Genomic DNA, 72,089 nt, shown 5'->3' on the forward strand with positions numbered 1-72,089 from the left:
TGGGTCGGATCGGATCGGATTGGAATATGACGGATTGTTAACAGGTTTAGTCGGACTATAACGGGTTCGGGTTCATGTCGGTCGGATTCATATCGGATCGGATTCATTTCGGGTCGGATTCATATCGATCGGATTCATTTCGGATCGGATTCATATCGGATCGGATTAATCGGTAACAGACTAAAACGGGTTGGATTGAAACTAATTTAGCCTGGTTACATTGGATTCAGTTTTATATTGGTTCGGGTAATTATCGGATCGGGTTATTTGGTAGCGGGTTGGAATTTGGGTCAGTTCGGTTCCAAATTATATATTATCATATCGATGACTTAATTAGGGGACGAAAATAATAAATAACTTTTAAAAGTAATAAGAATTTAAGATTAGTAATATAAGTTATTGAATATATTATTATATCGATGGGTTGGAATTAGTTCGGATTAAACAGGTCACGGATTAAAAACGGAACGGATTAAACGGGTCACGGGTTGAAACGGGTCGGGTTAAACGGGTCACAAATTAAAAACGGATCGGATTAAACGGATATTCCTCGGGTTGGAACGGATTCGGATTGAAACGGATCGGATCGTAAACGGGTTTCGGATCGCTTCGGATCGGATTAAATGGATCCGGATTGTCACGGATCGGTCTGTTAACGGATTCGGATCTTAATCGGATCAATACTAACGGGTTGGGTCGGATTCGGGTTGAATATAATCAGATCGGATCGGATTTCGAATTTTAACTCGCGGGTTCTAAACGGTTCGGATTCTAAACGGTCGGACAAACCCATCGGGTTCACTGGGTCGGATTGAGAATTGACACCCCTAGTTGCTTTACATCATTGACAAATTCTCTACAAACATATACTTCATACTTCGTATCTGCAATAAAAAGTTACATAGTATAATTTGAAACTCCTTGCCTTTCAACTTCAAGAAAACTATACACAGAAGAATTAGTTTCTTTACAATCACCAAGATTTTTATTCTCCAGCTAGAGGTCCAAATCCCAACTAAGAGTTCAACGAGGGTAAAATTTTGTTTCATATAGCACATAACATAGCTATGTACAGAACAGAACAGAGAAAAAACTACAAAACCTCGTCCTCTAGCTGAGATGACACAAGACCATTTTCTATTGGCAGAGAAGGAGGAGTTCCTGGAGGAATGCATGCTTCTCCTGTTTCTCCTGCACAGATGCACAGAGCCTCGGCATCTCTTACAATTGAATCAAGGTCAATTTGGCCACTTAGTTCGTTTATGAACTTCAACAGTGTGTCAAAATCCATTTGCTCCCCAATTATCTTGTTCCTGTACCTCTTGAGTATTGCAACACAAACATACAAGTGCAAGTGCTCAGATGGATAATGTGTCCACAAGACCTCCCACAACCGCATTGTTTCCTCATACCGCATTTCCCTGAATACACAAATACCCTCTTAGATATTAATAATAATAGTTTACTTTGCATGTATGTAAAACATAGCTGTCAAAATTTTAAGCTGATATGATGTGCAAGGATACATATCAATTATCAAGCACACATTTAGACTGCAAGTTTCAATAACTTTCCAGAGTAGGGTCAAGTAGTTTTCTACTAGACCAGAAAGATACACTAATTCTATCAAAGGAAAAGAAAAAGAATGATACACTAAGATGACATGCGCAAAGGATCACATGCTAAATAATTTTCGGTCTCTGAACCCGCAAAACGTAACTTACAATGTGTAAACTGACGATGACTGACAGCAAACATGTTTAATGAAGTTATGGTAAAATATCAATGCAAGAAGGCAGGAAAGATACACACTTCTAAAACCTTTTAGGAGACTCTCAATCCTACCAGCACCATTTAGCAATGTACGTTCAGAAGATTCAGAACCCCAAGTGCCTATTTTATTTTGCAAATGATTCTCAGGGGTAGGGCTGAGAGTTAAACCTTCCAAGGACTTCTAAAGGCACTAAGAAGATGCAAAATGGAAAATTATCTAAAGTATTACTAGTGGCCAGATACAAGCATTTCAGAAATCAAATGACTTGCCTTTTGAATTGTATAAGAATCCAGCGGAAACAAAAGAAATAATTTAAGCAGTCCTGCTGCTTAAAATAGTTGTGCAGTGGACTGTCAGATAGTTCCACCAGCTGCGGAAAGAACAGAATAGCGTCATTAGGTTCTGCAACGTAACTATCAATTCCATGTCAAGAAAGAAACATCGTGAAACAATAAATTTCACAGGCAAAAGAAAGAAACATGCACACAACAATGCCAATATCAGAGGCTCAGAGCCTTAATAGCAAAAGAAACAAACAACACTTTTGAGAGATAATAGAAATTTCACAGGCAAAGACTGCAAATGGGGAATATTCAAACTCACGACATGTAAAATCTGTGACCAAATTCAGCAAAGCACCAAACATAGAAGAATTATAAATAGATAATGCTTCCTGTTGATAGAACTAGCATTAAATGGATTGCAGACAACTGCTTCAAACTGAGAACAAACATCCAAAGGTTTAAATACTTAACAGGAAACTACATTAAAACTGAGAAGAGGCTAGGAAATCGAGATAAGGAAAGCACTCATGCATGCTCTCAACCACATGGATGCTTACAAAGGAAACTCATCAGGTCTGAAAATTTTGTTACAGGAAAAGTTGATGAGTTGTCATAAACTTATATCAGCCAGAAAAAACCTGAAGACCCAATTTCAACTCTGGTTTTCTATTTGGACAGTCGACAAGGAAAATTGCACAAAATCTTCAAGTTGCATGAGATGCTAAATTGGGTTCCAGAAATCAAAGAAGGCTTAGTAGTTAGTACCAATACTTGGGTAATAAACCCATAGACAATTACAATGTAGTTAAAAAAATAAAATTAACTACACTTCAGAATGGACAATTACCACTTTAAAGCTTCTGCAATTCTCATATGCTAGCTATGCCAGCTCAATTTATTTAGTGGCTGACAGTATAGAACCATGATCCCCAAACTTATCTCCCTAATTGCTACTTGGAAAAAGGGTAATTCAGAAATCAGAAGGAATAAAGTTTGGGTAGTATAAAACCATGATCCCCAAACTTATCTCCCTAATTGCTACTTGGAAAAAGGGTAATTCAGAAATCAGAAGGAATGAAGTTTGGGTCAAAATTGGGTGATAAATCATTTGGCCTGGGTTAAAATTAGAAAACATTTTTTTGTCAATCAAGAAGCGAATACGAAGCTATAAAGTGTTATATATCTATATACTACTGTCATAATACATTTCACACGCTGTGTCCCCCGACTTCCCAAAGAAAACAGAAGAATGTCATTCACACCACTACACACCAGAAAAAGATGAATCCACCATAATGGATACCCATCTCAAATATGACTATGACTAAATAACCAACATCCTTTCGTAATAGAATTATGCATACAATTTCGATGTTTAAGCCATATGATACACTTCCTTGAGAAAAATTAGGGAAAGGCATTATGTCCTTGAACTAGCGGTCCGTTTGGTAGGCGGTAGTAAATGGTAGTAACCGGAGTGAATTTGTATTGCAAAATTTGCAAGGGAAGTCATATACCTAGACCCATGGAAATGTTAGTTCACGTCAACTCGTCAAGTACTCATTTTCTTCATAAATCTTCATTACCATCCATTACCGCGTGGGAGGTGGTATTGGGTAGGAATGAAAATTTATGAAGAAAAACACAACTTTGGGATAAGGTTGCATTACCATGGACATGATTTTACTTTCTTGCCAAATCACACTTAGATTCACTCTCATTCCCACCATACAAATGGGTTGTAGGAGGTATGACGTGAAGGTGATAGAAGAAAGATAACACAATATTACTAAGCAGCTTCATACAGTAATGCATGTGTGTATAAATGCATACCGCACAACAGGTAGTGGATGTCTTACCTGCAAAATGTAGACCAAAAAAAAACAAGGAGAGTTATGGGGGATGGGGTATGAAAAAGAAAGCAAAATACCTTTGATAATGCGAATAGTTGCGCATGCATGCCACTTTGATCACGATTGAAATTTGGTCCCACACGTTCCAGTAGTGCAGCGAAACACCAAAATGCTTCAAACTCATCCTCCATGACGAACAACAAAGGGGATAGAAAGTCACTCATACCCTATCACAAGAGAGTTTCTATAAGAAAATTTCAAACAAGTATCAAGAAAGCATGATGTTAAACAACACAACCACAAGGATTACCTGACAATAACCAAGGTCAAAATTGTAGAATGAATAAGTTAGCAGTATGTCATGTAAAACGTTCACATTTGGATTATCATCTCCATCATAGAAAGAGAATGCTCTGTCTGTCCGCACCTAGCAGAACACCCAAAAAAAAAGCAATTTACTTGATTAAAATTCTTAAAATTTCCTGACTTAGAAGAATGGAATATCATTCTAGCGTCCCACACCCCTCACGATGCTATCTCAATCAAAGACAAAAAACTTCTCATACCACATCTTTCTCGATTAGGCCCTTCCTCTCTCTAAATTTGGTAAATCTTTTTGCCTGTTCTGGAGATATGCTCTGCAGAATACAGAAGATCAGATATCAATGCCAAATTAGGGGAGAATATTATGTTCCACATGCATGTTAAGTCTAAAAAACACGAAGAGTGACCTCTCTTTAAAATCTGCACACCAAGGCATAGAAGTCTAAACATCTTTTTAATCAGCTTCCAAATTCTCTACAGATTAAATCCCATATCATAAACCGTCTCATCCTCTCATATACATGACTCTTATATCTAGTATTTGTATCCCACATAAATGACTTAGTAACTCTATATAAAAAACACCATGAAAATATCAACAGCGGAATCTTACTACAAAGGGAAAGACAAAAATTAATTGGATGTCCCAAATGGTGCCAAGATATAGAAAATTGTACAAGGCACATGCTGTTTCTCTTCTATGTACAACTCTTTCAAAGTGACACTTCACACATCGTTGTTCAGAATTTTTCATTGCAAACAAAAAAAAAAGTTGTGATGATTACTGCCAATCTATACTATATATTAAAAGGCATCTATAAGAAAGTATACGTGACACGTGGCGCTCTTCTTATGGGTCATTCGCTCCATGTAATCTTCATATACATAAAAAATTGTCAAACATTGCTTGCGTAAGGTTTGAACCCCTGACCTTGAGTGTAAACAATAAAGCTTTTACCACTAAGCTATTATATGTTTCATGCTATCTTTGCAAAAAAATATATAAGCAATGTGAATGTTGTTAATGTAATAACCCGGGGCATCGCCAGGGCCTAAAAACTAGTAAATTGATTAAAACAAACTCAATCTAAGAAAATCAGTGGGAGAACCCAAGGAGATCAGATAGCAGAGGTACTATGTTAAATACAGACCACAAGCTCATCCTACCAAGCAGACAAAATCACCCTAAAAGTAGTCAGTGTCACCAAGTTTAATAAGATAACTTCTTTGCTCCATGCATCAAGGCTCTACAGGGATTAACAATAACTCAAAAGTAGCCAATGTACGAAGTTAAATGCCTCTAAACGAAGCGAGTCCTCATAATGGCCAATCTATGCATCACACTAAAACTGTTGAAATAAATTTGAGGATTGTGAACTAAGGATAAAATAACAACAGCATTAACAATGTCAAGGCCTTAATTCCAAAAGGGTAGGGTCTGCTGCATGAACAACATATTTAACTCCATCAGCCATCGACAAAGATCCTCTTCCTCCATCCACTTCTATAAATTGCGATGTACTCCTGCAGACCTAATTTCTAAATATTATTATTGACTCCATCCAAGTCATATTTGGCCTCCCTCAGATTCTTCTGAACTCCAAACTCTCTACTTTCTTAAATGGTGCATCTTAGGGTCAACCGTCTCACGTGCCAAAACCAACATTATCGGATAAAGGTGAACGATATAATACTTAAATAGAAGCGATACTAAAACGTAAAAATAAAGAAATGAACTGGTATTGCCAAAGTAGGCCAAAATTACGTAATACAGAGGACAAGAATTTGCATAAATATAATAATCAGCTTTAACTAATTTTCTTGCAGGCCCCATATACTCAGCACTTGAAACATTTCATTTTCTTTAGTACTCCATACTCCATAGTCAATATGGGAATGATCTCAAGCCCACAGGGCGCACGGAGAAAGGAATGATTTGCTACAGAAGTACAGAATGTCCTGATACTACCAAGATATTAAGGGAATGTTTTTCTCTTGCTTGTCAAATGTTGAATCGTATTTGCAATATGTTCAACAAGTCAACCTTGACCCTATAAAATAATAGATAGAGGATCAATAAAGTTTTATAAAAATCCAACCTGCCATTGGAGCTTTATGATCTCATAATCTTGTTTCCTCACAGATCGAAGGTATTCACGTTCAGCATATGTTGAATTGTAATCATAGCAACCCAATAAGAACGGCCATACCTGTCATCATATATTAGAGTTTGTCAGCCTAAAGAGAGTAATAGCAGAAGTCCATCCAATCAGAGCTAAATTACAAACCTCTTTTCGCAATTCATGGACAACACCGCCATAAAAAATTCTCTTCCTTAGATCGTTTGAATCAACAACTCTCCCCTCAGAATCCAAGAAAGTTATCCACTGCATAAAAAAACTAAAGTATATGAAATGGAGAACAATAACAACATCCAGTAAAAATGGGGTGTACAGAACATTGCCCCTAATATATAAGTGGGGTGCCAAACAAAATCTCATCCATTGATGTTAGGATTGCCCTTGCTCAGAACTTAACTTTAGAAGCACGGTTAAAGACCACGGAATACATATACTCAAGCACAGATTTCTGCGAGTCCGTCCCATTTTATTTTGCAATAAGACAGGTTTTGGTATTATAGCCAACTGTCTATAGATCACAAATCATAACTGAAACTGAACCCCTCCTCTCCCAAAACAAAAGGGAAACTAGTCTAATGTATTTGGACGATTTTCACTATCTACATGGCAATATGGGCATTAAACAAGCAACAATGAGCCAAGTTACAACATCTTGGGACCCACCAATCAAAGACTAGTATACATCAGACATTCAGACCTCAAAATCCAGACAGGAAGTGATGTAAGTAAGAAATATACTTCGTATGACGTAACATTTGTAATTTGCAAAATAGATAAATGCAAAATACATTACTTTGATAAAAGAAACTCAAGCAAATACCTCTTCCTTTGTCATGGGAGGTTGTCGTGGTTTACCCCAAACAAGTGCCAATTTTTCAAACTGTCGAATGAAAAAAATACATATTAACGGTGAACAGGTGAACTAAATAAAAAAATAAAATTTTAAAAACAAAAAAAAAGAGTAGATTAGGAAAAACATTATACTGTCATTGCTTATCAAGATTAAGCCATGAGCGGATGAGCCCCTCTACAGACTAGATAGTCTGAAAGCAAAAGGTATGCATTTCAACTTTTCAACCTATCTAACAATCTAATAGAGCTATTTATTTTCAGATAAATGGGATATCAAACAACACAACAGAGAAACTCCCCAAATTTTAAAATAGACTATACTGATTTCTTGAATGTATAAAATTAGAATAAAAGCACACAATCAAGTCAGATATTTCACATCTATCTTTAACTTGTAGCAAAAATATAATACTATCAATTTCCATCCACTTATAAGACATCAGGTTGTCAATAAGTATCTAGCAAAACTTGATGAGGAAACAAGAAAATTTCCTCCCTGGTAACCTCTCTAAAGGCTCATAATTGTACACTATACATATTACTTAATATTTTTTTGTTTTGTCTAGGAACATCTCTATTGTTTGCATCAGACATCCTATTTAATTGCTTAATCAACAATGTATAAAAGCCTAAAAGGAGCTAAGAGAAAGGGTAAAGAGAACTGTTGAAAGCACAAAAAATATCTAGGCGAGCGCGAGCCTTTACATTATTACATCACACAACACTAAAAAACTGAATAAATGTTCACACTTCATAACCACACTGGGAGCGCCACCATAAACGGGAATGCAATTTTAGTAGGTCTTACCGTCTTAGGTGTAACCTAAGCTACTCCGAATCTTCCTTTCACCTCAAGAATGGGCCTAAATTAGGCAAAAGTTTCATATAATGTCCGTGTCAGACCCTATGTCACAACCGCATCTGAAACATTATGTCGAATCTGGATATGGGTCACATGCTTTGTAATTGTACATTTGTACTACCTCTAATAAAAATAATAAAAATAAATGGGAATGGAAATACTCCAATCATATGATCACCCGATGGCCATATAACTAAACACAAAAGTCCACAAAGAACCATGTTAGGTTAAAAGTACAATGGTCGTTAATAAAAATAAATGGGAATGGTAATACTCCAATCTTATGATCACCCAATGGACATACAACTAAAGACATAAATCCACAAAGAACCATGTTAGGTTAAAAATACCATGGTCGTTAGCTATCGTCTAATTTTATTGCGCAGAAAAGGCATCTTATATGCAACAACCTTTCAAACACAATGAAGTATAAAGCTGCAAAAATTACAAGGTTCTGGTAGGGAAAACAGTAGTGATTTTTACATCTTCAGCCCAAAACAATCGTTATTGAACTAATTGATCCAACAATATCACAAGTAACTCTTCACGAAGTTACAGAAATAGTACAAGATATACTAGTTTGCATGTACGACAACAATAAGATCCGGATCTAGACGCAAGGTACGATCTGGTGATGAGAGTAGTAATAATTTTGATTGCTATACCTCAAGAAAAAAGAGAAGAGTACTAACGTAGAAGGAAAAAAGAATACCTCCATAGGGTCTGCAGGTACAGGTACTTCACAGGGAACTTCTTCCAGATCATTTGTTGACGGCTGGGACTGAAGGTCAGGTAGGGACTGGCTATGGCTAGGCCTTTTCCACTCATTAGAAAGGAATGGATCCCCACTATTTTCTCCGAACAGCTGAGAGGTTGTTTCCCGAGCAAATTTGGTGACCAGAGAGAATTTTTCCAAGACCTGAATCGAGAGATCCTTAGTGGGATCATTGGACTTATTCTTTTGCCTTCTAAGCGATTGTGAACCAGTGTTGCTATCGTAGGAACTCACATCACTCCTTCCTTGGTTTACCTGACTAGAGGATGCAACCAAAGAAGCATTTGTAGACTGTGCAGCAACTGAAACAACCCCTGGAAGCTCCAATGACGATAGAGTTTTCTACAAAAGATAATAGATGCATAACCAAAAATGAAAAATGCCTAAACATAAATTACTAATGAGGAGAAGTAAAACATCAGACCAATAGACCATACTGCAAAGTGAAACCAATAACTAGCAAACGATCCACAAGTGCATAGTTCGACACAATTAAATAGTTCATATACAATTTGCAAACTAAAATGGTAAAACAGCAATAACTACACGTTCTTTTGGAGCATATGCGGGTGCATAATTTTTTTTGCAGAAAAGGACTGCCTATGACTGTTCATGCTATCGATTTTCATGTAGATGGATCAAGAATCAATTACCCTTACAATTATCAGTTTTATAATGTGCTTTATTCAGCTGCAAAAGCTCAAGCATCTTGTTAGCTATACCCCCATTTGTACATGGTTATCACAAACAACATTTTAACAAAATAATGATATTGCTGAACCAACTTCCTCTTCTTTTAATTAATAAGCTGCTTGTTTCCAAAAAAATTGGAAGGAAATATATTTTCAAAATTGCCTTAGGGGCTTTGCAACAACAGATGCTAGACTGAAGCAGGCGAAATATTTTCTATAAAAGAGTAATATGCAGATACCTGGAGAGGATCTTGAAAATCATTCACGATGAACACATTTGCATCATCAGCTGATCTGGAAAAGAAATGTTACAACAATTGTTAGAGAGATTCTACTACCAGTAGATACTCATTCATCATTATTCGGGTCCTCTTTCCATAACAAGGAGCCCCTCTTCAGAATTAGAGCATCTCGCGTAGGTCATACCAGTATATTTTCCCACCATTGATGAAATAAATATGAAAACTCTTGTCAAACAAATTGCAGAAGAAAAACAACACTCAGGCATAATATATAGCATCCTTTCTAATGCAAGCATATGCTATGATTTGTGATTCTACGGTACCTACAGTAGAAGTTATTCTCACAATCCTCATATGTTACCAGGAAATCCATGTCCATACCGTCAGTCAGTCAGACATGCTTTTATGAAAACTTATTTGGCACTTCATCCATAGTATATACAGTATTCTTAGTTTTAAAAAGCGTGAAGCGCACCGAAGCGCAAAAGGGCCCTGGAGCTTAAGCGCAAAGCGCACCCGGAAAGAAATAATAAAATTTCAAAAGTTCAGAAAATATGGAGAAAATATGGAAAGAAAAGATGAAAAAATGAAGAGAAATCAAAACGATGAAAGAAAAATTCAGAATCCGACGGGAGAAATCTGGCGTCACAAGAGAAAATTGCACTAGGGTTTTCAAAAAACCCCCAAATATTCGTTTTTATAAAAAAAGAAATCACGTGATACTTTAAAAAAGAAGATTAGAATCACGTGGCTTTATTTTTTATAAAAAAGAAGAGTCCAACGTGCCCTGATGTGCCCAGACTACAGGAAGCGCAAAAGCACAGAAGCACCGAAGCGCTAGGAAGCGCGCACTTCGCTAGGCTTCGACTGGCAGTAGCGGTCTGTTGTGAGCTTCCGAGCTTCCAGGGATTTAACCACAAAAAAGCGCGCTTTTTAAAACTAAGACAGTATTAAAAAATCAGCACGTGAACTATAATGAAATCGAAAATAATAATACTGAGATGTACTAGTCTATACAGAATTAGCAAGAGGCCCCGGATGCGCAACTGCTCAAGACAACATCTTGCCACCTTATGTAGAAATAATTGAAAATACACCCATAAAGTCAATAGACTAAAACGTAGGATTTGAGCAGTTCCAGAAGGCCCGAAGCAATACTGAGCTGAACTGCTTTGTTCAACATCCCTTCAGTGAGTTAAGTCCTTTTATCGCTTCTAGAATTTTACATTAACCTGAATAAACTCACCATGCACTCCACACTCTCCCCAACAGATGATTAAAAGAAGTAAGCCAAATGTGCAAGTTCCATTAGGGTTAAGCACTACAGTACTTGTGAATTCACGGCCAAGTATTTCCCAGCTTTCCTCTATCCTCGTTAAGATGGACATCTTCCCTTCTACATGTTTTCTATTCTTCTTGCACATCTTTTCCAATGGAGCTCAGATGATTAAATCATTACAAAAAATACCTTCTTCTATCTCCGTCCCAAATTACTCATTACACTTACATTTGCACAAAGTTTTACTCCCTCCGTTCTTAAATGTTGTTCCCCTAAAGAATGTCGGTGGGAATTAAGAAAAATGGAATCTTGGTTTGTATGGGGATATGAGTAATGATTGGTGTGAGAATAATGATTGGGTATAAGAGAATTTATACTTAAAGAATAAGGTAAGGAGAGAGAAAATATTAAAGAAATAAGGGAAAGGGGAGATATTTTATTAAAGTGGTGTATGGGGAATGATAAATGAATTAAATAAGGGAGGGTGGATGTATGGGGAAGGGTAAATGAATAAAATAAGGAAGGTGGTGAAATTTAGGGTAGAATATGGGTAGAAACTGAAGGTTTTTTAGTAATTATAAAGGGATTTTAGGGTATTTTGGTAAAAAAACATGGCCAAATATAGTAAAAATTCACAATGGGAACAACATTTAGGAACGCCAAAAATGGAAACGGAAACAACATTTAGGAACGGAAGGAGTAGTTGATAAGTGGTTGTTTGGTTATGAATTGTTATTTTATTAAAAAAGTAGATGTGATAGGAGTTAGTGGGGTATATTTTTAATTGAATGAAAGAGACTGTGGAGACAAAAAAAAATTTACTGGGAAGAGAGACAATATAATAATTGTGGGGTCATCCCTAATTTAGAAGTGTAACAACTAATCTGGGACGGCCGAAAAAGGAAAGTGTAACAACTAATTTGGGACGGAGGGAGTATTTCCCAGTACTGCTACTAGTGATCTCGAGAAAAAACTATCTTACACATACAAAATTTAATTGGGTCCTTCATGTGAATGTAATAATATATTTCCTCCTGTCATTTTTTGTTATAACAGTTTGACTTTTGTACTATTTACAAACTTCTCGTTTATCATCTTTGGTGAGTAATATGTAAGGTTAAATATAGTAATGTGAGGTCTTGTGTATTATAAATTTTACTTACTGATACGGAAGATACTAATGGTTAAAGTTATGCGGGCAAGCATAACAGTCAAACTGTTGCGACTAAAAATGAACAGAGGAAGTACTAAATTACAAACAATAGAATATTGTTGGTCACTCAAAATCTTCACTTCAGCTTCTACTCAAAATATATTTTACCCCATAACCGCTCCACACCCGTGTATAAAAAAGCACAAAGCGCACTAAAGCGATATGAGTCCTAGAGCTTAAGTGCAAAGCGCAAGCGCAAGGCGCGCGCTTCATCAAAGTGAAGCACACTTTTCACGAATTAAAGGTTTTTTTACTATTGTGCATATAAATCTTACTAAAATAACCACAAAAATATACAAATATCAGATTTGCTTCCAAATATATATTACTCTTTGTTTTGACAAAAATAAAGCATATAACATAGTGTTTATCCAAAATCTAGGGTCGGTTGTTGTGACTGTTGTCTTCTTCTTTTCTTCTTTTTCCTTTTCTTTTGGACTCTTGGTCTACTTTCTATTGTTATGGATTCATAGGGAGTGGTCCAAAACAAAAGAACATATAAAGAAGCTTTCTAACGTAAAGTAATAAAAATTAAAAGAACTTCAAAAGGCGCGCTTTTTGTGCTTCGCGGGCTTCATGCGCTTAAGCGCGCTTAATCACAAGAGCTTCGCTCAGACCTAATTAAGTGCTTTGCCCTAGAGCTTCGAGCTTCAAGGCTTAAGCGCGTTTTTTTAAACACTGCTCCACACTACTTCACTCCACATAATTACATTAATCCAAAAGCATACGTTCTCCTCTACTGGAAGGATTATGGCCATTTTAGGACTGTGATAAGGAATTGGCCCACTTCTGGCCACAATGATTTACATGGCCATGTGCTAACCCCAGTATCCTGATCTTCTTCATCCTCATTATATGAGAACTTAATGAAAGCTGAAAGTGAAACGTCAAAACTTATCCTTTTATTGTTGTCAAATTTATACGTAGACACCTCTTGTCCAACTTTACTAGTCACTAATAGACTAACAGTATTTTAAATATCTTCGCCATTATTATCAAATTGTTCTGCCTTCAAGCAGCCTCAAACAAGATGGAACCCTTAGACTCGGGAAAAATAAGAAATAACAACCTTACAAGAGAAACATGTTGCTTGATGGTGGTCAAAAACTCCTTAACTCCTCCATTATAGAAATAAAGAGGAGGGAATGCAAGTCCTGCAAAAACCCAAAAAGAAAAAAGTATCAGCATTGCAGGACAGAAGGTGAAATATCTTAAATACTGTGCCAACATGAAAGATGTGTTTCCCATTACAACGATAAGAAAATTATCCAATTAAAGAAGTGAAAAGAAAGATCAATAATCTAATTAACAGAGATCAAGAAACAATATGGTTATATTTGTGAGACATCATTGAATGAGCTTGCATTGACAAAGTGGATACAGTTGGTATTTCATGTGCTAAAAAAGATAATAATTAATTAACAAAGCACAAGTAAATCATCAATACAAAACATTTATTAGTATCTAATCAGCATGCCAAAGTACCTCTGCCATTCATAAAGCTGGCATCCTATATAGTATATACAGTGATAGTGATATATGTGATTTCCTTCAAGCCAAACAAGAAAACCATTCTTCGAAAGCATAGAATATGTTATGACTAATGCGAAAAGGCCTAGAGAAGAACAAAGACCTAGGGTAAGTGCAGGTCCCAAAATACGTAGTCATGTTCTAATAAGAGATAGTTCAAGATCTCTGACCCCCATCTAAGGTAACAAGGTCGCTGTCATAAAACAAATTTAACCTTAATGGACAAATTAATTTTGAAAGGCAATAGCAATGATCACATTTTAAAACAAGCGCTATTCAGTATAGCTTGCCCTTATCAGGACATTCCCACTCAATGGAAGTAGTCAAAAGGCTATTCATTTAGCATGGAGTACAGACACATTTATTGGCAACTAAGAAAAATTTACTATGTTTATGACATAATACTTACTAAAGACCGTCCAAATGTAATAACTGGCAAACTCATAAAAAAACATCCAATAATAAAATTCATTTATGAAGGACACTTTTGTTATCCATGTATTAACCCGGGTCATCGCCTAGGCCCATATACTAGTTTATTCTTAAAAACGGACAACCCCAAAAAGAACAAGGGAGAAGAATTATAGGACAAAAAAGTAGCCATGTCATCTCATTTACCCACTGCGTGGATAACATTTAACATAATTTATCATTAAGTGTGTATATGATAAAACAGACCAAGCTGTTGATCAGAAGACAGGAGAATATCAAGCTAACAGGTCAAACAATGATTTTGTAGTGTAGAACCATCATCTCAGCTGAAAGAGTTAGTCAAGTAAATACAATTCTTACCTGAAGCCAGCACAACAATAATATACTGCCAGCCCAGTGGCGGTGTGTGCCTCCTGATGGACCTCACATCAGTCAATGGAAGTGGCCTTATCGTATAAAGATTATTCCTATCTGCGTGACAACTGTAAGTTAATCAACCACGTCCAACAAGAACTAATGGAGAATTGAAAATTTCAGCAGTACGTCCTATAAACTTTTATACAGACTGTGCAAAATATTGAAGTAGGAAAAAGGAGATTAGCATCACAAAAAGTACTCCACACTAGGGGAATAGGCCAAGATGATTGCTTCTTTCTAGAAAGGGGGCACAGACACAAACCAACTGCGAGAACATAACCTTCTGAAGCTTCATACACTAAACGACTAAGCATAGCTTATGCCTTCAAGCTCTTATTCATGCTACAGTATAGTAGTATATTAACTCTCGAGATAAAAAATGAAATCCATCACTCAAACTTTCTCATTCTAAATTCATCACAGAGGTGTCGATCCACAAATTGGTAGTACACCACTACACCATACCACGGCATGCAAGAAAAGGGAACTAACATAGCTAACAGGTATCTGATTATTTCACACAACAATGGAAAACCATGATTCAACTAGTTAACATTGGTCACACAACAATGGCGAACCATTCAACTAGTTACCATTGGTTACCAATGAAATGTCACTAGAACGCAAACTACATTCAATACCATATAAAAGCCATGAATAGAACGCGCTCACCTGAGTCACCTCTCTCAGACAGCCTTGTATTTGTGTTTTGCCCTTTGTACGGAATCCAAGTCTACAAGGAAACACACAATAAAAACTCGTCCAATTCCACGATAATTCCAAAACAAAGAGTAAAAAGAAACAATAACCACAGCAACATTACCAAAAATAAAGAATCTCCTTGTTTGATCAACTTCAATCTTCCACTAATCCTCTCAGACATGTACTGAGTAGGATGAATTGACACATTATCCTTCATATAAACAACTTCCGCACCTTCCGGTTCACTTCTCCTTCCACTATCACTCCTCGTTATGCTTTGCGAACCCTAATTACAACAATTCAATCACACAGCAATCAGAGGAAATTGAAAAAATCAAAAATCAATTGAACTATAATCAACACTGATTATACTTTTAGCAAATATCATCAAGCCAATTTGCAATTTATAATCACAATCAAACAATTCATATAAGTAATTGCAGTTTAACCAAGAAATCGAAAGAATCGAAAATGTGCACAAGTTTGATCAAATTACAAAATTGAAAAACAAAAAATAATGAATTAATGGAGGAATGGAGGAATTGAATTGTTACTTGTTGCTGAGAGGCGGCGTAATCAGCATCATCGGATAAATCATGCAATTCGGTTTCAATCATTGTCGACGAATTCGAGAGATATCGAGAGAAATCGAGAGAAAAAGAGTTGTTCTATATTTTGGGAGTTAATTTTGTTAATTATCTTTTTTCTTTTGGGCGCCTAGGAATGTGATTTGATCTTCTTTGCGATTCTCTCTCTCCTCTATATGTTGTTTTTCCTAGTGTCTGTACGGAGTATTTTTCTTTGTTGGGAAGAAATGGGAATGCTTAGTGAACAAGGGATCAGAATAACCCGTGTTTTGACAATGGAAGCATGTGTTAAAAATATTTTCCATCGAAGATTTGGCCTAATGATAAAATTTGAGGGCCTCAGTCAATAAGTCACATGTTTAACTAGAAGGTATTGATATAAGGCGTGTTATCTTCACCTTAATAAAAAGAACGGGTATAATATGTATATATAAATTCAAATAAACAACAACCTGGTCCTATCAGATCTATAGATTCCAATCGTGTCTCATAAGTTTATTCTCTTAAGTTTAGTCTCTTGAAATCAAATTTAAAAAGCTCAAATCAATCATGTTTAATCAAGTTCACGAAATTCTAATAAGTTCAGAGGTTATGAGGTGAAGAGAACGCACAAGCTTCTAAAAGAGCAACTTAAACGACAAGCTAATTATTATGCCATCTAAGACTTTGCTAATTTTTTCTAGCTAGTTCGTATCTAAATGGCATTAATCAAACTAATTTATCTAAATTATTACTCCCTCCGTCTCGGAATACTCGAATCGATTTGACCGGCACATAGTTTAATGCAATGTAATTGACTTATTATTTAATTAGATGGTACTCCCTCCGAATCTAAATGATTTTCCCATTTGCTATTTTACGCGGTAATTATAGAGAAAGAAAACAAAGCAGCATTGAGAGTTGATATGCATTTATTGTTGTATTTTATGGAGAGTTATTGTCTTTGCTGATTTTTTTCACAAGAAAACGAAACAACTTTTAATATTTTTACTTGTGAGAGCCAATAGAATTTAAGGATTCAAAATGTCAACTCATCAATCTATCAATACTTAAAACTAACCAATGAGATTGCATGATTTTATATTAACAAACCAATAAGATTACAAGGTTAAAAGGGAAATAAAACAAATGAAAATATCATTTTGGGACACTTAAAAAGGAAATGGGAAAAACATTTAGATTCGGAGGGAATAGTTAATAGTGGGATATTTTTTTAATATAAATAGCGGGAAAATTTGTCAACTTTTTAAAGGGGTAGTGGAAAATGATTCATTTTTTACTGTTTTTTTAGGGAGTAGGATATGTGGGTCCATAGGTAAGTATAATATTAATTAAAGTTTGTCATTTATACTCCCTCTGTCCCGGAATACTCGAAACGGTTTGACTTTTTGCACTATTCACATAATTCACTTTGACCCTATTTTATTTTAAGTATATGAAAACAAATGTTAGTATATAATATATTGTTGGCTTCATCTTAAGATATATTTTCAAAATATTAATATTTTATAAGTTTTTATAATATGTAGTTAAAGATATTGGTGGTCAAAGTTGTGCATTGGCAAGCGTGTCCAGTCAAAACGTTGCGAGCATTCCGGGACGGAGGGAGTAGTAACAGTGCGAGTAATCTGGGACGGCTTTATAAGAAAAGCAGTGCAAGTATTGCGAGACAGAGGCAGGAACGGTTAAGCTATTAAGGAGTAGTTTGAGATTTTTTCAAATGGCAAGCAGGTCTCTAACTACAACAATTGAAGTTGCTCTAATAATAATTCCTTTTTATAATAAAAAACGTGACATTTAATATTTATCTAAGATTTGTCAATGCTTTATTTTATTTTATATTTTTGGTGTCAAAGAGGAGTTACTCCATTAAATTAAACAAAAGAAGAAAGTAAACAAAGAAGAACAAAACAACACAAATTAACTACGAACTACTCACTACAGCCAAGTCTAATTCTAGACTACTTATTAAGCCACTGCTACTATGGTTAAGCTGCTATGGCAGGGACCTTCCTCAGCAAAGCTATCCCGCTCAAATCCTCCAATAAAACGGGTCGAAGATCCATCGGGGCCGCCTCCATTAAGACCAGATTAGGGGTGATTCCAATTCCATAATTTGCTAACCAGTCCGCTACTCTATTCGCCTCCCTATAGCAGTGTTGGACAATCACCTTCCATTCCTTCCCGCGCACCATTTCATGGCTTCTACGAACAATATGATAGTATGGAGAGCTAGAGTTTAAGTCTCCTAGCAGACTTTGGACCACTACCATCGAATCCACCTCAACAATTACCTTCTTCAAGCCCTTATTCCACGCGTAAGAGAGCCCTCGAAGCACAGCCAGAAATTCAGCCTTGGTGCTTGTTGCTATTCCACACCTTGTTGCAAACATGCCCAACACCTCCCCCTGGTCACCGCGGAGAATACCACCAGCACCCGCCTCACCTGGGTTCCCTTTCGCTGCACCATCAGTATTCAGTTTAACCCATCCTTCCCTCGGGAATTCCCACTTCACCCATATGTTCTGTCTTGTACGCTTAATCCCTTCCATAGTTTCCTGTTGTTCCATAGCCTTTGTAATCGCACTTACCCGAGCCATAATGAACCCAATTTGATCAACCAGTATTTCCACTTCCACATCAAATGCTCGACGATTCCGCCATTTCCACAACCACCAAAGAGTGGTGACAAACACAATGGGCCAATTTTCATCTCTTGTACCATCAGAAAGAATGTTATTCTCAATCCATTTAGCTACTGGCTCGTGGAATAACTCATAATCGTTTAAGGCCGGAAATTGTCTCCAGACTAGCGTGGCAAATGGACACCTTCGGAGAACATGATCGATATTTTCCTCTACCTCACCACACACATAACATCTTGGATTATCTGTCAAGCGTCGAAGGAATCGGTTGGCATTGGTCATAACTCTATTATGGAGCACCAACCATAAGAAGAACTTGAGTGTGTGGGGGATACGAAGTTTCCAAATATAGTTCCAGTCTTGAGTGACTCCTAATTCCTGCTCACCTCGTATGATTTTAAGGGCTGACTTGATGGTAAATCGTCCCGTTGTTGAACCATTCCAAAATACTCTATCTACAGCTTCCTCGTCTTCAGTTAACTCGAAGGAATCCACCAATTTTAACATTATAGGCGAGAGGTAAATCGTCCCGTTGTTGAACCATGTCAATGCTTTATTTTATGATTCACTAAACCACATACATTATTCATCATTATCTTCATGTAACAAAATAGTCACGACTCACGAGTAATAGATACTCATTCAATTCCGATTTCAAAATTTGAAAACTGAAATCAGTTACAACTTACAACATGTTCCTGATTTTATTACTAAGAATACGAAACAAGAACATAAAGTCATAAATCACTAAATCCGATTTCAATTCCAATGTTAGATACCCCAAATTCTCTACTCTACTTAAAAGTCAGAACTACAAGGACTCAAGGAGTACTCAACAAAAGCTACACCTACGTAAAGAGGATGCACTTGCATCCCATTTTGATAAACTTTGTTTTGATTAGGTAATAGGGGTAACACAAATTCTTATTTATAATGGAGGTACAATAAATATTGTACACCGGAGTAAAAGTTAACTCAAAATGCTTAAAAATTAAGCTTATATATGTAAAAGTTATCTATTTTTAAGTGATAAATTTTTTCATTTTAGTAAAACTTATTTCTTCAAAATCATTAATAATGTATAAAATTAATCATTTAATCCTTTAAAATATTTATCTATCAATTTTTTTTACTAATATAAAAGTTAATCAAAACTAGGTCAAAGTTACAAAAAAAAAGGGTTAAAGTTATCTTGGTGTACAATAAATTTATTGTACACCTTATGCGCGCAAGACCTTTTGTAGGTGTAATAGGTGGGTCATCTTTTAAACTTTTGTCACATTGTGTAGGCTTCCAATATGTTGGAAGCATATTCTTACGGGTACTGGCGGGTTTTTAACAACTTAATTAGGGAAATAATTAAGTAATATATTTCGGATTATTATACAATTATGTTCAAATTTTAGAAAAGTGAAACTAAAAATACACTATTAATCTGTTTAATTAGGGGATTAGACTCCTCAAAGTATCACTAAGATTCGCCTAAGTTATAGATCGAGTTACCTTTTTTCCAAAGATAACATTAGTTAAGTTCGACCCACACGTGGGAATTGGCACATGCTACGTTTGGCATAAGCTACAGTAAATTTATCTTCCACTTTTTAAAGGTTCAAAATACAAGGTACATTATTGAGTGATTTCCGCAAAAAATGCTAAAAGATGCAGAAATTCCTTAGTTACACTACATTTTTACAAAAATATGTATTGTCCAAGCAAACAAGTCTTTTGATTTTTTTTTTTGTTTTTACTGTTTAACATAATAACTTTTAAACGGAAAATTTAATTAACGATTTGCTTGAGAACAAAACCGCTATTTCAATTGGTGATTTGCTTAACCCAAAACCAGTTGGTCATTTAAATCAAAACCGTCGATTCAATAAGCGGTTTTGTACTTTCTTTTTTAAAAATAAAGTCCATTTTCTTGGTAATGTAGATGGTAGATTGAGAATTAAGCTAAGATTTGATGTAGAGTAGGAACTTTGATTATTTTTATTTTTTTTATGTAAATCGCTCTACATTATTTCGTCAAGCATTAATAATAAAGTTGTTTATAGTTTAAACTAATCCGGATTTGGGCGTGAGTTCTGAGTGGATAGGTTTCAGTCCCCTCCCAATTGTTTTTTAGGGGGATCGAACACGGATTCTACCTATCAAGTTAAGCCTCAATCACCACTGAATCAACGGGAAATTGGTTGTCCTTTTATAATGTGAACAATCGTGTCCAATGACGAATATTAGCTTCTTTTTGTATGTTGAAAAGTTTTTAATATAAGAACTTTCTAATCCTTTATTTTAAGTATTTAAATGGTTGATAACTTAATTATAAGGGTAAGGACTGGAGTTGAAGATGGCATTAATTGGGTAGAGCCGACACGAGGCATAATACGACCCTATACAAAAAAAAGTTTGGCTTGGGACGAGTATGGGTAGAGAAAACGCACGACCCAATACGGGAATGAATTCATGGGCCTTGGGCCATGATCAGACCTTTTTTTTTTTTAAAAGCATGACACAACACAGTTCGTTACGACAAATGTTCTTAAATTGAGTGAAATAATACTTAGACTGTTAGACACGTAAACACGACAGCGGTGCACATGGGAGTATGGGACTAGGTTGGGTTTATTCAGTCTTAAGACACTTGAACACCACCCACCAATTTCTTTAGAAGGAATGTTACACACTTACACGCATAATTTTCAAAAAGTTCCATGACCAAATCCTTCCTCTCTTTTGAGGCATTCAACTTGGCTAGGCGCTAGTTACCCCGGGATACATACTTGAACTAAATTAGATTTCGTGCATGCACATACATTTTAAAGTTATTATTAATTGAAATATTTCTTATCCTATAACTACTACATAGTTAATAAAAGTTCAATTTACCCATTTAATCATCTACTCTGTAATAAGCAACATTGGGTGAAAAGACATTTTACTATATATGGAGTATATGCTTAATATGTTAGGGAAAAAAAATTATGCTTAATAAGCTAATTTGACAAAACATTGAGTAATATATTTTCCATTATTTATATAACGATTTGACTAAAATATTACGGAGTACCATAAATCATTTTAAGAAAATATATATCTCTATAATAGATATTGCCATAATCTATAAAACCAATATTCTTTTTCCATCAATAAACAGTTAATTATAAAAAGATAGAAAATGACCAAAAAAAAAAAAAGAAGAGAGAGAGATAATTTGTAGGAAAAATGTTTTTGGCGGGATAGTTTTGCAATAAAAAGTAACACGTGTCATTTCTGATGTCTATTTTAGTATAGCATTATTATAATAGATCTGTATAATTTAGTATGAGGTACTACGTATGTACTAAGGCGTAGTAGTATATTACTCCGTACATAGAATAACTGTACACAAATTTTCTGTTGGTTGAATGGTGATTGAAGTGAACTTGGTAGAGAGGACCGTGTGTTCGATCCCCACAATAACAATTGAGAGGGGATTGGAATATATCCACCCAAAATTCACCCCTATCTAAATTAACTCTAAGATTGAACCGGGTGGTAGCAGGAAGGAAAAAAAAAATAGTTAGTACAAGTGTAAAATTAACAATGTGAAAATTCCATGAAGCTTAACAAGTGGACAATTTAGCGCATTATAGCACACCCAAAAGAAACACGTACAAGCTGGCAGCACTAAGCAAAGAAAAGGGATCGAGCAATATCAAATACTATATCAAAGGACAAAGACGACCTTGGCCTAGTCTATAGGGGTATATTCATACAACATACTTGTAGTCAATAAAAATATGATTTGTACCAATTTTGATAAGGTATAAATTGTAAGGTATGATTTTTACCAAATTTGATAAGATTTTGTTGGATTATTTTGTTATGTACTTTTTGGATAACCAATTGTATAAGAGCAATTATAATGTAGAAAAGAGATGTAAGACCAAGACATCATGAAGTTATAAAAGTCTCAAGTTTGAATCAAGATCGATCAGAATATCGACCCTATTTGGTTAAAGCTATTAGTTGTTAGATGGTTTGACTATCTGTTAGCCGTTAGCTATTTATATTAACTATTTGCCTAGATGGGTGAATGGCTTTTTAAGAAAAAAATGTACTATAGTCTATAGGTATATAAATTCTTAAATTAAAATTCCCCTCAACCATTTGTTACATTCGTGGCTCATTAGACAACAAATTAACAGCCATAAAGTGAAAGTGTATGGTTTGTTTTTTTCCCCCTTTTTTGGAGGGAATGTTTGGGGGTTAATTTGTGGCTTTGTATTTTTTTTTTAAACGGCATTTAATATTTATAACTAGTTTTTGGGTCCGGGCGATGTCCCAGGTTACCACATTAGTAACATTTTCATTTATTTATTTTTATTTTCACAATAATAATATGAAACACGTCATGTTATAGACTTATAGTGGTAAATGCTTTATTATTTAAACACAAGGTTAGGGGTTCAGACCTTATGCAAGCTATATTTAACATTTATTTCATGTGTGTGAAAATCGCATAGAGTGAATGACTAATATGTGTCATATAAACTTCTTTTAAAACGCCTTTTAATATATACTTCAGTATAGATACCAAGTTTAATGATTAAGAATGCTATGTACATTTATAATGAAACATACAAATGAGGTCTTAATTTAGTGGTTAACATCGAAGTACTGTATGAAATAGGTCGATCAAAAGTTTGAATCTGTCCTCTCCATTTATGATTTGTATTGTCTTTAATTTAGGACTCTTTTGTAGTTTCGCACAAAATAAATAAATAAAAATAACAAATATATTTTGATAACATTTGTAAAATGTATACTATAGTGTCCAATAAAATTACAATATTGTTTATTATTCTAAAAATCTTACAATATCAATGTTTTAGGAAAAGAATCATCTTACATATATAATTAAATAAATAAAATATCAACCTCATTAGGGAAAAAATCAGGTACCAATTTATAATTTGAAGAATCATTAAGAATCACCCCATATACTAATCAATCCTTTTAAATAAAAAATCTTTAATTTAAAACACACAAGCTCAGTATGATTCCATTCTAAAAATAGTTAGTTTATCCTATTTTTTATTCATCATTATTATGAGACAATACACATGTACGTTCTTAAAAATTCCTGAGTTTAGAAGAAAAAAACAACCTTTCAATTCCCCTCTCTTCTTGAGTTCTTTCCCACTATTTGTAAAAGTTCTCACCTTTTGCAGTTCAAATAGTACCCTACTACACTAAATTGCTCTCCACAAAAACACCCGAAAAACAAAGAGAAATAGATTGAGAAAGGCAAATTTTATAAATAAAAAACATGGTTTCATCACCCAAAACGAATCAAAAACTACCCATTATTTGTGAAGTTTATCAAAAGGTTGACGAAGATGGTAACTCTAAATTCAAGGCTATGTCAAGAAAAGGGATTTATGCTGCCATTTCTTACATGTTTTGCGCCGGTAATTTCCTAGCTCCATTCTTATCCTCTTTGATATTCTTTTAAACATATGTATTTCATACCAAATCTTGTTGTTTGAGGAAAGACGTGTCAAAAGTTCAGATAGCAAAGTGCACAGTACGCATATACTAATGATGTTATAATCCATTTTTACTTTCACAATTATGATATAATGGTCTTCTTGTTTTGAATGTGTAAATTTATTGATACATATATTTGACTATTAATCTCTTTATTCTCTACTTGATAAAAATTGTAAAAAAAATTAATATTCTTGAACAAAATAACTATGTTTTCCTTATATATTGAGAATAAAATAATATCTTTTCAAATCCAAATAATTTCAAGATTCCAAAAGAAAATAAACATTAAAAATAGGAGTAATTTATTTTAAGGAATATGAATAGTTTTTGCCCATGATGCTTTTTTAAGGTTATTGGGTGTTTACTTGTGGGATATGGCTTTGAGACATTATGGAGTGATTAGTGGTACACCGGTACGTATTCTTGTGTTTAACGGCTGGAATCTCAACGAAGGCATGGTTTACATGGCCGGGTTATGGCGGTGTTGGATCATCCAGGCCTTTATTTATTTATCCAAAAATGCATAGAATCTCTATTTCCGAAGGAATATGAGAGGACTTTGACTTTTTCATGTCCCCAAATGACCTTTTAAAACACAAAAATTATGTCACAAATGACCTTTTAAATGACCTTTTATTTGTCACAAATGACCTTTTAAAACACAAAAATTATGAGAAAGGATCTTTTAAAAAAAAAGTTGTAAAAGAAGGCCCAAATGAATTTTTTTGTTGTGAATAAGAACCATAAGCCATATTCCGGTGGTTAACGACTGTTTTTCGGCGTTGACCATCACGTGACACACACGTGCATAACATTTTTTTTTAAAGTTTCCCTCCAAGTTTCCCCTACCCCCAACTAACTTGTTCAGATCTTAAAAAAAAATCGATTTTCTCTCTCCTGCTCTGCTGCTCCTCCACCATTTTCTTCTTCCTTCCAACCACAAATTTCTTCTCCCCAGTTGAAATCAACCAAATTCGCGCAACCCAATTGCTTGTCGGTCCTTTTCGTACGAGATAACACTAAAAGCCCTAATTTTTTTCCTCAAATTTCTCCAATTTTTTGGTTCTTGAAATTAGGGTTCTTAGTGTTAGGTTATGATACATATGATATTACATAAATCATGCGGAAACAACCATTAACCCAGGATTACATATTATTTACACATAATCATATAGCATAATTTAGATGCATACTCTTTGTTGCGTGCCCTCCCTAGCTGCGCCCGAACCGAACAAGAACAAGTCTTTAGGACTCCAAGTGTCGTCCCTCCGTAGATAGTCCACAGCACGTCCGGATCCGCCTTAAGATTAACCAACTAGAATCGCCCTTAAGGTACTAGAATTTTCGGCACTTTTGAGCAAGATGTGTGGCTGAATTTTTCTCTCAAAAACTCACTTTGAATACTTTTTAAACTCGTTATCAATTGTGAACCCTGGCCACATATTTATAGGGGTATGGAAAGGGAATTGGAATCCTATTCAGATACAAATTGATTAAACCTAGAATCCTACAAGAACTCTAATTTAATTAATTTATCAAATAGAATTAGGAATTTAATCATTAACCGAACTCTGCACGTTTTAGGAAACGTGCACGAACACAAACACTTACGCACACACACACGGCAGCCTCGATGGGCCGCCCATGCGTGCGTGCGAGCAGCAGCCCACGCAGCGAGGCCTGCGCGAGCCACAAGCCCACGCAAGCACCCGCGCGCGCTGCGCGCGCTGTGCGCGCTGCCACGGCCTGCTGGGCCTGGCCTTGCGCTGGGCCTGGCGTGGCTGTTTGTGCGGCGCGCTTGGCTTGCTGGGCGATGGCCTGGCTTCGTGCTGGGCCTCATCCGGCAGGCCTCGTCCGATGCTTATTCGTACGATACGCTTCCGATTAAATTTCCGATTCCGGAATTCATTTCCGATACGAACAATATTTAACATTTCCGATTCCGGAATTAATTTCCGTTTCGAACAAATATTTAATATTTCCGTTTCCGGAATTATTTTCCGATTCCGGTAATATTTCCGATTCTGACAATATTTCCGTTTCCGGCAATATTTCCGATTCTGGTAATATTTCCATTTCCGATAATATTTTCCGATACGTACCATGTTTCCGTTTCCGGCAACATCTACGACTTGGATAATATTTATATTTCCGATACGATCCATATTTCCGTTTCCGGTAATATCATCGTTTCCGGAGTATTCATTTCTTGCCTGTGACGATCTCAGCTCCCACTGAAACCAAGATCCGTCGGTTCCGAATATCCATAGATAGAGTATTTAATGCCATTAAATATTTGATCCGTTTACGTACTATTTGTGTGACCCTACGGGTTCAGTCAAGAGTAAGCTGTGGATTAATATCATTAATTCCACTTGAACTGAAGCGGCCTCTAGCTAGGCATTCAGCTCACTTGATCTCACTGAATTATTAACTTGTTAATTAATACTGAACCGCATTTATTAGACTTAACATAGAATGCATACTTGGACCAAGGGCATTATTTCCTTCAGTCTCCCACTTGTCCTTAGGGACAAGTGTGCATTTTCCTAATTCCTTTGTCGCTCGATGCTTGCTCTTGAACATAAGGTAAGAGTTGTCATCCTTATTATGTCCAGAGGTGTTCCTCGGTTTCAGAGTTCAACTGATCAAATAAACAGATAATCATAGCCTATGATTCATCCGAGCACGGCCATGCATTTCACAGTTTCTAGCTCTCCGAGTGGCCTTGTACAACTTTTAAGCATCTCATCCCGATTTATGGGAGGACAATCCCAATCTTGCGATCTTGAGATTAGACTTCGTTTGATAGGTGATTACCTGAGCGTTGCCTTTATAGCCTCCTTTTACGGTGCGACGGTTGGTCAACGTCAAAGCAACCAGTTCTCAAACAAGTAATCTCAAATCTCTCAGTTATTGAGGATTTAGTGTCTAATAATTTAATGAAATTTACTTATGACAGACTTTCATCTCTTACAGTAAAGTTTCATAGGTCTTGTCCGATACTAGTCTTCCCAAAGTAAGTATCTATGCAAATGATTATGACATTGCCATGTCCACATAGTTCAAGAAACAGAACTACTAGTCATCTTGCATTCTAATCGTCTAACGTTTTCTATGCGTCCAATTTTATAGAAAACTCCGACTAGGGACCATTTTCAACCTTTGACATTCAAGTTCACTTGATAGACATTTCTTAGTCACAGGACTGGTCCTGACAGTCTATCTTGAATATATCGTCAAATTGAAGGGACTCATCATTTAATAAACCACAAATTAAATGGAAAAATGAATTCCTTTCATTTATTGTGAATGATTAACCAATAATGTTTTACAAAGATTTAAACTCTAAAACTTTAAAACATTAAACAGAGACATCAAAGCCATTCTCCAATATGCTTGATTCCCATAGCTGCAGTGTGCGAGTTGTGCTTCGCCTGCGGCAGAGGTTTAGTTAATGGATCTGATATGTTGTCATCAGTTCCAATTTTGCTTATCTCGACTTCTTTTCTTTCAACGAACTCTCGTAGAAGGTGAAATCTACGAAGTACATGCTTGACTCTCTGGTGGTGTCTAGGCTCTTTTGCCTGTGCAATAGCTCCGTTATTGTCACAATACAGGGCTATTGGTCCTTTAATGGAGGGGACTACACCAAGTTCACCTATGAACTTCCTTAGCCATATAGCTTCCTTTGCTGCTTCATGTGCAGCAATGTACTCCGCTTCAGTTGTAGAATCCGCAATGGTGCTTTGCTTAGCACTTTTCCAGCTTACTGCTCCTCCGTTGAGGCAGAAGACAAACCCAGACTGTGATCTGAAATCATCTTTGTCGGTTTGGAAACTTGCGTCCGTATAGCCTTTAACAATTAATTCATCATCTCCACCATAGACCAGGAAGTCATCTTTGTGCCTTTTCAGGTACTTCAGAATATTCTTGGCAGCAGTCCAATGCGCCTCTCCTGGGTCTGACTGGTATCTGCTCGTAGCACTGAGTGCGTACGCAACATCCGGGCGTGTACATATCATAGCATACATTATTGAACCAATCAATGATGCATATGGAATCCCATTCATTCGTCTACGCTCATCAAGTGTTTTTGGGCACTGAGTCTTGCTTAGAGTCATTCCATGAGACATGGGTAGGTAGCCTCGCTTGGAGTCCGCCATCTTGAACCTATCAAGCACCTTATTGATATAAGTGCTTTGACTAAGTCCAATCATCTTTTTAGATCTATCTCTGTAAATCTTAATGCCCAATATGTACTGTGCTTCTCCTAGATCCTTCATCGAAAAACATTTCCCAAGCCAAATCTTGACAGAGTTCAACATAGGAATGTCATTTCCGATAAGCAATATGTCGTCGACATATAATACTAGGAAAGCAATTTTTCTCCCACTGACCTTCTTGTATACACAAGATTCGTCTGCGTTCTTGATGAAACCAAAGTCACTGACTGCTTCATCAAAACGTATATTCCAGCTCCTGGATGCCTGCTTCAATCCGTAGATTGACTTCTTTAGCTTGCATACCTTTTTAGCATTCTTTGGATCCTCAAAACCTTCAGGCTGTGTCATAAACACAGTTTCTGTTAAAACGCCGTTTAAGAAAGCAGTTTTGACATCCATCTGCCATATTTCGTAATCGTAATATGCAGCGATTGCTAACATTATTCGAATAGACTTTAGCATTGCAACTGGTGAAAAGGTTTCATCGTAATCCACACCGTGGACTTGCCTGTAACCTTTTGCAACCAATCTAGCTTTGAAAACTTCAAGTTTCCCATCCTTGTCCTTTTTTCAGTTTGAAAACCCATTTGCTTCCAATGGCTTGATAGCCATCTGGCAAATCGACCAAATCCCATACTTGGTTTTCAGACATGGAGTCTAATTCAGATTGCATGGCTTCTTGCCATTGCTTGGAGCTAGGGCTCGTCATAGCTTGTTTGTAAGTCGCAGGTTCATCACTTTCAAGTAATAGAACGTCATAGCTCTCGTTCGTCAAAATACCTAAGTACCTTTCCGGTTGAGATCTATATCTTTGCGATCTACGCGGGGTAACATTTCTAGATTGACCATGATTTTCACCAGATTCTTCTAAAGATCTCTGAGTTTCATCCTGAATGTCATCTTGAGCATTCTCTAGAGTTTGTTGTTCGACTCGAATTTCTTCGAGGTCTACTTTTCTCCCACTTGTCATTTTGGAAATGTGATCCTTCTCCAAAAAGACACCATCTCGAGCAACAAACACTTTGTTCTCAGATGTATTGTAGAAGTAATACCCCTTTGTTTCCTTTGGATAGCCCACAAGGATACATTTGTCAGATTTTGGATGAAGTTTGTCTGAAATTAATCGTTTGACGTATACTTCACATCCCCAAATCTTAAGAAAAGACACATTTGGAGGCTTTCCAAACCATAATTCGTATGGAGTCTTTTCGACAGCTTTAGACGGAGCTCTATTTATAGTGAGTGCAGCTGTATTTAGTGCATGTCCCCAAAATTCTAATGGAAGTTCGGCCTGACCCATCATTGACCTGACCATGTCTAGCAAGGTTCTGTTCCTCCGTTCCGACACACCGTTCCATTGTGGTGTTCCAGGAGGAGTCAATTCTGATAGAATTCCACATTCTTTCAGATGGTCATCAAATTCATAGCTCAGATATTCACCGCCTCTATCAGACCGCAGTGCTTTAATCTTCTTGCCTAATTGATTCTCTACTTCACTCTGAAATTCCTTGAATTTGTCAAAGGATTCAGACTTATGCTTCATTAGGTAGACATAACCATACCTACTGAAGTCATCAGTGAAAGTGATAAAGTAGCTGAAACCACCTCTAGCATTTGTACTCATTGGTCCACATACATCTGTATGGATTAAACCCAATAGTTCATTTGCTCTTTCTCCAACTTTAGAGAAAGGTTGCTTTGTCATTTTGCCAAGTAAACATGATTCGCATTTACCATAATCCTCTAAGTCAAATGGTTCTAGAATTCCTTCCTTTTGAAGACTTTCTAAGCGTTTCAAGTTTATATGGCCTAATCGACAATGCCACAGATAGGTGAGATCTGAATCATTCTTTTTGGCCTTTTTGGTATTTATGTTATATACTTGTTTGTCGTGATCTAATAAATAAAGTCCATTGACTAATCTAGCAGATCCATAAAACATCTCTTTAAAATAAAACGAACAACTATTGTCTTTTATTAAAAAGGAAAATCCCTTAGCATCTAAGCAAGAAACTGAAATGATGTTTTTAGTAAGACTTGGAACATGGAAACATTCTTCCAGTTCCAAAACTAGCCCGGAGGGCAACGACAAATAGTAAGTTCCTACAGCTAATGCAGCAATCCGTGCTCCATTTCCCACTCGTAAGTCGACTTCACCCTTGCTTAACTTTCTACTTCTTCTTAGTCCCTGTGGATTGGAACATAAGTGTGAGCCACAACCTGTATCTAATACCCAAGAAGTTGAATTAGCAAGTATACAGTCTATAACGAAAATACCTGAAGATGGAACGACTGTTCCGTTCTTCTGATCTTCCTTTAGCTTTGGACATTCTCTTTTGTAATGGCCTATTCCATCACAATAAAGACAGCTTGATGTGGACTTGTCCTGCTTTGATTTAGCATTGCCCTTGGACTTTCCACCTTTCTTGAATGGTCTCTTTCTAGCCTTGAGTAAATCTTTGGCTTCACAGTCCAGTACTACTTCAGCCTTTCTGACAAGGTGAATAAATTCTGCAACTGTTTCTTCTCTTGGTTCACTTAGGTATAGTTGCTTGAAGCGACCAAACCCACTGTGTAGTGAATTGAGCAAGACAGAGACTGCCATCCTTTCGCTTATTGGTGTTCCTAGTAGACTTAGGCGATCAAAATATGAACACATAAGATCCACATGGAACCTCAGTGGGACGCCTACCCTCTGTTTAGTGCGAAGGAGCTGAACATGTGTTTCTTGGACCTCCATCCTATAACACCTGTTGGGAGAACTAACCTTTAGACCAGACATTGATTCAATCAACTCATGGACGTTCAGGTCCCTGTCCTCCGTACTTCCACGACAGATATCCCTCAGATTCTTGATGAGCGTAAAAGGTTCATAGGCTACAAACCTTTTAGCCCAATCATCAGGGATATTGTTCAGCATGAGACTCATAACCTTTTTGAGATCCGCATCCCAGGCGTAAAATCTCTCAGGGGTCATGTCTCTGGCATAGTAGCTTGGCATGGGATGTGACAGTACATACTCAAGTCCATTGAGTTTGACTATTTCAACTAGCTTAGCTTCCCATTCAAGAAAATTTGTCAGGTTTAGCTTGACCATAAGCTCAGAACCCATGATGATGTTTTGATTGTTGTTTGCCATATTAAAACTACAATTGAAAAGAATAAACAAATAAATAACCATTCACAGTTTCTCTTAATAAACTTAAATTCTAGCATACATGCATAATTCAATGTTTATTAAGCATTTTATTCAAATTATGTGTTCCGGCAGGTGTGAATAAAATGATTCCAAGATCCTAAAATCATTGAAGAACTAAGCACAGTTTGTCGACTTAATCCTAGAATATCTTAGGTAAGCAAAAGCCTTTTGCTAATAGTCTAGAAACTATTCTTGGTTGATAGGTACGTCTAAGAACTTATTAGGTAAACCTATCGATTTTGCCACGACATAAAAGGACTCCTTACTTATATCGTTGAGTTTCACCAAAACTAACATGTACTCACAATTATTTGTGTACCTTGCCCCTTTAGGACCAATAAGTAACGCCTCGTTGAGCGAAAACTATTACTAGATTGATGTAAAGGATATCCAAGCAAGTGTATATTTTGGCATGGCACCTTTTAACTCAATTTTTAAGTTTGGAACTTAAGGCTCTTACTATGTTGGTTAGATTTTAAGTGAACTAAAATCCTTAATCATGCAACATAATCAAGCTTTTGATCTCATGCATTTTAAGACATATTTAAAAGCAATAAATAACTTAAAACATGCATAAGATATTTGTGATCTAGTATGGCCCGACTTCATCTTGAAGCTTTAACTTCAAAGTCCGTCTTGAAAATCTCCGTGGGAGGCACCATTTTCTTCAAATAGGATAAGCTATAACTAATTACAACTATTTGATGGTACGCAGACCATATTTGAATTGAAAAATAACTTTGGTACTTCAGACCAATTACATTCAAATTAATGGTACGCAGACCATATTTTCTATCCTATTTGGGCCATACTAGTCACTTCATAACCTGCAAAACAGTACATATACAATATATACCATTCACCCATTCATTATCATGAATGGCCCACATAGCTGGTTAGTAAAACACATTATGCATCACGTAAACATTTGCAGCAATTAATCAAGGGCACCAATAATCTACCAATTATTCAGTCCTTATTAATTTTAATCAAGTTGTTTTAACCTTAAGGATTTGTAGACCTAATCAAGAGTTTATGACTAAAATACGCTCCCACTTAAACCAATAAATTCATATGCTTTACTAATTTTAAACATAAAAATGTATTTCTAGTCTAACCGGAAACATACAAATTTAATTAAAATTTAAAGCTCATATAAATTTATAATTGAATCCAAAAAGTTTAATTTAATTTCAGTCGTTATTTAAATTAATTCATGATTTTAATTTTAGTAAAATAATTAGAATAAATAAGATTTATTATAATTACAATATTCAAAATTAAAATCCAAGAAAATAATTTAAATTATTAATTTTAAAATTAATTAAAATTACGTGAACTGAAATTTTCAAATTAAACATTCAAAACGATCTAATCGTAACGCAAACACCCTACGCATTGCACGCCCATGGGCCGCTCGCACACAGCCATCGCTGGCCATGTGCGCGCAGCCCATGCGCTCGTCGCATAGCTGCTGCATTTCCATCGCAAGCCATCGCATGTTGCGCGCGCGCCAGCGCTCGTCGCACGCGAGCCATCGCTCGCAGTGCGCGCGAGCCATCGCTCGCTGTGCGCGCGACATCGCTCGCTGGGCGCGCGACATCGCTCGCTGTGCGTGCGAGCCATCGCTCGCTGGGCGCGCGACATCGCTCGCTGGGCGTGCGACATCGCTCGCTGTGCGTGCTAGCCATCGCTCGCTGGGCGCGCGACATCGCTCGCTGGGCGCGCGAGCAACGCTGGGCGCAGCGCTCGTGGCACGCGAGCTTGCGCTCGCTGCGCGCGAGGCTGCGCGCTCTTGCGCGAGGCAGTGCGCGTTGTGGCGCAGCTCGCTTGCTGCCCACACGCGACTGCCTTGGCTCGCCCTTCGCCCATGCCCATTCGTCCATTGGTCGTGGCCCACGACATAAGGCAGGGCTGCTGCCTTGTGCACGTGCACCATGCCTTGCTCATTGCATTCGTGCCGCACGGGCGACGAGCTCCCTTGCTCGTCGTCGCATGCCCGCACTATACAACACCCCTTAAGGGTAACACGAAGCGTCCATTGCTTTGTGCGTGCAAGTTATATGAACGAATCGCATAAAAAATTTAAAATTTATAAAATTAATGACAAATTAATAAATATTATTAATTTCATAATTTTAGGGCGAAAAATCGAAAATTTATTATTCAATTGATTTCCGATTTACATGGATTCAAGTCTAGGTCATAAAAATTTAAAATTTATCATAAATTTACAATTTTTATGGTGGTTTTTAATCATAGGTTTCTAATTAAATTACAATTAATTATGAAAATCAAATTAATTCTAAATTATTCTAATTTTCAACAAATTAATCATAATTACAAATTAGATTGCATAATTAACAAGACTAGGCATTCAAACTTGTTAAACATATGCAGTAGGTCAATCAAAAATTCAAGATTTATCAACAAGAATCGCAAATATTTAATTTAACATCTTAAATTTACGAAATTTTGCATTCGAAAAACTAAAACCTTCGAAAAGTCATAGTTAGGCTTCGAATTTGAGAATTCTGGGTTCGGCAGAAAAATACTATTTTTGTCAAAATTTTAGAATGCCTTTTACATGCGGAATTGACACAAAAATCACTCGATTTGGATGAGTAACGAAGAAACTGCCGAAAAACTGCGTACGTATAATTAAATAAACGCAATTTGCAATTAATTAACAATTACGAAAATTAATCACCCCTTTTAATTCTTGCAAATTTGTAATATTTAACCATGTTTATGCAATTTAGATTATGAAAATAATAAGGGGCTCGTGATACCACTGTTAGGTTATGATACATATGATATTACATAAATCATGCGGAAACAACCATTAACCCAGGATTACATATTATTTACACATAATCATATAGCATAATTTAGATGCATACTCTTTGTTGCGTGCCCTCCCTAGCTGCGCCCGAACCGAACAAGAACAAGTCTTTAGGACTCCAAGTGTCGTCCCTCCGTAGATAGTCCACAGCACGTCCGGATCCGCCTTAAGATTAACCAACTAGAATCGCCCTTAAGGTACTAGAATTTTCGGCACTTTTGAGCAAGATGTGTGGCTGAATTTTTCTCTCAAAAACTCACTTTGAATACTTTTTAAACTCGTTATAAATTGTGAACCCTGGCCACATATTTATAGGGGTATGGAAAGGGAATTGGAATCCTATTCAGATACAAATTGATTAAACCTAGAATCCTACAAGAACTCTAATTTAATTAATTTATCAAATAGAATTAGGAATTTAATCATTAACCGAACTCTGCACGTTTTAGGAAACGTGCACGAACACAAACACTTACGCACACACACACGGCAGCCTCGATGGGCCGCCCATGCGTGCGTGCGAGCAGCAGCCCACGCAGCGAGGCCTGCGCGAGCCACAAGCCCACGCAAGCACCCGCGCGCGCTGCGCGCGCTGTGCGCGCTGCCACGGCCTGCTGGGCCTGGCCTTGCGCTGGGCCTGGCGTGGCTGTTTGTGCGGCGCGCTTGGCTTGCTGGGCGATGGCCTGGCTTCGTGCTGGGCCTCATCCGGCAGGCCTCGTCCGATGCTTATTCGTACGATACGCTTCCGATTAAATTTCCGATTCCGGAATTCATTTCCGATACGAACAATATTTAACATTTCCGATTCCGGAATTAATTTCCGTTTCGAACAAATATTTAATATTTCCGTTTCCGGAATTATTTTCCGATTCCGGTAATATTTCCGATTCTGACAATATTTCCGTTTCCGGCAATATTTCCGATTCTGGTAATATTTCCATTTCCGATAATATTTTCCGATACGTACCATGTTTCCGTTTCCGGCAACATCTACGACTTGGATAATATTTATATTTCCGATACGATCCATATTTCCGTTTCCGGTAATATCATCGTTTCCGGAGTATTCATTTCTTGCCTGTGACGATCTCAGCTCCCACTGAAACCAAGATCCGTCGGTTCCGAATATCCATAGATAGAGTATTTAATGCCATTAAATACTTGATCCGTTTACGTACTATTTGTGTGACCCTACGGGTTCAGTCAAGAGTAAGCTGTGGATTAATATCATTAATTCCACTTGAACTGAAGCGGCCTCTAGCTAGGCATTCAGCTCACTTGATCTCACTGAATTATTAACTTGTTAATTAATACTGAACCGCATTTATTAGACTTAACATAGAATGCATACTTGGACCAAGGGCATTATTTCCTTCACTTAGTGTTACCTAATTTCAAGAATCGATTTTTTTTTTAAGATCTGAATAAATTAGGTGGGGAGTGGGGGAAACATGGAGGGAAACTTTTCAAAAAAAATTGTAAAAATTTAAGACACTTGCATGTCACTTGATGGTCAACGCCGGAAAACAGTCGTTGACCACCGGAATATGACTTATGGTCCTTATTCACAACAAAAAAATCCAATTGGGCCTTTTTTCACAACTTTTTTTTAAAAGGTCATTTCTCACAATTTTTGTGTTTTAAAAGATCCTTTCTGACAAATTTTCCTTAATTTTTTATGAATTTTGTGTTATGAAATTAGAAGATCGGTAATATATCAGGCATCCATCGTGTTTATAAATACCAACAAGCGTGTGGTCCGGATGTTGCTCCTGATTTTAATTTTAGTGGGGTTTATTTTTTGTAAACATGAAATCGTTTAAAAAAGAATTGTATTTTATATTTATATGAAAAAATATAACATATATTGTAGTTGACTAAAATGGTAGAAAATATAACTTTGAACTCAGGAGGTTCGGTGTTCAATCCTTATAAGGCCATCCAGCCATCATAGGCCACGTGTACTTTTCAATTAAAAAAAAGTTGGTACTTTATATTTCCCTTTTTCCTATTTGGTTGTACAATGATATACTTGGTATAATGGATGATTGTTGGTAGAGAGTTCAAGCATATCTGATATGATAATAACTTAAGTGGAGAGTTAGGCAGAAAAAACAAAGCATATGATATTGACATTGTGAATATTATGTGACGGCATTAGAAAAATGGCTGTTAACATCCATGCCTATGTCGCAGAACTAACTATATGAACACAAATTCTTATTTAAAAGTGGTATTTACGAAATATTTAATTATTGGACGTACTCTGGTGTGCCGTGTATCTAAGGTATTTTTATGCCTATTGATAATCTCGACCATATTATCTCCTCAAATTTAAGGAGAAAATATTGGGTGCATATAATATGCTCTACTAATTAAATATTACAGAGTATACATTAGAGTAAAAGTTAATTCAAAATGCATAAAAGTTACATGTAGAAGTTAACTCAAATGCTTAAAAGTTATCTCTAGGTAAAATTTATTGTACACCTTATATATACAAAACCTTCTATTACATACGGGTACTTAAAGTGAAATAAAAAAATCCAAGTAACACTTATGTTTCAATAGTATAATATTATTTCACGGGCACTAATCATGTATGATCCATCTAGAGCTGATCAATGATGGCCTGGCCCATTGACCAGCCCGACCCGGCCCGGAAATTACCAAGTTTTGGGCAGCCTTTTCCGGCCCGAAATTCGGGCCCGGCCCTGCCTGAACTTTTGAAAAATTTTACGGGCTTTGGGCAACATAAAACAACAATTTTAGTTTTAAATTTGGCTCGGCCCAAAAATGGCCCGAAAAGCCAGCTATTTTTTGCCCGAAATACAGATTTTTATGACCTCGACCCGTCCCGAACCCGGCCTGCCTGCCTTTTGACCAGGTCTAGATCCATCACGAGCTTTCTTATTGGTAGTCTTGGTACCCTTGTATTGCCTTGTGGTCTTGCTAGTGGTCAAGACTGAAGACATATATGTGATTATGTGTACAAGAGGTCAACGATTCAAATCCCTTCCCCTTTGTAATTTATGTTGCCCCTGCGAATCATCTTAAAAAAAAACCACATGGCTTAACTATGGAGTAAGTTGATTAATTGTTTTGGCAAATGCTTTGCAGTACTGTTGATTATGTTTAACAAAGCAGCTCTATCTTCTTACAAGTTCCCATACGTAAACGTCATCACACTTCTTCAGGTAATTAACTTGTCAGTGTCACTACGCAATCTGAAAGTCACTGTTACATGTACTCTTCATTTTAGACAAAAATCATGCAAAATTTTCGCAAAATAAGCCGTGTCAGACACTTAAATACGTATGCGTGTTTTGACATGGGTATTCACATTATTCTGTTAGCTTTCTTATGCAGCATTTTTTCGTAATCTGAAGTATAGATCGTTTTTTACAGTTGATATGTTCGTGCATCTTTCTCTACATAATGAGACAATGGAATATAATATCGTTCACAAAGGATGTATCCCTGAGAACAGTTGACAACCCAATCATTCTTGTACCCTTCAACACACTAGTTCAGACCCTTCCTCTCGCGCTATCATATTTACTATTCATGGTAATTAAATCTTCTGTCTCATATAATCACCATCTATTTACACTTATTATAGAAGCGATTCTAATGTACATTGTTCGATCCTCTGTACAAAAAGCTGGTTTCGATGGAATCTGTTCGTGGCATAAGTGTTCCCATGTACACAACTCTGAGGCGTACAACTGTGGCTTTTACTATGGTGGTCGAGTACCTGGTGTCACGTCAAAAACATTCTCTTCTTGTTGTTGGCAGGTAAATAAACTTGTTAATTTCCTGCACCTTTACATTCAGTCTTTTTCCTCAGTGAAAAATCCTTATCCATCCTACGTACTTTTGTCAACTTACTTGCCCATTCTAAAGAACATGAGTGATTGATGTTAGGAAAATTTGTTCATCTTTTATAAGTTCGATTTTGTGAGAAATGACACTTTATAAGTAAAGTGACAAATTGAGACTTTAATAAACTTTTTTGTTGTTGACGGGGACCTTTGGTTGGAAAATGGGCATTGACTACAATTTTCCGGCGTTGATCTGTCATATGCCGGTCAAGTGATCATGAAAAACTTTAATCCCCCCTTCAATTTCCAACATTGTTTTATTGGAATTTGTTAGAAATGACCTTTTATGTGGGCACCTTTGTGAAACATGACCTTTAATTAAAAGAAAGTGGCAATTGAGACCTTAAATCACATTTTAGTTGATCACGCGACCGGCAGATGATGGGTCAACGCCGAAATATTGTGGTCAATGCCAATTTTCCGACCAAAGATCCCATTCAAAAACAAAAATGTTCATTAAGGTCATAATTAGCCATTTTGCTTATAAAAGGTGCTTTCTTACAAATTGTAACAAAATTTCCTTAACATTAACTAGAGCTCACCATATGAGACTTTGATCATCTAATAATTACAGTTAATAAGTTTCTAATATAATCTTTAATAAAAATTCTCTCAAGGATTTTATCAGTGTGGGTATCATCATACTTGGTGCATTTGTAGCGGGAGCAAGAGATCTGTCATTCGACTTCTACAGCTATGGAGTTGTCCTCTTATCAAATCTTTGTACTGCAATCTACCTCACCTCTATAGCTCGTCTTGGTACCCTTGTTGTTATCTTCTTGGCTTCTCTGTTCTTTCAATATTTCATGTTTCGTCTCTTTACTTACAATTTTAATTATCTACTGGTTTCCTCAGGAAAATCTAGTGGATTAAATAGCTTCGGTCTAATGTGGTGCAACGGGATCATATGTGGACCGATTCTTCTGCTGTCGACATTCCTTCAAGGCGACCTTCAGAAGTTGATTAGCTTTCCTCACTTATCATCCCCCGGTTTTCAGGTACGTACTTTAATTATTGTTCTTATGCAACTTCAAAAGTGACCGTAAAACACTTCACATGCGGAATAATGAATACAGATTAATGGGATTCTTTTTCAGGCCGTCATGCTTCTTTCCTGTGTCATGGCATTCTTTTTGAATTACACTGTGTTTTGGAATACAGCCCTTAACTCTGCACTCACGCAGACTATTTGTGGCAACTTGAAGGTACGTTATAATAACATACATTACATACAATTATCTCCTACTTGAACATCAATGCATTTATTACTTGTTGATTTTAAAGACAACTACATTGGGTCCCCGTGCATGTATAAATCTTCATCCTACAGTCCTACTTACTTCATCTTATACAAATTAAGTATGCAATTTCCGATACTACTTATTTCATACTCCGTTTCATATATGCTTGATATGCTAATTTTATCAAAATATTATGTTGATTTGACCAAAATATGGACTAAGTATATTTTTCATTATTAATAAAATGATTTCACTAAATTACCAAAAATTATTTTTTAGCAAATTATTATTATGTGCCATATATTATTTCCATAATCTATAAACAAATATTTTTCTTCTATACATAAACAAAAAAGGACATGGAAAAAATATAAACATATTGTAAGAAAATAAGTTTTGGCAGGAAATTTTTTCATCAAGAAGTGGCACTTGTCATTCTTGGTATTGGCGGGAAAATTTTGCATCAAGAAGTGACTGGATTGTGACATCATAAAATTATTTGAGTTGATTAAGCAATTAAAACTAAAAAGAAAATTAGAGAACCCAATGATTTATAACCTAAGTCATTGAAAATGCTCTTAAATTAATGAATTTGGAGCAGATTATCACTAATGCTCATGATTATGACATCATATTCCGCCAATTCCGACCAATTTGACAGGAATGTTGACTTGGGTAACAATAATAATCATATGAAGGTTTCTAGCAGTAATTGACAACTTTTTTCCCTGAGTAATAATTGACAAAATGACTTATAAGATATGTAGTACTACCTCTATTTTAAAAAAATCTTTACACTTACTATTTGCACGGACTCCGATGCAATATTTAACCGTTAATATATCCAATTTTGTACGACAAAAATTTATAAAAAATTGATTTAATAAAATACATTTTGAGATGAATCTAACAAGATATCCCTTGATAATTTTTAATAGATATAATAGTGAGAATTTATGGTCAAAGTTTTGGTTATTGAACACATTTTTCAAAGCGTAAAGAACTTAATGAAACGGAGGTAGTATTACATAAGTAGTAAATGACAAATTTTCCTTATTTGTGGCTTTTAAATACAATGATTTCTGACTGCAAATAACGATAAACTGTCTAGGACGTTTTTACTATTGGACTTGGCTGGCTTCTGTTTGGTGGCCTTCCATTCGACTTGGTAAGTGGAGATTTGTCTATGGTTGTTGATTTTGTCTCTCTGATTCAATTCTCACAGTTTATGTGTTCTTGTTTTGGTCTCAGTTCAACATTCTAGGTCAAGGCATCGGCTTCCTTGGTTCTTGTTTCTATGCCTATTGCAAACTCAAAGGGAAGTGAGGCTTTTAAGATAGTACGAGTAGTTCTTAGTAGTCGATAGTTACCGATATCGGTAAAATTTTGAGGAGTGGTATCCAAGATCTGGGATCGAATGTCGTCTACACCATTTGTTGGCTTGCCCTTCGAGGCTTTCTCTACACCAAAAAAACCTATGTTACTTGGATTTTGCTTGTGTCCAGAGGTCATGTTCGGATATTTTTAATGAAAATTTTCCATAGTTTTAGTTCAAAATATGATAACAACTCTTATCCATGTTTCGATAATTATGAGTATGTGAGGTGAAATGAAGAGTTCGAGTAATATACATATCAAAATAAATAAATAAATTTTGTGGACCTACCCATTTAACAATATCATAGTGTACAAAGGTTATTAAAACTTGAGTGAAATTATTTGTTAGGTTGCGTTCTATTCACATGATTTAATTCGTTCATATTCTAAGGAGTAATAACTCTTCATTATCATTAGTTATTCCTTTTATGTTCTTTAATTGTCATTGATATCTTTTGATAAAAGGAATTAACTCATGATAATGAACATTTATTGAGAATCAACCAATTAAATCATCAAATTCAGAAATATATCCTAACACTTATAAAGCCTTGAACTTTGATTACTATTCACCTAATAGTGTACTTACTATTTTACCCTCATTTTGTGCCTTATATTTTTTTTGTCTTATTCTTATCAATAGTGTGGGGACAATTATACTCTTGGCCATCTTGCTACCATTTGTCTCCTTTTTTTTTTCTCTTTTGTTTTTTCTTCTTCCTTTTGTTGGCAACCCAATAACTCATTCTACCGAATTTCTCCCGTCACTCTTTCTTACCTACCTTTCTCTACCCTCTCGTCTCTCCTATTAATGTTGTTTGTGGAATGTTTCAATATCAATAACACAAATATAGTAAACTTATGTATGATTTCATATTATTAATTACATGCAAATCGATTTTTAGCGTTGCTTTTCTAGCATTTAACGTAAATTTGGAAATATCAGTCTTTTATGTAACATTACTGCAAAATAAATTTGTATACCTTGGGAGATCGTGCGCGTTAGCGCAAGGTCCAACAACTAGTTACCCACAAAAAAAAAGTATAGTTGTTACGCAAAGCATCTGTTGCAAAATGTTAGCTACATTGCTTGATATGGGGCTAGAATCACTTATACGAGTAATTATAACTCAGTATATTTTTTTGATGAAAACGTGAGGAAGAAGCCCGAAAATCTATACCTAGTAGTCTATAAAAAGGAAAACCATACATGATTAGATGACACGTGTCATCCCATCTTTCACCCATAAATTTGTTATTTTTTTTCAATTTTTCTTTTATTGTTTGTTATACGAAATTTACAGTTTTAACACATCTTCCACTCCGTCCTCCTTATTCAATCTCAATTCACCATTTAATTCATATATTCATTTAACTTCTTTCACTCCATCTTCCTCTTTAACAATTAATATTAATGAATTAACATCTAATTTTTATATTTTTTTTTCAACTTTCAAATTTCACCTCTATATAAATCATATATTCTCACTAAAATCACAAGCGCTCAATAAAATTAGCACTTTAAAATACGTCTTAATAACTACTACAAATAATGGCCCCTTTATTGAACGGGCTAGAAATCTAGTTAAATATTAAATTACAAAACGGGGTGTTGTGACACCCATGTTGTCCTCGAATAGTGGACTAGAGATCTCATACAGGGGAGTATGAAAATGTCTAACATTGATCTTGAATGACCCCTACTTTAGCCAGACGATCGAGGATCGTCCATAGGGAGCCGAAGGGGGGGGGGGGCTCTTTTCACTATAGTTCCATTCAATTTCTATCTAGATTTGTGAAGATTCAACGTCATAAAATTAACGGATTTTTCATGAAATGACCCCGAGATTTGCGTTAATGCACCAAATACCCTTAATGTTTTCAGAATGCACCAAATACCCCCGAGGTATGGAATAATAACAAAAAATGTCCATTAGGCTAACGGACGTTAACGCCGTTAGTCATTAACGCCCCATCAACCCCAATAAACTTATTATTGATTCAATTTAACCCTAATTAATAATTTAACTTACCTTCAATAAAATTTTACTTTTTAATTTTTTTACTCGATCTCCTCCTCCTCCATCTCATCTCCTCCTCCATTTTACATCTCCACTCATCATCATCAACAACATCATTATCTCCTTTGAACAACAAAAATCATCAAACAAAACTAGATGCAGAAATCAATGGAAGCCCCAATGCGAATTCTAAATTTCTTCCCCGATTCTCCCTCACTCCCACTCTCAATTCTCAAATCCTGCTACTGCATTTCTATCCCCTCAATTTCCTTCAACGACCATCTTTGGTCCCTCATCTTTTCTTCCCCTTTCTCTCTCCTCCAATACCCAATTCCACTATCAAATTCAACCACCCAAAATCCCACAACGCCTAGCTAGGTATTGTTCCTCTAGTATTCAGATGTGGTCCGTGCAGGTATCGCCAATTAACTTTGATAAAAGTATTGGGTTTTAGAGAACCAGATCTAGAGTTCAATTTTTACAAAAGCATTGATGAAAAAATCAATAATAGGCGGCAAACAAATTGAAAAGTCGAACTGTGCTAGAGCGATGATGGAGGTGGCTGAGAGGAGAGAGGGCGGGTGGTGGTGGAGATGGCGGCTGGGAGGAGAGAGGGTGGGGTGGTGGTGGAGATGGCCGAACTGTGCTAGAGCGATGTTGGAGGTCGCTGGGAGGAGAGATGGCGGGTGGTGGTGGAGATGCCTTTGTGGAGGTGGGTAAGTGATGGATCAGAGAAAGGAGGTTTGGGTTTTAATGGTGAAGAAGAAGGAGAAGAAGAAGCATAGCAGAAGGAAGAAGAAGGAGGCATGAGGGGGGTTTTTTTTTAAAAAAGTAAAATTTGGGTTTTAATTAGGGAAGAGTCAAACAAAGAGTTTTGTTTTTTTTTTAAAATAATAGCAGTTAATTTTTTTGGGGTTTAATTAATATAATTAAGTGTTAATATTAGGATTAGTAGAGAAAATGGTTGAGTAAGGGCAAAAAAGTAAATTTAAGCTAACAGAGACTTAACGGAATGGACGGAAAATGCTCATTAAGGGAATTTAGTGTTATTGTTTTAACCCCGGGGGTATTTTGTGCATTCTGGAAACATTAGGGGTATTTGGTGCATTAACGCAAACCTCGAGGTCATTTCATGAAAAATCCGTAAAATTAAACAATTTATTGATTACTTCTCCCAAGTTAATTTCTAACCCATGACCATGAACAAATTAAATAGAATAAGGTTTCAAGTAACTTAATTGAAGTTAATTTTATTGAATCATTGAAGTTATGTTTATTGATATAGTAGTTTAATTGAAATATGTTAGTTTTGCCTATTAATTGAAGTATATTAATCGAAAACAAAGGAAACAAAACTCCTTTTGAAATACTTAGATCTAAAATTGATTTAGGGTAACTACCAACAACGTAGATGAACATTTTTAAAACACGATATAGAGTGACATTGTTTTTGGTTTGTGTATTGGAAATGTCCATGTATGTGGTAGGTAGTGACACGGAGTACGTATTTTAAGATCTAAGTATTCTTAAATAAGTGTTTCAACTAATATACTTCAATTAATATGCTAAACCAATACCAAGTTTCTATTTCAATTCGTTTTCAACGATGGAGAAATGAGCCGATGCATTCTGAACTACTCGCAAATAAGCTTGTCCAAACTTTTTTTAAAGTTAATAAACAAACATTAACAAAATTTAAGCTTGTTAAGTTAACAAACCGAGTTCGGACAACTTTATGCTCAACGTCGTTTAAGTTCGTTGGTATAGTAATTTAATTGAAGTATACTGGTTTTGCATATTAATTGAAGTATATTAATTGAAAACAAATGAAATAATACACTTATTTTAAATACTTAGATCTAGAAGTTAATTAGGGTAACTACTAAAAGTATAGATAGAAATTTACAAAACACGACATAAATTGACATTGTTGTTGGCTGGTGTGTTGGTAATGTCCATATATGTTGTTGGAAGTTAATATATGTTGTTGTTGGTCATTATATTCTCTATTTGTGTGGAGGGTAATTTTAGTAATCCAAGGGGGACACCAAAAGTGGATTTACTAAATTAACCTCACATTTTCACTTATATAATAGAGATTATGTATGTGGTATTGGACGTAACCCTTAGCTTAATCAATATGAAGAGAACGAGTAAACAAAGACATAAAGTTAATCTCTCACTCAAAATTATCTAGAATTAGAGAAAATAATGAGAAGTAGAAAGACATGTGTAAGTTAATAGAGATACACATATTTGCAATAGTGGCATGGTAAGGTTGTAAATAATAAATCAAATAAAGGGTATAATGGTCCCGAAAAATGATGCAAAACTCAATTGTAGTTTCGGCTTTTTTAGTACTAGAGGATAGAAAGTTGATTAGTAACTTAGCTTTAAGTTATAATAAAGTTAAAATTATGTTTGGATGGGTAGTCCCTTATAAATACTCCGTAACAACATTACAACAAATTTGTGTCCGACGTTAATAATTTGCATTTTTTTAGAGTTTAGACTTCCCCTACATATGTCTATTAAAAAAAACAGATTCGAAGCCACGATAACTACTTTTATCGAACATATCCTACAATAATTAAATTAAAAAAAAAAATTGAACCCTCAAAATCAATTAGTCAAATTCCCCATCCTCCGTGTTGTGTACAAGAAATTCCTTTTTTCTTGGAGAACCTACAAATTGGAGGGCATAGAGGAGAGAGAAAAACAGCAATTGGGGGCAAAAGAGCAATCCCCAAGAAGAGTGTCTCCCATTGCAGCACCAAAGCAGGGCCCTCTTTGGCGCCGGTGTCTCCGCAATGCGATACTTGGTGTGAGTGAAGGAAAGGAAGGTTTTTTATCTCAGCTGATTTTATTCCTATTGCCGGCCAACTGTTTGTGCAAATGCGTGAGAGAAAATAAAATAAAACTTGCCCAAACAAAATTTACTTTCTAGAATACTTTCGATCTTCTCCCATCACTGACATTCTGGGTTGTTGTTCCCAAGATTTACCACTATATTTTCACCTGACCCTACTTAACCTCCTCCTCCTTCAAAGTTCACTACTTTCAGCTTTCTCTGTTTTACTTATGCTTTGACTTCAGTTGCGTTAAGTGTAGTGTATAGGCTATTAGATATTTGATGATTGGTTTTCGTGATTGTGGCAAAAAAATAAAGTATCGGACTTAATTAAAGGAAGAGTTCGAGTAACATAGGCTTTGAGTCTTTGACTTTATAACATGACTTAAGAATATCATAAGTACGGTCTTGACTCTTTGCTGAGTATAGGTTACTTGTATCGGATATAAGTACGTGTGTAATTGTATGTCATATTGTCATGTATCGAGCAGTTGGCTTTTTATTGATTTTTATGATTGGGGGTGGCCAGAAAATAAGGTATTGATTTTTTTTTTTGGACAGGAAGTATTAAATTCGACATGGATACTTGAAGTTAAAGAAAAAGTTCAAGTAACATATATAGGCTTTGACTTTATAAAATGATTTAAGAATATCATAATTAAGCAAGTGGGTTTGTTTGTTTATGTACTAAAACTGATTATACACTTAGGTTTGAGTATATGTTACTTGTATCGAATATAGATACATGTCTATGAGTCAAAATAAGTGTCGAAGTTACTCTTGGATACTTGAAGTTGGAGGAAAAGTTCGAGTAACATAGTCATGACTTTTCAACATGAATTACGAACCAATTTACTTATTTTAGCAGTATAATTGATTGTGTACTTAGGTTTACTTGTGTCGGGATAAAAGTACTATGTCTAAGAGTCATGTAATCATCTGTGAAATTCAGTCATGAATACTTGAACTTGAAGGAAGAGTTCGAGCAACATAATTATGACTTTTTAACATGAATTAACAATACCGGTTTAATTGTTTTAGTAGCATAATTGATTATGTACATAGGTTTTACTTATGTTGGATAAAAGTACGTGTCTATGTGTGTCAAATTTGGTCAATGATACTTGATATTGAAGGAAGAGTTCGAATAATGTATTTTTTTTTTTTGGTGTTAGCACCCGATTCACCCTTAGGGCTAATTCGGATTTGGGACGAGTTTTGGGTGGTTAGGTTCCAGTCCCCTTCCAATTATTATTGCGGGGGATCGAACACAGGTTCTCCCTACCAAGTTCAGTCTCAATCACCACTGAACCAACAAGCAATATATATGTAGTACTACGTATATACTACGGAAGTACGGAGTACGTAGGTCTTAACTTTATAACACGAATTAAGAATATCACAGTGAGTGGATTTATTTGTTTTAGTAATATAATTGCCTTATGTACGTGGTTTGACTCGTTTGAGTAGTATTTTGGTGGAAAAAAGGGAAAAAGAAATGAAAAAGTCAAGGAACAGAAAACATGCAAACTACTCCAGTTGCTGGTACACGTAACAAATATAGTATCATACCCGTCAAATCAGCTTAGATATTACGGAGTACTTGTCTACTCCACTAATACCAAATTACCAATGATATATAGGAATATACTGTAGCTAGGTTAGAATACTTGTAATGTGACCAAATAACAGAGGTACTTGAATGTTTTGGTTGGTGTTCTAAACATTATATTGTGAAACATGTTTTACATTTTCTCTTAGATAGATAGATTTCTAATTATGAAGTATTAGCTTTCTTAGGAAGAGGCCTGGTTATTATTAAAAGGGCTTGTTCTGGTATATATTATATTATATTTAGATCAGGCGGTATTAGTGTGTATAGGTGTTGACTCTACTAAATTGTTTTTTTAGCTCAAATGAATTGTCGGAATATCCATATATATCCATATTTGAGTGTTGAAGATCCAACACGTATATTCGAGGTAAAACGAAGAGTACATCCAAGTAAAATAGATTGTATCCCATACTCAATGTCTTCGCCTAGAGAAGGATGTCAATTAGCTTATTTGGTAAAGTTTTGAGGGGTGATCCATATATACCCATGACATGGAATCGAATTCCTTCTACGGCAGTTGTCGGCTTACCCTCTGTAACTCTCTCTACCAAACATAATATTGTCTTCAGCTAGAGTATGTTTATTACTTTGTTTTATAAAATCATGATATGATCTGCTGCATGCTAATGATTTGATGAGATAAACTTGTGTTCATTCTTTATCTATGAAAATTGACCAATTAAGTAAGAACTAAAACAAAAAAATCATTTAGTCCCCTAAAAAAGTGTACAGACTATTGTATTAGCCCTTTTTTGTCTGTTTGATTGCCCAAGAACAAAGCATGAACTAAAAGCATGTCAAAATAATGAAAGATGGAGGGGTCATTTTTTTTTTTGTTTTTGTTTTGGTTAGAGAATATTTTCAGTAAGGCAGGCATGCGGAAAGAGATCAAAATTTGCAAAAAATAAATTAAAAAAAAGTAATTTTTATTTGAGTGTAAATCAAGCATGACAAACCCTAAAGTAAGCTTTGCTCCCTCTTCACATCATTCCACTCACCTTCTTCAGTCTTCTTCCCCTTGTCATCCCGAGGCCAAAACCGCAAAACCCTACTCTCTTATATACTTTCTCCTCCTTCCCTCTTCCCTCTAATCTCTCACCTCTCTTTTACTACCACGATATATAACATTAACTCCTTGTTAATTTAGTTCGGTTCTACTAATGCTACTTAATTATGTTGCATAACATGAGCTAATTATGGTTGTTTATCCTCGTATTATACTAATTCGCCTGTTTAGATTTATGTATGTATGAATAAGGTCTCTATCTTGCATTCTAGGACCATATAAATCACATTTCATGTCATACCAAATTTTTGTCTTGGGTTGTTTTTTTCTGGTATGGATGGGAATATCTTTAAGCTTTTCGATGTTTTCATTTTATCGCGTGTTCGATTCCATTACCCTTTCAATAATGATGATGATTGTTGTTGATTTGATCTCCATTACCAACTACTCCACCTAATTTCTATATATATGCTGCGAGAGAAGCTTCTCCCTATTCTGGTCACGCTTTAGCGACTTCATACCAAAAGCTTCACAATCATTATATTTAAAAGTGGGGGTGTATGGGACCAAGTTTCTTCAATTTATTTCCTTTTCAAAAGGCCCCAACTTAAATTTCTTTTTTCTTTGTGTCCCAACCTTTTTAGTCAGCTTGTAGTTTGGACTCATTATTACAGAATGTTTGAACATGATGATTATTTTGAACTGAATAAAGCTAGTTTGGGGTGAGGAGGCAGAAAAAAGGAAGCGATATTGGTGAGGTTCAATCCGAAGACGGATCTTATTAGAGGTACTGGAATTATTATTGTAAGATACGATCTCAGATTGAGCCGCGCCAATATCACTCTCTGCTAACTGTATCAATTGTAAAGATATGATCTCAGATTGAGCCGCACCAGTATCACTCTTTGCTAGCTGTATCAATGTTCTCTGACTTATTTTATGGATACCCTTTTTCTGTTAGAATTGTAAAGATATGATCTCGCTAATATCACACTGTCTGAGCATGATCTGTTAATAAAGTTGCATATCTGTTGGATCTTCTATTTCTGCAATATAGTAGGTACATAATTTCACTTTCCAGAAATGGAAATCTTGCTTGGTTGAAAGTTAAACAACTTTTGCTTCTTTCCCTGCCATTTTATGTGTATCAGCCTGCAAGGTTTTGCTCTACCTTCCGTACGGGGAGAAGCCTATCAATCATACAACATCCAGCCATCCAAGGTAACTTCTGATTGTTTCTTCCTTTTTTTTTTTCCATATCTAGGTAGGCTACTCTTTAGTTATCATGAGCAAGCAGGTTCTGGAAGGTTTTGCTGTGGTTGTTATTGTTACTCCATATTATTGTTACTCTGGACATGTGTAGAGTGATCGATTATCATGCATGTTCGCTACAGCAGGATGATCGGAGTTTTCATAAACTCGCGATGTTTTATTTCCCTATTAGTTTGGAGCAACTTCAAAGTTCTAAGTAATTAATCTTGCTTAGACCTGAGATGAGAGATTAGCAAATTAAAGTTCATTTTATGCAACTGAACACTAGGATCATATGTACAACATTAACATCGAAAAAATTTGCGATAAAATCGTCGTTTGGAGCAGTTTTGAAGTGCTTCCCTCAAGCCTTAGACATGACTACGGGATGGGCTTTGTGTTACAATGCTTGGCATATGTTTTTTTTTATATTCATGACTAGACATTAGCCCGTGCAATGCACGAATTCTATTAAATTGTTAAGTTTAAATAAAAATCTTATGTATACCAACTCATATATACATACTCCGATATATATATATATATATATATATATATATATATATATATATATATATATATATATATATATATATATATATATATATATATATAATTAGGATCTGGTGAGAACCACCCCTTAAGATGAGAACTGAGAACTAATCTCAACCGTTGATCAAATCAATCTAACAACCTACAATCTACCCGACCAAAGGACTTCATTAAGGGCAATTATGTAATTTTACAGCTCTGAATGACCTCTCCCACTCCCATAATTTTCAGAATTTCTTTCTCTCTCTTCCTTCTCTCTCTCTCTCTCTCTCTCAACCTCCTCCTCCTCCTTTCTCATATTCTCTTCTTCTAACTTCAACTATATTGAACATCTTTGTTCTGCCTTCGATTCTGGGTTTTGTTTTTCGATTTCTTTTGTGTCCTCAGGTGATTCCCCTTTTAATTTTTATTTTCAAACAAGTTAAATGAGGTTTTCTAGTTCTTATTTGTGTGTTGATGTTGTGTTTACTTTTTCTGATCTTGTGTTTACCTTCGCCAATGTTGTGTTTACTTTTGATTATATCGTGTTTACTTTTATCCGATAATGTGTTTACTTTTTCTAATCTTGTGTTTACTTTTTCTGATCTTGTGTTTACTTTATGTCGATATTGTGTTTACTTTTGATTATATTGTGTTTACTTTTGATTATATTGTGTCTACTTCTACTCGATGTTGTGTTTACTTTTCTGTCAATGTTGCGTTTGCTTTTGATTATATTGTGTTTACTTTTACTCGATGTTGTGTTTACTTTTTCCGATGTTGTGTTTACTTTCTGTCGATATTGTGTTTACTTTTCTTGATCTTATGTTTACTTTCCGTCTGTTTTGTTTTAATCCAACAACTATCAGATCGAGGTTCTCATTATAAGGGGGTTCTCATCTTAAGGGAGTTTCTCACCAGAACCTGGTCCTATATATATATACTATCAGAGGTTCTCATTATAAGGGAGGTTCTCATCTTATATATATATATATATATATATATATATATATATATATATATATATATATATATATATATATATATATATATATATATATATATATATATATATATATATATATATATATATATATATATATATATATATATATATATATATATATATATATATGACCAGGTTCTGGTGAGAACCTCCCTTAAGATGAGAACCTCCCTTGTAATGAGAACCTCTGATAGTTGTTGGATTAAAACAAAACGGACAAAAAGTAAACATAAGATCAAGAAAAGTAAACACAATATGACAGAAAGTAAACACAAGATCGGAAAAAGTAAACACAAGATCGGAAAAGGTAAACACAACATCGAGTAAAAGTAAACACAATATAATCAAAAGCAAACGCAACATTAACAGAAAGTAAACACAAGATCAAAAAAAGTAAACACAACATTGAGTAGTAAATACAATATAATCAAAAGTAAACACAATATCGACATAAAGTAAACACAAGATCAGAAAAAGTAAACACAAGATTAGAAAAAGTAAACACAACATCGGATAAAAGTAAACAAAAAATAATGTAAAGTAAACACAACATCGACAAAAAGTAAACACAACATCAGAAAAAGTAAACACAACATCAACAAACGAATAAGAACTAAAAACCCTAATTTCACTTGTTCGAAAAAAAAAATTAAAAAGGGGAATATGAATTTAGAAGAAAAAGTTATGAGAAAGGAGGAGGAAGAGATTGAAAGAGAGAGAATTCGCAGGGGAGGAGGGAGGAAGAGAGAGAAAGAAATTCTGAAAATTAAGGAGTTGGGGGAGGTCATTCAACGCAGGTCAATTACCATTTTACCCTTACTAATTTCAAAATTTCGGGTAGCTTTACATCCATTAGATTCAATTGATCGACGACTGAGATTAGTTCTCAGTTCTCATCTTAAGGGGTGGCTGAGACTAGATTAGTTTTGATTTTGGATTAAATTTCATTTTAGATTTAATTTTATTAGAATGTTTGACTTCGAATGAAATTGTATATGCGTAATATTAATAATTAATTAATAAAAATATCTACTGGCGCCTAATTATTTATCTACGCGGCACTAATTCAAAAATAATTTGGAAAACTTATCTTTCATTGGTTGGAACCATTAGATTTCCCACGTGGCACTCTAATATCGGATTAGTGTTTGATTTTGGATTGAATTTTATTTTAGATTAGTGTTTGGTTTTAGATGAATTTGATTTTAGATTTATTTTTTAAGTATTAAATATTTTGATTTTGGATGAAATTGTATATATTAGTACTTAATTAATTAAAATATCTACGTGGCACTCAATTTTTTTTTAATTCAAAAATAAATTAAAATCTTATTTTTTTATTGGCTGAAACCATTAGATTTCCTACGTGTACGTGGCTCTAATTATTCGGCAAATATGCCTCCTTCATAGAGGTCATTTGGCTACGAATAGTTCATGAATAGTTTGAAGCATGCTTGTTTAGTGCAAGGTATGTTCGAAGAACGAGTAGTAATTGCTACTTGTCGTTTTTATTTTGTAGGTGTCGTATTAGACGACCGAGCTATGGTCAAGGTAATCAATAAGTTGAAGTCTTCCTTGACCAAGACTCATACAGCTTTCTCTTGTCGTAGCCCGAGCTCGACTCAGGTAGTGTGCCTGAGCCTTAGTTTTAGCTTTCAGTAACTGTATGTATGCTGACTAGCTTTTTTATGTTTTGTAGACTGGAGCGTGACAGTCTCGGGTACAGGAGCCGACACAAACTCCTCGGAGAGACCGGGATTCTTTTGAGGGCGGGCCGTGTACGTCCGATGTGGGGACAATTCAGAGGCCTCCGCAGCAGCCGGTGGAGCCTAGGAGGAGTTGTGCGGGTCAACATGAGGTTCGAGTAGGGGTGAAAGTTCGGTTTTCGGTTTGGATTAAGGCCCAAACCGAATCCAAACCGAACTAATTCGGTTTTCATTTTTTGAAACCGAATCCAAACCAAATAACCTTTTAATCCAAATCAAACCAAACCGTATTTTTAATTTTCAGTCCAATCCAAACCGCAGAACCGAATTTTCATGGGCCTTTCATTTGGACCTGTTTTTGGGCCTATATTATACTTGTTTTTAGCCAATTTTTGGACCCTTATTATACTTTTTAGCCAAGTTCGGTTTATTCGGTTTTAGTTCGGTTTATTCGGTTTTAGTTCGGTTTATTCGGTTTCAGACTTTTCAATCCAATCCAAACCATAAAACCAATTTTTTTTAAAACCTCAGTCCAAACTGAACCGAATAGATAAAAAAACCGAACCGAATTTCTTATTCGGTTCGGTTCGGTTTGGTTTTCGGTTTTTTGCTACCAAACTTTCACCCCTAGCTAGGTTCGAGTGCCTTAGACGGGTTGGCACCCACTGTTGCTTGCTACTTCTGAGCTTGGTTGGACTGTGCCTCCTTTCAGCAACCTTACGTTGCGGGATATATGCCGATGTTGCTATCGCAGCCGTCGATCTGGACGGGTGGACAATCTTAGAGCTGGGGACCACCTCTATCATACCATTTTACGAGCAATGATATGTTTAGCGGATCTCAGGCAGCGCAGGATGCTAGTTCGGGTGATCTACAGGCCGAGGATGGTCTCTTTTGGGGTAGTGTACGACCTCCGGGATTTTGAGGGGACATGATGCCCGATAGATGTTTTATTAGACCATGTACATATATTTAGATATGTAGTTGTACTTTATGTATTTTGTGTTCGTATTTTCGTCAGACTTGTACGTATTCAATATTACTTTTTCGTACTTGCATTTTTAATTTGCCTGAGTTGCACCGAATCACAATTTTGCAAAAAATAGGTCATTTTTAGGCGGAGGTATTCCTACTTACCCTTAAAAAGAAAACGCATAAAAAGAAATGACTCATTTTGAGTTTTAGGGTCAACGTCTTTTTTGCAGATTTAGTGGATTTAAGTCTGTAGAAAGATACTCCCTCCGTCCCTTAATACTCGCACTGGTTCGACATGTGCGAGGTTTAAGACATTTGAATTGACTTATTAATTTAATGGGTGTTGGTTGATAGTGGGGTATTTTTTTACTACAGTTAGTGGGAATTGTGTAAAGGGTGGGGAGTGGTGAGTGGGGGGTGTGAATTTTTAAATGATTTTTTTGTAAGGAGTAGGGGTGTAGTTGGGTTAGTAGGTAAGTGTGAGAAATAATACAATATTGGTATAAATTTCCACTTATAGAAGCTGTGCAAATATTAAGGGGCGACCTGAAAAGGAAAGCGGTGCGAGTATTAAGAGACGGAGGGAGTATTAGTTAAAACTTGCGGATTTAATTCCAAATTACTCGTATCGGAAAGGTCTAGTATGTTCGATTAGTTGTCAAGGAAGAGAATGGACATGTCGTCTAAGCTAGCCCCTGGTATAAAGCATAGGAAAGGTTTTGCCTCTTTTGAATTAGACATGGGAAGATGCACCCAAACTCGATTGCTTAACAAGGAAATGAACGGACGGACTAAGATAGAGGACATATCCAACTAGTTTTTGAAAATATTTTGAAAACAGAAGGAAGAAGTAGGGTCCTTATTTAAAAGTACATTCGAGAATGTTCAAGGAAGTCATTTGACAATGCGGTCACATAGTTCAGTATGTGCCTAAGATCAAACAGTCTCTTTTTTATTTTTATGGAAGCTTTGCTTGGGTTGGTGGCTGTAGTACTTGCAGGTTACTTGTAAGAAATATCAGATGCTCAAAGTTCAAGAAGGTGAAAGACATTCTTGGATGAAGAGATGTTAATGGATGGTAAGCATAGTAAGAACTACCCATTGTTGTTTATGGTGAATGCTTGATTGTCTTACTTAGTTTTTAACAATGTTTAAGAAGACGTAGATGCGTCTTTTATTTAAGAAAATTATTTATGTATTCGAAGTAGGAAACAATTTATTAAGGAAGTCGATGCTTCCCTTTTGGAAGTTATGCCTAAAGAGGTAAGTGGCTTCTATTTTTGGCAAAGTAGTTAGGTTGATAATAGAGTCATGTGCCTAATTAACAAGACTTTTAGAACTTTTGCATATAATGAGTTGAGTTGAATGTTATGGTTTCATATTTTAGTCACTTTTAGCCGGAGTGGGCTGAGTTCATTTTTCTCAGAATAGATTACCATAATGAATTCGGACTAAAGTAGTCGCACCTTTAGGGGTTGTATACGTATCCAGGTTGGAATCAGACATTACATAGTTCTGGTTTTTGATTTAGATTCATTCTTTTATTATAAATTCACCTTGATTTGTGCGAAATTGCATAAAAATAATCGGATTGTGAACGGATGTACCCCCCAAGTGTTCGAATTTTTTTGCAAAAGTGCAGCAAAATTCCGAACACTTAAGCACATGCGTTGGAAAATCCAGCGCACATCTTGCCCGCGCTATAATTTTCTAGCACTCACATGGCAAGCACTAGTAATTTCTAGCGCCAAGCGGTTGGTATGTGAGGTTTTCACATGATTCAATTTATTTTACGTTTTCTTTTCTAGTTAATTTTGCAAAGCTGATTAACTTTTTACTGTCGAGTGATTGTTCTCGGTTTTTAGGTTTTCCCGAGTGGGGATTTGCTTTTTTTTTTTGACTATTTATGAAAGATATATGTTTATTTTTTCACCTCAAGGAGGGCGTTTCCGGGGTTGTAACGTGGTTAAGCTTAGGGTGGAAAAACGGATTAGGCTCAAAATTTCCCATTATACTCATAGTAGTTTGACAAATGGACTTGGTGTTTGACCTTGTCTGATCTTGCAGAACTTCATCATTGTTGATTCTTCACATTTTAGTTCCAGGATTTTTACTTGACCGATTACTTCACAACATTCTTGGATTCTTTCTTTTAGGAATGGTCCTTGGTGTGTAGTCCTCTTTTACTTGATTAGTTTCTTTTTCTAGGTATGAATATTCTGCTCCGTACTATTGTCATATTGCATTCCCATCCCCAGGTTTGGATTAGTGTGGGTTAAATAAAAAAGGCTCCTTTAGACGAGGTTCAACATAGCTAACAATAAAGTGGTTCATTGTTTCATGGTCAAGGGAAAGGTCATTTTTTAAAGGTTGCAAGTTGCGGCTTCTGTTGGTGGATTATATCTTTCAGAAATCGTTAATGTGGACTAATTGAGCCTCCAGTTGTTGGACATGAGATGGATCCTCTTTTTTTGAAGTTAATGGGCTATGTTGGCCCAGGTGAGTGATTAATTGCGAACTCTTTTATGTAAAATGCGGAATAAGTTTTGCCATTTGTTTCGTGCATCGAATAATTTGCCTTTTTGTTTGTTCATTGCTTTTAAAACTGTTATGGTAAGACAACTAAGGATGTATTTTAAAGAGAACTTCTTTTTTATCTTGAATAAAAGTACACGGAAATAAAGCTTGACAACAATTTAACTTCTTATTATATTTTAGGAACGAAATGGAAGGGAGAATGATATAGAATTAGTTTGCAGTGCTAGATTTTAGGTCTGATCTTCTTTGAACTTGAGTCTACATCTTCAAGCTTTGGATAATCTTCAGTCCTCAGTGTCATCCAACAGTCTAGTTTGTAGCTTCGTGTTTCATGAGCCCGTTATTCTGAACATTCTAGTGGTGGAATGTTTGATATGGTAGAGGGTAAGTGTGCCATAGTTATCCAAAATGTTGCTTTGAACCAAAGAAATTTTTTGAGAAATAACTTTTTTAAACACTGAAAGTGAATGTTTAATCTTAATGGGAGTGTAATGCTCTCAACTTCATATCTTACATGAGAAGGGTCAAGACCCCGTCCTCAATTAGATCTTGTATTGCATTCTTTAGGTGTCAACAGTTTTGGATAAGATGTCCTTTTCCCTGATGATACTCACAATGTGTTAGGTGTAACACCCCGACAATTCCATTTTTCTAAAACAACCCTTTTATAAATATAACTATAGAGAATTATCAAGGCATTATCGCCCGTGTGAAAACGTACGGCTTATTCAGAATTTTGCAGCGGAAAACATAAAACTAACTTTTAGGTTCATAAATAATCGATTACATATTAAGTCCAAAACCAATTAACGGAAATAAGGAAATACGAATAGTACGACAACTTTCAAATCTAAGTTAACAAACCAAATCACTTAATAAAACAAATATAACTACAAGCTCTCTAATCCCGATCCCAATGATGCATCATCTTCAAACCTGTAGATGGGCAACGCTTATTGATCCTTAGAGACTGCTCACCAAAGTTGGGTCATCACAGGATCAATAAGGCATAGCCATGATCAACACACACAAACAAAGCACGTAATCAGCAAAGCTGAGTACTACATACTAAAAGCAATAATAATCCTAACATGATACTACCAAACGAATCATCCTAACATGATACTAATGAACATAAATAAGGGCAGACAAACATGATAATTTGACGACCATACTTGACTAGACTAGGCTAGACTTATAACAATAATATTATTTTAGTTGAAATAGACAATGGACCGAGTTTTCTAGCTAGAGGCTTCACTAAGGAAGACGAGGTACGGGCGCGACTCCGTAACCTCAGTGACCTGCGATATCGAGGAACGTTTGAATAAAAATAGGACACGGTGATCAATCCGGTCCGAATTAAAGGCCATTGGCTACCACCATGAACCCCAACTCCTGTTTGTCCGTCACTTTAGACGTGCACAGTCTAAAGCTATTGCTACTCAGTTTCACTTTACATGATTTACAAATTGAAACCCTGTTATGACTCAGCAATCACATAAGGCATACAATCCACATTTATTCACAACTGTTTTTATCTTGGAATTAAGTAAGTGATCACAAAGGTATCAAACAAGACTCATTCCAATTAAATCCAACCTTTCCTTTAATACTGATTAACCCCTCTATATGGGTATAAGGTTTCAACTTACTAAACAAGGTCCTCGGCCCTAATAAAGTAGTGAAAAGCTAAAAGGGAACAACAATCAACTGATCTGAATCAATATATACAAAGTAATCTAGTGTTCCCAAGCAAACATGTTTGCATCAATCATCTACTAACATGTTATAATCCTTGTAACGAAATACATATGTTCAACATGTCCATCCAACAATATTAAACATGAAATTCCGACATAATCAGGTTCATCAATAAATCTCAACTTGGTTTCAACAGATAACACACATTCCAAGCACACAGGTATGTACGTACCTTGTGTAAACAAACTGATAGGCCACTTTAACACTTTCAAAAGTCGCCTAAAGAGGATTCTCCGCCTAAAACAACCAACAAATAATCCCAATCAATTCCTAATCATTCACGACTATCATAAAGCATTCTAAATACATCATAAACATATTTAGAACATTCTTCAATATCGAAACTTAACTAATTAACCTCCAAGCATAATAATTATTATATTAAGGATCCCAAATCTTAAACTCCAATAAACTTTCCTTTTTAAATTTCCAGCAATCTAAAATAATTAAAAGCTTGCTCAAAATATATTCAACATCTTTAAAATCATAAAAAAATAATAATAACTTTAATAATATATAATCGTTCTATTATGATTTAAAGCCATTAAAACCTCAAAAGTCACACTTTACTACTTAAAGGCACTAATTTAACCAATATAATATAATCTGAAAATTAGTAACTTTATTATATAATTCGTATAATCTGAAATCTATAATCTAAATCATAAAACTATAACTTTAATTCAAGAAAACATAATTCGAATTAATAAAACATGATTAAACCCTAACTTATATTTTAATCAACCAAACTGAAAATAATTAGTTTATAATATCAACACCAAATCTGAAAATCATATTCAAACCATAAAGATTATAAATTTAATTCAAGAACATAATTTAAATTATTAAAACTTAATTAAATTCGTTAATTAACTTAGGTTTAGGGAACAACCGAAATCAAGGAGGAGAGGAGATGGCTGGGCGGCGGCTGATGGCTGGTTGACGAAGGTGGTGCTACGCGGCGACGAGGAGGCTCGCGAACGACTGCAATGTTGCTTGCGAAAGGAGAACCGAGTGTAGACACCTACTTTTGTCCCTGTTCCCGCAAGGGAAAGGTTCGATGATGAAGACGTGAATCTCCACTTGACAACGCATCTCCTATAAAATAAACGAATCTCGATTCCCCATTTCATTTCACCCGAAACCTTCTATTTATGGAAACCTGCTAAAAATAGTAACTGCCGTAAAAGGTAGCTTCTAAAAGTGGCAAATCATAAAAGATAGAAACCTGTCAAAATTAGGTGTTGCATTCCAACATAAATCCTAAATGAGATAGAAAACTGCGAGAATCCTATTCCTAATATGATTTGGAAATAAGAGTTACGTATTAATTGAAATCCTAACGAGCCTAGAGTTCGTAACGGGCCCGGATGCATTCCGTCACAAAATTGATACGCGCTAAAAGACTCGAATTAATCTCAAACTCTACGGATTTCAGGAATCCGAATCTGACTAAAGAAAACAGCCCAGACCCTATTTTCAACGCCTGGCTCTGGGCGCCGAAATCTTCGGCGCCCAGGCCTGGGCGCTAAAAATACCTGGGTACGTGTTTTTTCCTAATTCTTTGTGGATTAGAACTCTGCAATTCTATCTTTCCACGAACTCTTCCCTATAAATAGGCCCCTAAATTCGACGTGAAAGAACACACAACAACACACAATTATATTCTGAGTATTGACTCCAACCCTTAGCCTAAGCCTCTCGCTGCGAAATTGTTCACGCGTTCTGTCGCAATCGATCCATAAATCGAACAGAACGTATCCTGTCCCATAATTGAGATTGGTTAAATAAAAAGGAGAAATAGCAAAGTCAAAGTGGTTAGTTTTCTGAGAACCGTGACGCACCTCTCAAGGGTGCGTCGTAATGTGTCCCTTTTCGATGATTTAACTGCTTTCCTCGCCCTTTTTATGAACTGTTAAACTAACTAAATCTGATTGTTCTATCACGCCTAACAAATATAATATTTTTGGGAAACCGGATTATCATGCTAGGTCCCTTAATGCTATTTAAATCAGATAATCACGATCGAATTAGTATTATATGTTGCATATTGCTAAAATCAACTCAGATTAGTTTAATAGTTAACGCATGTCCCTTCAATTATTTATGCTGAGCTAGTAAGGATATCCTGCCTCTGGAGTTATCGACGAGCGAAGTACTCCTCTCGGTAGTTACAGTCCCCCGAACCCTCAATCTCTACCTTGCGGGTGTATGTTGAGAGATCCCCACACCAGGGATCACAAGGGAACCTACGACCGTCGTGGTCAAACATAATTGCACTCCCTTTATGTCACGATAACCGGGTTTTGTCAGTTTTTCTCATTGTCGTTAAAAACTGAATGGCGACTCCTATATTACTAGTCAGTTGGGTGTAAACTCACAGGAAATCCAATTACACTTGATTGAATAAAAAGAATCGTCACACCCACGAGGGACGAGGTCACGCATTAGCCTCGCGCTTTTTCGACCCCTTCACACCGAGCAGCAAGCAAAGGGGGAAAAGAGAAGGGACGAACGAGAGGGAGAAACAAAAGGTGAGGCTCGACAGCGGCAGGGCAACGACGGAGGAACCAGGCGGCAGTGAAGCGGTGGTGCCGCGACTGCGGTGGCTGTGCGAGAAAACGAAACCAACTATTAAGGAGGAGAGAAAAATGAAAGAAAGCACGAAACAAAAAGGGAAGAGAAGGAAGAAGGAGGAGTTACCGGGGAAGGGGAGGACCGGCGGTCGGTTGGTGCTGGATGGTCGGCGGCAGCGACACGGTGAGGTGGCTGGCCGTCGACGGTGGCGGCTACGGAGCAGGTGGCTGGTGTCTTGCGAGAGAAGAAAAAGAAAAGTTAGGGCTGTGTTTTACGTAAAAGAGAAATAAGTGAGTTGTGAGTAAACTTTTGGATTTAGGGGTTTATTTGGGCTTGGGTATTTTAATTGGGCTAGAATTAGGATTTTGGTTTGAGTGTATGAATCAAAAACCGATTCAGACTGTTTTCTGAATTCGAATTCTTTTCAAAGTAAAATTCAAAACTATTTTGATTTCATAAATCGTTAACTATTTAGAACGTAATTAAAATAAAATAAATATACGTTAATAATATATTTATTACTAAAATTCAAAAATTCTATTTAAATATAAATAATATACGTTAAAATATATTAAAAAAATTATAAATTTACGGGGGATTACAATCTACCCCTCTTAAAAGAAGTTTCGTCCCGAAACTTGACACGAAATTTCCCACATATCTTTCCAAACTTTTCAACTTATTCTTATTGTAGAAGTACTTTGTGCCACTCTTGTGCACTCTTTTGCCAACTAAGAGTTACTTGTAATATTCAAGAACACATTTTCTTATGCGGAGATTCTATTTACTTGTATCAACATGTAAAAGTTGCTAAAAATAAGCATAAAATGCATAAAATTGCTATAAAAATAGGTAAAAAGCGCGAATTTCTATCACATTCTACCCCCTTAATGAAAACGAGTTACGCCCTCGTAACTCATCTCAGGGAATAACTTTGGATATTTCCACTTCAACGAATTTTGACTCCTTTTTCATCAAGATTGGTCATTGGTCTTGCTATTTTCCTGAAATCTCTCACAACCCTCCTATAATGGTATCTAGGCCTAGAAAACTTTAGATATTGGACACGTTCCTTTGGAGTATGTCACTCACTCACATCTTGATTCTTAGTAGGATCTACAGAAACTCCTTCTACTCAGCTTTCCCTTTCTAGTGAACCTCATTACGCCTTTAATGGATGTATAACTCTTGGGCTTAACTCTTAGCACTTTCACCAATTCATACATTCCCATCTTTTCAAGACAACAAATGATTTTAAACGATCCTGGACCACTCAAATCTTCTCTTAAATTTATTCCCTTACGTAACGAAATTTTCAATCAATTTAGTCCTTCACTTTTCCGTCGGTGTCACTTATACACGCATGACTTCAAGATTTGTATACTTCATTCACATAAAAATAAATTCTTTCTAAGCATCTCCAAAATAACCCTCAAGTGTTCATAATTATCTTTTTCACTCTTTGAGTAGATCAGGATATCATCAATAACATAATAACGAACTTAATTCGGAATTCGTGGAAAAATCTTATTCATCAAATCCATAATTATGGCAGGTGCATTGGTTAAACCAAAAGACATTATTCTAAACCCATAATGACAATAATGAGTCCTAATGAGGTCTTAGGCTCTTATCAGCTATTCTCAATTGGTGATACTTCGAACCCAAATCAATTGTCGAGAACGCACTCTCGCCATTCAATTGGTCAAATAGGTCATCTATCCTAGGCAAAGGATACTTGTTCTTGATGGTGTTTAGCTTCCTAAAATTGATGCATAATTCCATACTCTTATCTTTCTCCTTAACAACGTTTTTCTTGTCTCTTCTAGACTTCAAACCATAAATATTAGCAGCTTTCCCATACACAATATCCAACGATGTAAAGTTTTCCCACCTAATCCTAATTGGATCTAATCAGTCAAACCTTGCTCAAACCTCTGAACTTTTAACTCCTCTGTGGCTACAACCTCAGGTGCAAACCTCGACAGTGCTATAAATTTGCTATAGTAATCGGCAATAGTCATACTTCACATCCTAAGGTTTATGAATTCTTGTGCCTTTTACTTTCTCATAAAAGGAGGATAAAACTTTTTCCTTAAGGCAGTAACAAACGAATCCCAATTGAAGCCCTCAACAGCGCTAAGTCTAGCCCCATTTTCTCTCCACCATAAATCAGCTTCATCTTCCAAGTACAGTACAATTGACCCACTCTCATGTTCTCAAGACAGTTCACAGCCCCAAACAGTTTCTCAAACTCTCTAACCCAGTTCTCTAAAAAAAATATGTAGGATCAGCTTGCCCAACTTTGGTTAGTCTCTTAAATATGTCCCCAATATAATCGGGACGCTCAGTTCTCCATGGATCAGCTTTTCCGCCACGAGGCGAATAGCAACGGCTAGATCATTGTTGTTGGCCATTCTATAACTCGACCTGCAATTAGTATACTCTACTTTAAGTTTGAAACATCACCTATACGTTATCCCATACAATTTAATACTTGAATTCACTAGTAGAAAAAACCCTTATTGCAGCGGGCTTTTAGACCCCTGTTGCAGCGTACATCGTATGCTGCAACTGGGGGGCCTGCAACAAGTCTGAACTTGTTGCAGCGTACAATGTTCGCTGCAAAAAGTGCTTTTTTGCAGCGTACATATGCATGTACGCTGCAATAAGTGCCAAAATTTGGCCAAAATTTTGACTTGTTGCAGCGTACAAATTGGTGTACGCTGCAACAAGTGCCAAAATTTGGCCAAAATTTTGACTTGTTGCAACGTACAAATTGGTGTACGCTGCAAAAGACCCAACTTGTTGCAGGGAACATCTATTTGTACGCTGCAACAAGTGTGGTTTTTTGCCAAATTTTACACCCTTGTTGCAGCGTACACTTATATATGTACGCTGCAACAAAGCACTTTTGGCGGGAAAAATTTAGTTTTGTTTAGGGATACCTATAGTGTCTTGCACCAAATATAGAAACCTGTCACAACAATAATAGAACATCGCACCCTGCATAACAAATATAAAAACAATAATTGGTGTTTTTGTATACTATATATCCCAAAACCAAAGTGCACGTATTACATTTAAATATATGTTCCAATTTCAACGAACACATACATTTTAATATAAAAGATTGTTCTATAACAACTAAACCAACTCGATCAAGCGCGCTCAGGCCAATAATAAATACTTGCTGGTAAAAAACTTAGCCCATTGCTCACGAACCACATCAATTTCCTCACTAGCATAAGACGCATTCCTCAGAGTGTAGACCTTTACAAAAACATAAATTTCAATTAAACATTAGATTAAATGCAAATTAAATATCACATTTTAACATTCAAGCAACTAATGACAATTTCATAATAGTCTAGAATACGAATCAAGAGTAAGGAAAATTAATTAATTACCTCATCTAGCCTTAGGTTATGCATATTAAACATGTAATAAGTTTAAAATGAGTCATTAGGTTCTTTAGTTCAAAGTTGGGAGCGAAAATGCCTCATTTTAGCCTAAATATGACTTATAACGACCCAATGAGCCTTAAATGTGCATAAATTGATTGAAATGAGTCTTAGAAAGTTAAAATTAAGGATGTTAATCATGTAAAAGGTTTAAAATGAGTTTGTAGGTTCTTTAGTTCATAGTTGGGAGCGAAAATATCATTTTAGCCTAAATATGTCCTATAATGACCAAACACGCCTTAAATGTGCATAAATAGATTGGAATAAGTTTTAGAAAGTTAAAACTAAGCAAATTAATCATGTAAAAGGTTTAAAATAAGTCATTAGGTTCTTTAGTTCAAAGTTGGTAGCAAAAATGTCATTTTAGCCTAAATATGACCTATAACGACCCAATAAGCCTAAAGGTGCATGAATAAATTGGAACGAGTCTTAGAAAGTTTAAATTATGCATATTAAACATGTAATAAGTTTAAAATGAGTCCTTAGGTTCTTTATTTTAAAGTTGGGAGCGAAAATGCCTCATTTTAGCCTAAATATGACCTATAACGATCAAACAAGCATTAAGTGTGCATAAATAGATTACAATAAGTCTTAGAAACTTAAAACTAAGCATAATAATCATATAATAAGTTTAAAATTAGTCCTTAGGTTCTTAAGTTCATAGTTGGGAGCGAAAATGTCATTTTAGCCTAAATATGACCTATAACGACACAAAGAGCCTTAAATGTGCATAAATGGATTGGAATGAGTCCTGGAAAGTTAAAACTAAGCATATAAAACATTTAGTAAGTTTAAAATGAATCCTTATATCATCATGGTCTAAGACAGTAAAGAACACGCAAACAAGACTAAATGATTCAAGCTAGAATTCTTCATGATAATGCTGGATATATATATATATATATATATATATATATATATATATATAATTTGATATCCAAGCTCATATGGGAAGAATTCAGGGAGGAAATACTTAGAATATCCGCACTAAAAATGAACCTTGCATCATATAAGGTTGGAAGCTTGTATAATAATCATCTCTATCCAATCACAAACTAAGTTCAAAAGCAACTTTGTTCATGAGATTAAATTTTGTGTACATATGGACAATATTTTACAAGATTCAAACTCTGAGAATTCACTCTGGTAAATCCAAAGGCATTTCGTGCACTTTTTGTACTTTCTGATATAACTCCAATAGATATTTTATCTTTTTAAGTTGAAATAAAAACATATTATGAATAATCAAATTGCAGATATGATATTGGTTCATCTATCAGAAGCTATAAGTAGGTAAGCTTTACATCAGTTTTTGATAGAATATGCTTAATTACCTTATACGGTGATATATTAAGAAAGGAGTCTTATCAGAAACTGAAGCTATTGGTAGTAAAATAAGTGACCATCCGTGTGCGTTGTCCTTGTCGGTTCGTTATTAAAGGGACTGAGATACATATCCTGAATGGAACACAAACCAAACCCATTATTCATTAACAACCAACTCAATTAGATGGAATGGTAAAGTAGACAATAAAATTAGCATAAACTAATCTAATGACACAGAGATTACAACATATTAAAGTCAGCTTATCGGACAAATTAGCATAAATTAAAAAAGAACTCTTTCTTACTCATAAAGCACAACTCAATGCTGCTTTTTTTTTTTGTGGTGAGGGGATTGGACTGTGAATGACGAGTAATTGAGTAAATATGCTCTTTTATGTTAAGGAATTGATTCTTTTGTCCCAAATATGATTGTTATAGTAGTGGATAGTGGTTAATCACATGTGCTAAGATAAGGGTTGCATCCAAGGAGAGTTGTCAAAGGCAAAGAAATGCAAGACAACTGCATACTCTTACTTGGATCGCATACTCAACATGAAGACGGGTATGTGTCCAAGTGTTAATACTTGTCTGTATTTTCTAAAAAAAATCCATATTTCAGTTCAAAACTTAAGTGTTAAAAGCTCAAACTAATTCTCAAATGAAAATATTTTGAGGAAGAAGTACAACTGAGCTTCTGTAGTTAACACTCACTACTGTTTAAAGGTCAAACTAATTCTCAAACGAAAATGTTGAAGAATGCAAAGTTTTAGATGATTAGTTAATTACATACTACGTAATACTGGAGGCAGACAAAGAGTGAAGGTAGATCATAAATCATAGCAGTGAGGCTAGTCACAGTAGTCAGTCTTGTGGGATGTTCTCTATTTGAAGTTTAAGAAGGCCTGTGAAAACACAAATTGCAGTCTTGTAGATATATTTTACAGCTTCTGTTAAGTTAAAATAAAAGGACCTTCAGGGACAAGAGACACCGTCATTCGACATTCACATTAAGAATTAGATATTCAAGCTGATTTATGATACTAACTACAAAGTTCTAGAATTATGAAGAAAATCGAGTGAGGAAAATGAAGGGCCAACATCGTTTGACTAATGTGCAGCTTGATAAAAACAGCCTTGATTCACAGAATTTAGGACAAAGATTATCAAAGACCTGAGTAATCTTTTAGGCAACTCAACCAAATGTAGAACACATGCAGAACATCTAGATTTATACTCCACCTTTCTGGCTTTCCACACTATTTTTTTTAATACCAGGTCATATACTCATATTGTGAAATTTCAGGTTACTACCAGCATCCATTACACCTACTGTTTCACATAAAGAAGGTTAGGGAATTGGCATTACGTTACTCATTCAAGTAACCCGTTGACTCGGTTCTTTTAACACAACTCCAGAAAAAGATTAATTATAAACATTAGTAAGCTTCATAAGTCCAGTGTCACCTTCGTCCTCAACCTTCACAAGAGGTTTCAACTTTTTCAAGTTCCCACTTCAAAAAAGCAGCTACCTTCTAATTTCAAGATTAACAACAGAAAAATGCAGAAAACCTCACCTCACCAATGAATCACATTAAAAAAACATTACTGCCACACCACTGCACAGAAAAGCAGCCACACGAAAATCCAGCACAGGAAATATTTAATATTTGTTTCAAAAACAGGAAATTCAAAGGCTAAAGGAGTTGCATTCTCTTCCCTTTTCAAGTTCCTAAGCCATTCAGCAATTAGCTTCGATTTTAGTCCCTTATCGAGACATATATCGCATCCTAAATCTATTTGGTTTAGAGAAATCGTTCTGTAAAAAAACATGCTGAAAACAGAAAGAACTCCAGGCAAACTTATACGACTAAAAGAACATGCTGGAAATAGGATAAACCCTCAATGTGTTCAAACTAAACCCCCAGAATCAGTACACCAAACCCCCAAAATCCAATCTGCAGCCAAAAAAATTTATTTCAAAAGCAAAGAATCCATACCAAGCATCATTTTAAGAGGGGGAGGGGGGAGAGTATTCTACGTAAGTATAACATAATATAATTTTAATCAAATAACTGGCACTTATCATTAATTAGACTAACTTGAATATTTGACTTAGGAATGGAATATGGTCGTTTTACTTTGACCATGGTCGCTAGACATCTTGACTGCAAATACAGCAAGTATGGCTATATGAAGGAAATAATGCCCGTGGTCCAAGTATGCATTCTATGATAAGTCTAATAAATGCGGTTCAGTATTAATTAACAAGTTAATAATTCAGTGAGATCAAGTGAGCTGAATGCCTAGCTAGAGGCCGCTTCAGTTCAAGTGGAATTAATGATATTAATCCACAGCTTACTCTTGACTGAACCCGTAGGGTCACACAAATAGTACGTAAACGGATCAAGTATTTAATAGCATTAAATACTCCATCTATGAATATTCGGAACCGACGGATCTTGGTTTCAGTGGGAGCTAAGATCGTCACAGGCAAGGAATGAATACTCCGGAAACGATGATATTGCCGGAAACGGAAATATGGATCGTATCGGAAATATAAATATTATCCAAGTCGTAGATGTTGCCGAAAACGGAAACATGGTACGTGTCGGAAAATATTATCGGAAATGGAAATATTGCCAGAATCGGAAATATTGCCGGAAACGGAAATATTGTCAGAATCGGAAATATTACCGGAATCGGAAAATAATTCCGGAAACGGAAATATTAAATATTTGTTCGAAACGGAAATTAATTCCGGAATCGGAAATATTAAATATTGTTCGTATCGGAAATGAATTCCGGAATCGGAAAATTTAATCGGAAGCGCATCGTACGAATAAGCATCGGACGAGGCCTGCCGGACGAGGCCCAGCACGAAGCCAGGCCATCGCCCAGCAAGCCAAGCGCGCCGCACAAACAGCCACGCCAGGCCCAGCAGGCTGCGCGCAGCGCGCAGCGCGCACAGCGCGCACAGCACGCGCAGCGCACAGCGCGCACAGCACGCGCAGCGCGCAGCGCGCGCGGGCGCTAAGTGGGCTGCTGCTCGCGCGCACGCATGGGGCCCATCGTGGCTGCCGTGCGTGTGTGTGCAAGTGTTTGTGTTCGTGCACGTTTCCTAAAACATGCAGAGTTCGGTTAATGATTAAATTCCTAATTCTATTTGATAAATTAATTAAATTAGAGTTCTTGTAGGATTCTAGGTTTAATTAATTTGTATCTGAATAGGATTTCGATTCCCTTTCCATACCGCTATAAATATGAGGCTAGGGCTCACAATTTATAAAAAAAAGTTTCAAAGTATTCAAAGTGAGTTTTTGAGAGAAAAATTCAGTCACACATTTGCCTATAAAGTGCCGAAAATAATAGTACCTTAAGGGCGATTCTAGTTGGTCAATCTTAAGGCGGATCCGGACGTGCTGTGGACTATCTACGGAGGGACGACACTTGGAGTCCTAAAGACTTGTTCTTGTTCGGTTCGGGCGCAGCTAGGGAAGGCACACAACAAAGAGTATGCATCTAATCTATGCTAAATGATTATGTGTAAATAATATGTTTTCCTGGGTTTATGGTTTTTCCGCATGATTTATGAATTGTCATATGTATCATAACCTTACAGTGGTATCACGAGCCCCTTATTATTTTCATAATCTAAATTGCATGAACATGGTTAAATATTACAAATTTGCAAGAATTAAAAGGGGTGATTAATTTTCGTAATTGTTAATTAATTGCAAATTGCGTTTATTTAATTATACGTACGCAGTTTTTCGGCAGTTTCTTCGTTACTCATCCGAATTGAGTGATTTTTGTGTCAATTCCGCATGTAAAAGGCATTCTAAAATTTTGACAAAAACAGTATTTTTCTGCCGAACCCAGAATTCTCAAATTCGAAGCCTAACTATGACTTTTCGAAGGTTTTAGTTTTTCGAATGCAAAATTTCGTAAATTTAAGATGTTAAATTAAATATTTGCGATTCTTGTTGATAAATCTTGAATTTTTGATTGACCTACTGCATATGTTTAACAAGTTTGAATGCCTAGTCTTGTTAATTATGCAATCTAATTATTAATTATGATTAATTTGTTGAAAATTAGAATAATTTAGAATTAATTTGATTTTCATAATTAATTGTAATTTAATTAGAAACCTATGATTAAAAACCACCATAAAAATTGTAAATTTACGATAAATTTTAAATTTTTATGACCTAGACTTGAATCCATAACAATCGGAAATCAATTGGATAATAAATTTTCGATTTTTTCGCCCTAAAATTATGAAATTAATATTATTTATTAATTTGTCATTAATTTTAAATATAAATTTTAAATTTTTATGCGATTCGTTCATATAATTTGCACGCACGAAGCAATGGACGCTTCGTGTTACCCTTAAGGGGTGTTGTATAATGCGGGCATGCGACGACGAGCAAGGGAGCTCGTCGCCCGTGCGGCACGAATGCAATGAGCAAGGGCGTAGTGCACGAGCACAAGGCAGCAGCCCTGCCTTGTGTCGTGTGCCACGACCAATGGACGAATGGGCATGGGCGAAGGGCGAGCCAAGGCAGTCGCGTGTGGGCAGCAAGCGAGCTGCGCCACAACGCGCGCTGCCTCGCACAAGAGCGCGCAGCCTCGCGCGCAGCGAGCGCAAGCTCGCGTGCCACGAGCGCTGCGCCTAGCATTGCTCGCGCGCACAGCGAGCGATGTCGCCCGCACAGCGAGCTATGTCGCCCGCCCAGCGAGCGATGTCGCGCGCCCAGCGAGCGATGGCTCGCGCGCCCAGCGAGCGATGGCTCGCGCGCCCAGCGAGCGATGTCGCGCGCCCAGCGAGCGATGTCGCGCGCGCACTGCGAGCGATAGCCCGCGTGCGATGAGCGCTGGCGCGCGCAGCGAGCACCAATGCGTGCGGAGGCTTGCGATAGGGATGCAGCAGCTATGCGACGAGCGCATAGGCTGCGCGCGCATGGCCAGCGATGGCTGTGTGCGTGCGGCCCATGGGCGTGCTACGCGTAGGGTGTTTGCGTTACGATTAGATCGTTTTGAATGTTTAATTTGAAAATTTCAGTTCACGTAATTTTAATTAATTTTAAAATTAATAATTTAAATTATTTTCTTGGATTTTAATTTTGAATATTATAATTATAATAAATGTTATTTATTCTAATTATTTTACTAAAATTAAAATCATGAATTAATTTAAATGCGACTGAAATTAAATTAAACTTTTTGGATTCAATTATAAATTTATATGAGCTTTAAATTTTAATTAAATTTTTATGTTTCCGGTTAGACTAGAAATACATTTTTATGTTTAAAATTGGTAAAGCATATGAATTTATTGGTTTAAGTGGGAGCGCTTTTTAGTCATAAACTCTTGATTAGGTCTACAAATCCTTAAGGTTAAAACAACTTGATTAGAATTAATAAGGACTGAATAATTGGTAGATTATTGGTGCCCTTGATTAATTGCTGCAAATGTTTACGTGATGCATAATGTGTTTTACTAACCAGCTATGTGGGCCATTCATGATAATGAATGGGTGAATGGTATATATTGTATATGTACTGTTTTGCAGGTTATGAAGTGACTAGTATGGCCCAAATAGGATAGAAAATATGGTCTGCGTACCATTAATTTGAATGTAATTGGTCTAAAGTACCAAAGTTATTTTTCAATTCAAATATGGTCTGCGAACCATCAAATAGTTGTAATTAGTTATAGCTTATCCTATTTGAAGAAAATGGTGCCTCCCACGGAGATTTTCAAGACGGACTTTGAAGTCAAAGCTTCAAGATGAAGTCGGGCCATACTAGATCACAAATATCTTATGCATGTTTTAAGTTATTTATTGTTTTAAATATGTCTTAAAATGCATGAGATCAAAAGCTTGATTATGTTGCATGATTAAGGATTTTAGTTCACTTAAAATCTAACCAACATAGTAAGAGCCTTAAGTTCCAAACTTAAAAATTGAGTTAAAAGGTGCCATGCCAAAATATACACTTGCTTGGATATCCTTTACATCAATCTAGTAATAGTTTTCGCTCAGCGAGGTGTTACTTATTGGTCCTAAAGGGGCAAGGTACACAAATAATTGTGAGTACATGTTAGTTTTGGTGAAACTCAACGATATAAGTAAGGAGTCCTTTTATGTCGTGGCAAATTCGATAGGTTTACCTAATAAGTTCTTAGACGTACCTATCAACCAAGAATAGTTTCTAGACTATTAGCAAAAGGCTTTTGCTTACCTAAGATGTTCTAGGATTAAGTCGACAAACTGTGCTTAGTTCTTCAATGATTTTAGGATCTTGGAATCATTTTATTCACACCTGCCGGAACACATAATTTGAATAAAATGCTTAATAAACATTGAATTATGCATGTATGCTAGAATTTAAGTTTATTAAAAGAAACTGTGAATGGTTATTTATTTGTTTATTCTTTTCAATTGTAGTTTTTAATATGGCAAACAACAATTCATTCAACATTCGATCAATTCTCGAAAAGGAGAAGTTGAACGGGAAAAACTTCCTTGACTGGCAA

At 35.9% G+C, this 72,089-nt stretch overlaps 2 protein-coding genes and 1 long non-coding RNA gene across 4 annotated transcripts; 2 read left to right on the plus strand and 1 right to left on the minus strand.

Moving 5' to 3' along the window:
- Positions 1-907: 907 nt before the first annotated feature.
- Positions 908-16,214, minus strand: LOC110792264 (uncharacterized). The gene is made up of 15 exons (XM_021997080.2): positions 15,927-16,214; positions 15,494-15,658; positions 15,343-15,403; positions 14,614-14,724; positions 13,361-13,445; positions 9,797-9,851; positions 8,803-9,207; positions 7,197-7,256; positions 6,524-6,622; positions 6,335-6,445; positions 4,478-4,549; positions 4,222-4,338; positions 3,989-4,138; positions 2,044-2,144; positions 908-1,421 (listed from the first exon to the last, which is right to left on the minus strand). Exons 1-15 carry the CDS (start codon positions 15,987-15,989, stop codon positions 1,094-1,096), a joined length of 1,983 nt encoding a protein of 660 aa, XP_021852772.1. The 5' UTR covers positions 15,990-16,214; the 3' UTR covers positions 908-1,093.
- Positions 16,215-23,723: 7,509 nt separating this feature from the next.
- LOC110792259 (UDP-N-acetylglucosamine transporter UGNT1) lies at positions 23,724-41,218 on the plus strand. 2 transcript variants are annotated; one of them, XM_056837123.1, is made up of 9 exons: positions 23,724-24,057; positions 37,530-37,606; positions 37,818-37,979; positions 38,074-38,207; positions 38,922-39,052; positions 39,149-39,291; positions 39,370-39,498; positions 40,646-40,702; positions 40,786-41,218. In XM_056837123.1, exons 1-9 carry the CDS (start codon positions 23,916-23,918, stop codon positions 40,858-40,860), a joined length of 1,050 nt encoding a protein of 349 aa, XP_056693101.1. In that variant the 5' UTR covers positions 23,724-23,915; the 3' UTR covers positions 40,861-41,218. The 2 variants fall into 2 exon arrangements, with proteins under 2 accessions (XP_056693101.1, XP_021852767.1); XM_021997075.2 differs by having other exon boundaries at positions 23,726-24,057; positions 39,391-39,498; positions 40,786-41,216.
- A 7,320-nt stretch (positions 41,219-48,538) lies between these two features.
- On the plus strand, positions 48,539-53,983 carry LOC110792260 (uncharacterized). The gene is made up of 3 exons (XR_008928083.1): positions 48,539-49,625; positions 52,712-52,818; positions 52,892-53,983. It is a non-coding gene; the product is annotated as an uncharacterized lncRNA (long non-coding RNA).
- Positions 53,984-72,089: the final 18,106 nt, after the last annotated feature.

The sequence above is a fragment of the Spinacia oleracea genome, chromosome 2 (genome assembly GCF_020520425.1).
Source record: "Spinacia oleracea cultivar Varoflay chromosome 2, BTI_SOV_V1, whole genome shotgun sequence".
NCBI classification, from domain to species: Eukaryota; Viridiplantae; Streptophyta; class Magnoliopsida; order Caryophyllales; family Amaranthaceae; genus Spinacia; species Spinacia oleracea.

What these genes read in the sequence shown, in the direction of transcription:
- LOC110792264 (XM_021997080.2), bottom strand. Translation starts at nt 15,989, where the DNA reads ATGATTGAAACCGAATTGCATGATTTATCCGATGATGCTGATTACGCC. An exon ending in GTCTGAGAGAGGTGACTCAG is followed by an intron (nt 14,725 to 15,342) that starts GTGAGCGCGTTC and finishes GTTGTCACGCAG; the next exon opens with ATAGGAATAATCTTTATACG. An exon ending in CTCCCATGACAAAGGAAGAG is followed by an intron (nt 6,623 to 7,196) that starts GTATTTGCTTGA and finishes TTTTTTATGCAG; the next exon opens with TGGATAACTTTCTTGGATTC.
- LOC110792259 (XM_056837123.1), top strand. Translation starts at nt 23,916, where the DNA reads ATGGTTTCATCACCCAAAACGAATCAAAAACTACCCATTATTTGTGAA. An exon ending in TATCATATTTACTATTCATG is followed by an intron (nt 37,980 to 38,073) that starts GTAATTAAATCT and finishes CTGTACAAAAAG; the next exon opens with CTGGTTTCGATGGAATCTGT. An exon ending in TCTCTTCTTGTTGTTGGCAG is followed by an intron (nt 38,208 to 38,921) that starts GTAAATAAACTT and finishes GGATTTTATCAG; the next exon opens with TGTGGGTATCATCATACTTG.